The 72,089-nt window shown below is 40.1% G+C and overlaps 1 pseudogene; it reads right to left on the bottom strand.

The window, feature by feature from the left end:
• Positions 1–21,603: 21,603 nt before the first annotated feature.
• LOC138847473 (RNA-binding protein MEX3D pseudogene) lies at positions 21,604–51,828 on the bottom strand (annotated as a pseudogene).
• Positions 51,829–72,089: the final 20,261 nt, after the last annotated feature.

The raw sequence follows: 72,089 nt of genomic DNA, 5'->3' as shown, positions 1-72,089 counted from the left end.
CTTTTAACTGATTTTAGAAATGTATTTCTTGAGGAGGGAAGAGAGACACAGAAAAAGAGAGAAAGTTTCCATGTGTTGGTTCACTCCATTGGCCAGTCACAATGAGTGAATGCACAGCACTCATAATGTCTGAAACAGCATTGCTGTGTAAACAGTGTCTACCAGGTCGCCGATTTTTTTTGTTTTATACCATTGATGGGGTAAATTTTTCATAATTTTACTCAGGAAAATTAGTTTATCCATTAGAAAGTAATGACAAAATGATATCAGAAACATTAAGTAAAACATATAGGGGTGGCATAGCATAACAATATATTTGGCCCAAGCAAAATGCAAACTATTATTCAATAATTAATAGTTTGCTTAGTCAAGATTATCCAATTATCATGAAATATTTGTGCATCCAACCTTATCAATGAGCCATAGCTACACTCTGGTGTAATATATGACCTACACAAATCTAGCAAGTGCAGGTGGTTATTCTTAACATGGTTATGTGTGGAGTCACTAAGCCTTCAGAAACTCAGAAGTAAGTACTATTTAAGCTTTCTATTAAAGTCAGGCCAGCATATCAAAAGGGCATCTAAAAAGCAGTCTATAGGAGTGGAATTGATACTTTGAGGTTGATGATTTTGAACAGCCTGTGTCTCATGTGTTGAGACCCAGTGTTTTTTGTTTTGTTTTGTTTTTCTTCATATGATTTGTTAAACACCTAGTGTAGGGTTAGTCTTATGAATATAAATTAAATGAAAATAAATCTTTGCTAAAAATAAGAATGTGAATTGGAGAGGGAGTAGGAAGAAGTGTGGGAATATGGGCAGTGGTGAGGATAGGTTGTGAAGAATCACTATGTTCCTAAGTTTGTATATATGAAATGCATAAAATTTGTATTCTTTAAGCAAAATTAAAAATAAAAAAATAGAAAAAAAAAGATATGCAAAGAATTTATTAAGAAAAAAACAAATACCACTTTAGTAATATTAGGAATGTGTGCCCTACTGAAATTACCATAAAAATAATGAAAATGCAGTTCTGAAAGACAAGATACTTATATTATGTTTACTAATGAGATTAATATCCATAATATAAAGAACTGCTAATACTGCAAGAAAAAGATAGCCATAGAAGAATGGACAAAAGACATGAATAAACATTTTATAGACTAAGAAACTAGAATAATCATCAACCATAGAAAAGCATTCTGAGGACCTCCATTGTGGTGTGGGTAATGATGCCACTTAGAAATCCAGCATTCCATATGGATGCCAGTTTATGTCTCAGCTGCCCTACTTTTTTTTAAACTTTTATTTAATAAATATAAATCTCCAGAGTACAGATTTTGGATTATAGTGGCTTTTCCCCCCTATAACCTCCCTCCCACCTGCAACCCTCCCATCTCCCGCTCCCTCTCCCCTTCCATTCATATTGATTCATTTTCAATTATCTTTATATATGGAAGATCAGTTTAGTATATATTAAGTAAAGATTTCAACAGTTTGCACCTACACAGAAACACAAAGTGTAAACTACTGTTTGAGTACTAGTTATAGCATTAATTCATATTGTACAAAACATTAAGGACAGAGATCCTACATGGGGAGTAAGTGCACAGTGACTTGATTTAACAATTGACACTATTGTTTATGGCTTCAGTAATCTCCCTAGGCTCTTGTCATGAGTTGCCAAGGCTATGGAAGCCTCTTGAGTTCGCCAACTTCGATCTTATTTAGACAAGAACACAGTCAAAATGGAAGTTCTCTCCTCCCTTCAGAGAAAGGAACCTCCTTCTTTGATGGTCCATTCTTTCTGCTGGGATCTCACTCACAGAGATCTTTCATTTAGGTTTTTTTTTTTTTTTTTTTTTTTTTTTTTGCTAGAGTGTCTTGGCTTTCCATGCCTGAAATACTCTCATGGACTCTTTAGCCAGATCTGAATGCCTTAAGGGCTGATTCTGAGCCAGAGTGCTGTTTAGGACATCTGCCATTCTATGAGTCTACTGTGTATCCCACTTCCCATGTTGGATTGTTCTCTCCCTTTTTTATTCTATCAGTTAGTATTTGCAGACACTAGTCTTGTTTAAGTGATCCCTTTGACTCTTAGTCCTTTCATTATGATCAATTGTGAACAGAAATGGATCACTTGGACTAGTGAGATGGCATTGGTACATGCCACCTTGATGGGATTGAATTGGAATCCCCTGGCATGTTTTTAACTCTACCATTTGGGGCAAGTCCAATTGAACATGTCCCAAATTGTACATCTCTTCCCTCTCTTATTCCCACTCTTATATTTAACAGGGATCACTTTTTAGTTAAGTTTCAATACTTAAGAATAATTGTGTATTAATTAGAGTTCAACCAATAGTAGTAAGTAGAACAAAAAAACCTACTAAAAGGGATAAAGTATTAACTTGTTCATCAACAGGCAGAGCAAGGGCTGATCAAGTCGCCATTTCTCATAGTGTCCATTTCACTTCAACAGATTTCCTTTCTGGTGCTTGGTTAGTTGTCACCAATCAGGGAGAACATATGATATTTCTCCCATTGGGACTGGCAAATAAAATAAATCTTTAAAAAAGATTAAGAGGAGAAAAATAATAAAGTAATCAGAAGGAAAGGTCAGAGAATGGGCAGGAAAGAGGAAGTGTGGAAAATATCTTTATTTTTTTAAAACTACATATATGAAATAAATTATTTGTTCAACTTATATAAATAAAAAATTAAAAATAAATGATATGTAGTATGTACACTCTGCAGAAAGAATAAAAACCAGTAACCAATAGTCTTATTTTCTGCTTACACTTGATGCTTATGATATGCACTGGTGAAAGTAATGAAATCAAAGAAAAATAAAATGCCATTTGTATCACTGTATAAATTATGATTACTTTGTACAGAACTGAGTAGCTTAGTAGTAGTAATTACTAAGTGCTGAGTAAATTCAATGGAATTGATGAAAATTCTTTTCTTTTTTGTTTATTATGTTCAGTTTTTCAGTTTTAACAGATTCAATATATTACATATTACAGGAATTAAATCAAGAAAAATGTCACTTTACAGAAAAATCCTAATGGGAAGGTTCTCTCACTTGAATGAAATTGTTAAATTTTCAATGCTAGTAATAGATTTCGAGTTTGCCAAAACTCCTAAATTTAAAAAAATGTGATTCTCAAACCATGACACAGAATATTGGTGTTTGATTGTTCAGAGATGCTGTGTATGAGAAAGATTAAAAAAAAATTTAGAAGCTTTTTAAGTAGCTGTTAATCTTACAAGGAAAAAGCCAATCAAGATGTATGGTAGACTCTTGATGCTAGGAACAAGATATACTAAGAAACTGAAATTATATAAAAATGATAGCCTTGAATTCAAAGGTAAAAGAAAAAGAGATATAAATATAATGATAAATATAATGCTGTATGTTTTCTAGAAAATGGGTGAGTTCAAGGAAAATATAATATATAATGAGTAACTTTCCATTAATATTACATGTAAAAAATCACATAAAATTTGCAGGAACTGGGGCCTCATACTAGAGTATAAATTATAAGTGATTATTATTAGAAGAACTGTTATTGGCTTGCACCATGGCTCACTGGGCTAATCCTCTGCCTGTGGCACCGGCACTCCAGGTTCTATACCTGGTTGGGGTGCCAGTTCTGTCCCGGTTGCTCCTCTTCCATTCTGGCTCCCTGCTGTGGCCCAGGAGTGCAGTGGAGGATGGTCCAAGTCTTGGGCCCCTGCACCCACATGGGAGACCAGGAGGAAGCACCTGGCTCCTGGCTTCAGATCGCTGCAATGTGTGCCAGCCATGGCGGCCATTTGCGGGGTAAACCAATGGAAGAAAGACCTTTAGAAAAAAAAATTAGAAAAAGAACTGTTATTTTGTAGTAGAGAATATAAAGTGATAAGGAAATATAATCTGCTAAAGTACATTTCACATGGGAAATAAGGATAAATGAATGAAAATAAAACAAACATCTTGGAAATTATCATGCATATCTCAAAGGAAAGATATTTCTATTACAGATACTATTAGGAAGTTCAAATATTTCTAGTCCTCTGAAATACCGGAAAATTCCCTTCTAAATTGAGTATGGTTGGTCAAGAAGGCTTTGAGAATATGGAAACATGAAATAGATGCAAAAGAATTTAGATAATTTCTATCTTGTTGATGTCACAAAAAAAGCCAGCAAAGATGGCGTAAATATAGTAGTAGATCTGGCTTGTAATAGGATGTTGATGATATAAAGAGGTCATAATAATCAATGAAAAGAAAAGAATAACTAAGACAATGCACATTTTAGAAATGCACATGTTTTTATATAACCTATATTCTTGTTACTAGAAGTACCAGTGATCAATAATGCAGCAGCAATAATACATCATGACAACATATACAAGAGAATTGGGTGAGCCAACCTCTATTAAATGTGCCCTTTACTTGAAAAACTGAAAAAAAAAAAGGAATGAGAATTGATGAAAACATTATACAATTTATATTTTTAAAAAACCTTAAATGAGAGATATTGACGGCCAGCACTGTGGCTCACTAGGCTAACCCTCCGCCTTGCGGCGCTGGCACACCGGGTTCTAGTCCCGGTCAGGGCGCCAGATTCTTTCCCGGTTGCCCCTCTTCCAGGCCAGCCCTCTGCTGTGGCCCAGGAGTGCAGTAGAGGATGGCCCAAGTGCTTGGGCCCTACACCCCATGGGAGACCAGGAGAAGCACCTGGCTCCTGCCATCAGATCAGCGCAGTGTGCCGGCCGCAGCGCGCTGGCCGCAGCGGTCATTGGAGGGTGAACCAACGGCAAAAGGAAGACCTTTCTATCTCTCTCTCTCACTGTCTACTCTGCCTGTCAAAAAAATAAAAAGAAAGATATTGACACTTAGAGCTACACTGTAAATATATCAACAAACAATGGCTTATTACATTCCCATAAACCATCAAAAAATTAAAAATATATCACCTGGAAAGTCAGAATAATAATATGGGCTTGAAGTGCTGTTGATGAAACATAAAAATAAAAGAGGCCAAGAAAATTAACAAAGTTTTGAGTATGTTGATGACCTTTCAATGTTAAAAGCCAAGGAACACATTGATAGGTTTAGTCCTTTTTTCTTTTTTTTTTTTTTTTTTTGACAGGCAGATTGGACAGTGAGAGAGAGAGCGAGACAGACAGAAAGGTCTTCCTTTGCCATTGGTTCACCCTCCAATGGCCACCGCCCCCAGCACACTGCGGCCGGCGCACGGCGCTGATCCAATGGCAGGAGCCAGGTACTTACCCTGGTCTCCCATGGGGTGCAGGGCCCAAGGACTTGGGCCATCCTCCACTGCACTCCCTGGCCACAGCAGAGAGCTGGCCTGGAAGAGGGGCAACTGGGACAGAATCCAGCGCCCCGACCGGGACTAGAACCTGGTGTGTCGGCGCCACAAGGTGATTAGCCTAGTGAGCCGCAGCGCTGGCCAGGTTTAGTCCTAAGATAGGCTTTCATTGGGTTACTTATCATATACAAAGCTGAAAAGAATAAATTCAAAGACAAAATATGCAAAAGAGGTACTTGATGATAACAATAAAATGCGACAAGCACATATAAGGGATTTTTGTAAATAATAGTCCATTACGTATAAATTAAACATAGAAAATAAGAAAAAATAATGTATACAAATAAAACCAAATTAAGCCAATAACCAGGAAAGCATAAAAGCAAAGACGTTTATAACTAGAGCTACACATTCAAAATTTGTGTAACTGACTTATCATCAGAACAATATAGTTCAGAGTCCCATAATAATGCAATTCATTGTCATTACAGGATTGTAAATGAAACATCATATTGTAGCTCGCACTCTGCTTGTCTTCACCTCTCTATCAATCTCTTAAAGTAAATAAACAATCAATTAAATTTTAGAATTAAAAACCAGGTCAATATATTTGCCCTTACATAATCGTCAAGTTATCATAACATGTACCAATATCTAGATTCATAGAAGAAAATATGAATCATCAAAAAACTGAATAATTGGCCAGTGCCATGGCTCAATAGGCTAATCCTCCACCTGTGGCACCAGCACACCAGGTTCTAGTCCTGGTCAGGGCGCCGGATTCTGTCCCAGTTGCCCCTCTTCCACTCCAGCTCTCTGCTGTGGCCTAGGAATGCAGTGGAGGATGGCCCAAGTCCTTTGTCCCTGCACCCGCATGAGAGACCAGGAGAAAGCACCTGGCTCCTGGCTTCGGATCAGTGCGGTGCACTGGCCACAGCACACCAGCTGCAGCGGCCATTGTGGGGTGAGACAACGGAAAAGGAAGACCTTTCTCTCTGTCTCTCTCTCTCACTGTCCACTCTGCCTGTAAAAAAAAATGAATAATCATTGATTCAGAGTAATATAAAATTTAGAAATACATGCAATGGTTTTACATACATTATTTTTATAAATATATGTGCATGTATGTATTACCTTGAGGAGAGAGAATTATAACCCTCGTTAAGATGACTCTGAGAAACTGTGTACCTGAAAGTTTCCAGGACACCTATAGAATGTTGGCAGTGATGATCTCACAATGATAATTTAAATCATCATGGCCACAGGTTCACATGGCTGAGATTGGCCTATAGTTAAGCTTATGATTTTAAAATCAGCTCAAAGTATGTCATTGTAAAAAAAAAATCAAATCCATAAGAAAAGCAAGTGACATTAATTCAAAGATCAAACAAAAATTAACCTAAATTTCCAAAGTAAAAGTTAATTTCAAATTCCATGACATTAAAGTACATAAAGTCTAAGAACTATCCCGAGAATGTGTTTTGATACTATGAACATAAAATTTGCTTGGACATATCTGGAATTTACACAGATGATATCTTTTTTATTTTTTTATTTAATAAATGTGAATTTACAAGCTGCAACTTTTGCATTGTTGTGGCTTCCCTCCCCCCAACCTCCCTCCCACCCACAGCCATCCCATTTCCCACTCCCTCTCCCATCCCACCCTTCATCAAATTTCATTTTCAATTATCTTTATATACAGACTTACTTAGTATATACTAAGACTTGCTTAGTATATACTAAGCAAAGATTTCAACAGACTGCAACCACACAACCACACAAGATATAGAGTACTGTTTGACTAGTAGTGTTATCGTTAACTCTCATAGTAAAACACCTTAAGGACAGAGATCCTAGGTGGGGAGCATGTGCACAGTGACTCCTGTTGTTGATTTAACAATTGACACTCTTATTTATGATGTCAGTAATCACCCAAGTTTCTTGCCATGAGCTGTCGAGGCTATGGAAGCCCCTTGAGTTCACCAACTCTGAACTTATTTAGTCAAGGCTGTATCAACAGTGGAGGTTCCTCCCTCCCTTCAGAGAAAGGTGCCTCCTTCTTTGATGGCCCGTTCTTTCTGCTGTGATCTTGTTCACCAAGATCTTTCATTCAGGTTGTTTTTGCCACATTGTCTTGGCTTTCCATGCTTGTGAGACTCTCATGGGCCTTTTAGCCAGATCCGAATGCCCCAAGGGTTGATTCTGAGGCCAGTGTGCTGTTTAGGGTGTTTGCTATTCTATGAGTCTGCTGTGTGTCCTGCTTTCCCCGCAGGATCATTCTCTCCTTTTTAATTCTATCCTTCATTATTTGCAGACACTAGTCTTATTTGTGAAATCTCTTTGACACTTACCCTATCTTTTTGATCAATTATGTACTTAAACTTATCACTTTAACAAGTGAGATGGCATTGGTACATGCCTCCTTGATAAGATTGAATTGGAATCCCCTGGCACATTTCTAGCTCTACCATTGGAGGTAAGTCCAAGTGAGCATGTGCCAACCTGTATATCTCCTCCCTCTCTTATTCCCACTCTTATATTTAACAGAGATCACTTTTCTGTTAATTTGAAATGCCTAAGAATAATTTACAATAGTCAGGCAAGAGAAGGTAGCCTGAAGTTTCCTGTACTAGAATTGGCATGAATTAGATTATTGACTATGTACTCAGGTGGTAGTAGTAAACTCAAATATAACATGAAAAACAGAGAAATGTGTATATTTCCATATGCATTGTGTTTTGACTGGTCTACTAATGGGAAATTTAATAGAAGCAGAAAAAGGGTCACAAGCATATATAATGGACATAGATAAAAGTCATAAAATTACATTTAAAAATACAAAAAAAAAATTGCAGGTGCTTAAATCCAGAAAATCTAATCAAGTTTAAATAAATAATCTTGAAGCTAAGGTAAGATTGCCTCAGTTTAAAGTCAATGACTTTCACTTTAAAGTTAATGACAAATTTTGAATATCTGAAAATTAAGCAATCTTTGAAGCAAATATGTGTCCTCAAAAGTATAAAGAGGGGCCGGCGCCGTGGCTCAATAGGCTAATCCTCCACCTTGCGGCGCTGGCACACCGGGTTCTAGTCCCGGTCGGGGTGCCGGATTCTGTCCCAGTTGCCCCTCTTCCAGGCCAGCTCTCTGCTGTGGCCAGGGAGTGCAGTGGAGGATGGCCCAGGTGCTTGGGCCCTGCACCCCATGGGAGACCAGGAAAAGCACCTGGATCCTGGCTCCTGCCATCGGATCAGCGCGGTGCGCCAGCTGCAGCGGCGGCCATTGGAGGGTGAACCAACGGCAAAGGAAGACCTTTCTCTCTCTGTCTCTCTCTCACTGTCCACTCTGCCTGTCAAAAAAAAAAAGTGTAAAGAGGGGCTGGCACTGTGGCATAGCCAGTAAAGCTGCTGCCTGCAGCGCCAGCATCCCATATAGGTGCTGGTTTGAGTCCTGGCTGCTCCACTTCCAATCCAGCTCTCCACTATGGCCTGAGAAAGCAGTAGAAGATGGTGCAAGTCCTTGGACCCCTGCACCCACATGGGAGACATGGAAGAATTTCCTGGCTCCTGGCTTTGGATCAGTGCAACTCCGGATGTTGTGGCCATCTGGGAAGTAAACCAGCAGATGGAAGAACTTGAACATCTCCAAATCTCCTTTGTTGTTAAACAATTTTCCAAAGAAACAATCATGGAAGGCATTAAACAACTGAAAGAAATGTGGGCAATTTCCTAACTTCAAGATGAGTATGCTGACTAGGAAAACAAGTGTTTTTAGGACTATATACCCATTTTGATATTGGATAGAAGTGAATACTTTTGTAGCAAGAGCATAAGTGACAAAGTATACATGAATTTTTTGGTAAAGGAAAATAGAGTTGGCAGATCTCAAATCATATTTTAAGTACATTAACAGAATATATTTAAAATATAACACAAATAAAAACTTGTAAAATAATTTCCAAAATCAAAGGTCAATATAGACATCGAAGAGTCCACAGTCATAACATAATATATGACTTGCAAAGGAGAAAGATGACACTGATGCTAGAGAAATGTTGATCTTGAACATTGTAATATGAGTGGCAGAATTTAGAGAAAGTTGATGACACTAGAAAGATAAAGTACACCAACTTGGCCACAGGTAACTTGTCCTAAAGTTGGCATAAGCCATTGTGTTAATAAATATAAAAATGATGGTGATTGTAATAAATTCAAAAATAAAAAAAAGTCATAATAATGTGTTGATTTATAATATACAACATATTATGATTCCTGGATATAGAAATGAACAGTATTGTAGTTACAAAAATTTAATCTAAGCCTATTTAGAGAACATAGAAAAATAGCTACAAATTTACATTTTAAAAAATACAGAAAATTTTTAAGACCCTGAATCAGGAAAGCATCATACAAATCTAAAATAATACTCCTGAATCTAGAAGCGTCTGAATTTACTGTTTAGAAAATTCCAAAAGTTAGTGGTTAAGCCTTCAAAGAGGGGCTGGCACCATGGTGCTCTAGGTTGATCCTCTGCTTGTGGCACCGGCATCCCATATGGTCACCAGTTCTAGCCCTGGTTGCTCCTCTTCCAGTCCAGCTCTCTGCTGTGGCCTGAGATAGCAATGGAAGATGGCCCAAGTGCTTGGGCCCCTGCATCCGCATGGGAGACCAGGAAGAAGCACCTGGCTCCTGGCTTTGGATCAGCACAGCTCTGGCCATTACAGCCATTTGGAGAGTGAACCAACAAAAGGAAGACCTTTGTCTCTGTCTCTCTGTCCCACTGTCTGTAACTCTACCTGTCAAATAAGTAAATAAAATCTTTAGAAAAAATTCGCCAGCACCACGGCTCAACAGGCTAATCCTCCGCCTTGCGGCGCCGGCACACCGGGTTCTAGTCCCAGACAGGGTGCCAGATTCTGTCCCAGTTGCCCCTCTTCCAGGCCAGCTCTCTGCTGTGGCCCAGGAGTGCAGTGGAGGATGGCCCAAGTCCTTGGGCCCTGCACCCCATGGGAGACCAGGAGAAGTACCTGGCTCCTGCCATCGGATCAGCGTGGTGCGCTGGCCTCAGTGCACCAGCCACAGTGGCCATTGGAGGGTGAACCAACAGCAAAAAGGAAGACCTTTCTCTCTGTCTTGCTCTCTCTCTCACTGTCCACTCTGCCTGTCAAAAAAAATTTTTTTAAATCTTTAGCAAAAATTCAAAGAAAAAAATAAGAAATTAGAAATATAACATGAAAGGCTGACGCCGCAGCTCACTAGGCTAATCTCTGCCTGCAGCACCAGCACATTGGGTTCTAGTCCTGGTTGGGGTGCCAGATTCTGTCCCGGTTGCCCCTCTTCCAGGCCAGCTCTCTGCTGTGGCCAGGGAGTGCAGTGGAGGATGGCCCAAGTGCTTGGGCTCTGCACCCGCATGGGAGACCAGGAGAAGCATCTGGCTCCTGCCTTCGGATCAGCGCAGTGCACTGGCCACGGCAGCCATTGGAGGGTGAACAACGGCAAAGGGAGACCTTTCTCTCTGTCTCTCTCTCTCACTGTCCACTCTGCCTATCAAAAAAAAAAAAAAAGAAATATAACATGAGACTGCTCCAGAACTGTTCTGAGAAACAACGTACATGGAAGTTGATAGTGTATCTTATGGAAATTGAGCAATTTCATGATATCACAATGAAAATGATAGAATAATGTGTTTGCAGGGCTAGGATAAATATGTAATACATACATAATATGTAACAAACAATAAATAATATATAGCATGTAAATGTGGTATATATATAATCTGGCAGCCTACATTATGACAGTAGGACCTAGTGACTTCTGAAAAGTATGAGTGGGAAGATAATATGCATGGCTCCCATAAGAAATATATCATTGATAACCTCATATTCAATCATAGATGAAAATCAGCCCAAGTCTCCTCTGCCTGAATTGGTATGAAACAGATTATTTATCGTATACATGGACATTAACTCAAACACAAACTATAAATGATTCAGGTATATTTAATATTATATTTTATTGCTATACAAAACAATGCCTACAGATATGTCAACAAATTCAAAGCAGATAAGGGGAATTTTTTTAAAAAATCCATAAAATCTTATTTACAAAGTACAGAAAACTGTAGGAACATAAATTAAGATACATTTTGGCAACTTGATGAAGTAATTTAAATATATCAGTTTCTCAATTTAATGTATTGAAAAATTCAATACCAATTTCAATTTGATGTCTCTACAAATCAAAAAATGAAATAAAAAGAACATGTATCATTAAAAATATGAATGAATTAAAAATATGAAACCAGTATCCAACTTTCAGAAAATATGCAATTAAAACTTCATTAGTTGATTTACAGATTTTATTGACATGATTAACAAGAATGAAATTGTCAACAAACCTAACATGTTTTGCAAAAGCTTAATTTGTATTTTACAGGGACATTTATTTACAGTGGATTGCAACAAAATAGGCTAATTAGAAATAAAAACTGCATGCACATAGCAATATAAAATGATCGTGATGTTTCTGTGACTACCACTGGGTAAAAACGGTAACAGCAATAACACTGTGAAACAATTATATGGGAAATGGTTAAAATTATTGATTAAATTGACACATACAAAGAATATAAGCAAAATCACCCTTTCATATAGAAACTGTCATCACTCCTGGTAATTATTAGACTTAAAGACACTTTTATAGAGAATTGCATGTTGGGGGATTTTAAAAAAGTTAGCTACATCAAAATTCCTCAAAACTAAACAAAGATCACCTGAAAAATAGCATGAAAACAGATTCTAAGTGCATATGAAAGTTTATGGACAGAAAATTTAAACCAATAAAAAAGGAAAGAGGAGGAAGGGGGGGAGCATGGGGAGATGGTGGGAAGGGTGAGAAGTATTGCTATGTTTCTAAATCTGTAATACGAAATCCATGAAATTTGTTTACTATTTTAAAAAAGAAGTCCATAGAAAAAGATAAAATGATGAAATAGACCAGGCTTACGTTGTGGCATAGTGGACTAACCTGTCATTTATATTGCCAATAGCCCATTTCAGAGTGCAAGCTCTAGTTCTGTCTGACGTGTTTCCAATCAAGCTCCTTGCTAATGGGGGACAAAAGAAGGTGACCCAAATACTTGGACCACTAACAACCACACAGAAGGCCCAGATGGATTTCCAGGCTCCTGGAATTGGTCTGGCTCAGTCATTGCATCCAGTTGTGTGCTGAACCACTTAATGAAATCTCTCTCTCTCTCTCTCTCTCTCTCTCTCCCTTTCTCTCTCTCTCTCTCTCTCTGTGTGTGTGTGTACCCCTTTATGTCACTGCATTTCAAATAATTTTGGAAAAAAAAGATGGGCCTTGTGCTAGAGATGGCATAAAATGAGTTAATGTTGATATACATAGGTAAAAATTCAAAGACAAATTGAAAATTAAAAAATCATTCACATATAAACTTATATATAATATTACAATTTTTTGAATAGAAATTTGTAACTGCATAGAATTTATCCTACTTTCAAGCCAAGGATGTGTTTTGCAAAATAGTTCTAAAAAGAGTTCTAAAATAATTCTTAAAGTTCTAAAATGAAATTTGTCAATTTAATTTACAAATAAATACATATAAATGGTAAGAACATAAATCCAAAATAATTCATCCTACTTAATTTTAAAGCAAAGATGTAATAGTATCAATATAAACTACTGAAAATTTTAAAACAAATTTACAGTTTTGTTCCTCTTCAAATATACATCTTCCACAGGATGAAAGAGTTCATTAACCAAGGTCTTGAGAAAATGTGTATGTGAATGTTATTGTAGGGCTAAGGGATAGATAGGGCATCCCAGTGGCAGGCTTCCTCTTTCTTCCATGGGTGGTGAACACCCCTTCTTTCTCCTGATTTCAAATCCCTAGCCTGTTTGCATGCATATCTTAATGTGTCCAATTAGATTTTGTACTGTGTTCAGGAAGCACTCATGGATACCTTAACTACTACCACAACCCTCTTCAGTATCTGTGGTCTCAGACCAATCCTCTCAAGCCACAAAGTCCATGCTCATAACATCATCCTAAAGTAATGAATCAAAAGGAAACTTGGCTGGCACCACGGCTCACTAGGCTAATCCTCTGCCTTGCAGTGCCGGCACACCAGGTTCTAGTCCCAGTTGGGGTGCTGGATTCTGTCCCGGTTGCCCCTCTTCCAGGCCAGCTCTCTGCTGTGGCCAGGGAGTGCAATGGAGAATGGCCCATGTCCTTGGGCCCTGCACCCCATGGGAGACCAGGAGAAGCACCTGGCTCCTGCCTTCGGATCAGCGCGGTGCGCTGGCCGCAGCGCGCCGGCCGCGGCGGCCATTGGAGGGTGAACCAACAGCAAAAAGGAAGACCTTTCTCTCTGTCTCTCTCTCTCTCACTGTCCACTCTGCCTGTCAAAAAAATAAAAGGAAATTTAAAACCCCACTTAATATCCAGGGCTCCACTTTCTCAACAAATACCCAGCTTTGGGGCCTCTCTCTGTACTGTTTGTCTCCAGTGAGTCAGAGCTTTGTTCCTCTTTGTCTCTCACTCAGAAATATTTGACATTGAACCTTTAACTCTTTCTTTATACTTTCTTTTATACTGAAAGAAATCAAAAACCATGTAATTCTTTCCTGACACAACATTTTGTCGCTGAAACCAAGGAAACTTTCTTCCTGTCCCCCATCTGGAGTCAGTCTCAGATCCATGCTCTTAGCCATAAATGGCACTGAGAGAACAAAGGACCACTGATAGGTTTCCTCCAATCTCTTGGGGTCAGGACCTCCCCTCCACAAGGCTATCTGTGATAGAATGCTTATCAGTGAGGTGGGGGAAGTAGAATTGGGTAGAAGTAGAGAGCAATGATGATTCCTTATACTTACATGGGCATTGTACAACTAAGTCTCCAAAACAGGTGGGGATCATCTCAAAGTAGGGGTTAGAGCCATACATTCTTCCTCTTTTCAATAGATCTGGGAGCATTTAGCCAGACCAAGAAAAAGGATGAGTGATTAGGGATGCCCAGTGTCACGCATTCACATGTTCTCTCTTCACAGATGGGAACCACTCAATCCAAGTCTCCCTGCAGCTCTCCATTGGAGTCCCTTCTTCAAGCACCCCCACTACAGTCAAGGCTGTATGCTTTGACTCATGGATCTACAATTCACTTACTAATCCATGAACAGCCACAGTGGATTCTCAGACCAATACCAACAATAGTGCCATATTTCCAGAATCCACAATGGAGCATCCCCAGACACTTGAACAAACAGAGGACCTCAGACACCTCTTCAAATAATTTCCAAGTAAGTAGATGCCATCTACTAATCCTAATAGAAAAATTTCTTCCATCCTTGGGCTAATTTTCTTTACAGGATGGCTGCTGTTACTGGTTCTGGTATTAACTTGCTTCTAACAGTTTCCTTTAAGATGTCACTTCTAATCTCCCTATCCCTGTTCCTTTCAGCTAAAATCAATACAGGCCTCCAACATGTTATTCCTTTGCTACAAAGGGTGAGCACCATAGGAAATCATTCTAAGTTAACTATTGATTATGCCCACACAACAAAGTAGATTACCTTGCTGATTCCCAATTCAGGGCTCTGGCCATAATGACTAGTGAAGACAGCCAGTGGAGTATATGACAAAGCACCGATTCGTGCCAACTAAAAGTGATAAACCCTCCTCAGGACGGCATCTGGTTATACAATCCACCAGCAGAGATTCACATCCCTCTGGGCAATTAACTACTTTCATGCTTACACTGACTTCTGATTCTCTCATTTCCACAGCATGGGCCCCTGGTTGGGAATCCTTAATCTGACTTACTGTAATCAATCACTTGAGTTCCAGTGGATCCCAGGTATTACAACCCAGGACCCCAAATGATTCCAAAGGACAATGAAACAACCTAAGAGGACACAACCAACTTCTCCTTTATCAGGGGAAATGAGGCATACAATATCACCAAAAAATCTCATGTCCTCCACCTAAATGAGTTTTCTGATCCATCCAATGTCACCACCTGGGGTTAACTTTCCCAATGGATGAGTCTGGTCATTAATACCACCAACAGTCCCATTTATGTTTCCCCAAGTTTGCCTTTTTACTTTGATGATCTGAAACTGGCTTGTGAAGCTCCTCACACTCAGGGAAACTCCCCTGATTTGCCTTGAAGATTTTTTTTCTCAAATAAACACCTACTCATCCTATCTCACTTCTGAATCTAGTCATAGCTGCGAAGTATTACACCAAATATTTCCATATCTCAATATACAGGCATCACCTTACTGAGTACCATGCCCTATTTTCTCTGTGGAACCTGCTTATATCTCACCCTGCCATCCTTGTGGAAGGGACAATGTGAGGTGGCCTCTGCTACTCCAGAGGTCCTTTTCTTTTATAAATCAAACTGCCCAACTTTTGGGCCATTTTCCAACTTGGAGTGTTTCCTCATTTTCTCACTAACCAGAGGTTTAAAAGGTCTGTGAAAATCCCCTCTTATGTGCACCTGTCATCTGGTGGATTTGGAGTTTTGGTGATGGACAACCCAGCCTTGGAATGAGTGGGGCTCAAATGGGAGATGCTTCAAGGATATTTCGGCTGATATTTTTCCCTAGAATTCCAGGCATCCTAGGAGGTTATGGTCAAGGAAATCAAGGCACCACAAAAAAGTCTCAACTCACATGTAAAGGTAGTTTTGTAAAATTGATGTGCCCTCAACACCATAAGCTAAGGCAGGTGGGGTACCTTTGCCTTGTTAAATCAAACTTGTTGCTTTTGGATAAATGACTCTCAAAAGCTTAAAGCCGAAAAATGCTTAAAGCTCATTCAGATGTATAATTATTTGAAAAAAAAAATCTCAATCAATACACTTGGTTGAGGACTCTGAGCCTGTAAAAGGTTAATTTGGAATCTCATGGGACCTTTTATCCCTTTTAAGATTCTCACTCTCCTGGTTCAGGTATCCTTAAAGAACTCATTGTCTTTATCTCCCACAAAATCAATGACATCAAGCTAAACATGGTTTTGCAAATACAACATTCCATGAATCTCTCCAAGTTCTCTTGAGGCCCAATTAATGGATGCTATGAATCTGGGCCCACAGTCTATTGTCATTACTGAACTTAAGCAGGAAATAGGGCAATCATTGCCCCAAAATTTCCAGCATGAATTGGCTGATGGTCTCAGAGAGGGTAATGTAGGGCTAGGGAACCCATAAAGTAAGGATTGATGTTGGGGGGCCCAAGTGGCCAACTTCCTGCTTATTCCAAATATCGAAAACTTCTCCTCTTTCTTATATTGAAGATCTGGCTTGTTTGAATGCATGCCCTAGATTAACAGAATGGTGTAATATAATCTGTCCAAGCATTCCAATCAGTAATAGGGATAGAGTTAGTACATAATACAAAAACAGAATGGGTAATATTGAATTCAGTGATGGAAGAATTACATTGTTTTACTGCAGTTCGGACACTTTGTCACCACAATTCTTCATTTCACATAGTAATATTAACTTTACAACAGGTAACATTTACTTCAAATGAAACATTCAAATGCAGGGTGGGGGGTGTCCAGTGTACACTGATCTATATTTTCCACTCCCAGTGTTCTTCATCCACAACACCCTCTTCTCTGAGCCTCTTTTGTTTCTTCTTGTAGAAAAGTTACAGCACCCTGAAGTAGTGTTTTATCCTTTTGCTGTGCCATTGTCTCCTTAGTAAGAGACCATAGAGAAAATGTAGTTACCGGCAGAGATTCTGGCCTGCTTTTTCTAAATGTGCATTTAAATCTTTCCAAGCAAATCCCAGTGTTGTTCATCCACGACTCCTTCTTCTGCGAACCAAGGACTGACTTTTCCTATAGCATCAATGAACTGTTCTATGGCTCGCTTTTTAAACCCTATTCCTTGCGTCTGTAATAGAGTCTTTACAGCCTTTATCATGGCTTGCTTACCTTATGCTTGTCCCATAATTGCCCCTTTCACAACTTATCTGGAGGCAAGCAGTATTGGGTACTTACCGTCTTCCTCTCATTATTCAGTTATCACCGCAGCCTTTATGGTGGGGTTCCTCACTTTATCCCTTGTATTCAGGTCCCTGTTCAGGCGCCACTTGTGTGGGCCTGCTGCACCAGTCAAACAGAACCTGAAGGAGGGAGCAGGAAAGAGGGACAAGAGGCACAGAAAATGGAGCCAAGACAACAAGGGTGATCAAGGCTCATTTATTCTAAAGTCTCAGCGGTATTTATAAATATCCAGCTGCAGAACAAAGAAGCACAAAAGATAACAACATATGTAAGCAACTTACCGGGGCCTCCGGTAGCACAGATAATTTTAACAGAGCGTTCTTGATTATCATCCTCCTTCAGGATGGGAGTATGTGAGTTTCTTATCCTAGGAATTCCACAAGCCAAGATTGCCCTTGATTTGTCCAAAGGCTGCCTACACCTATGAACTTGGGACATCTTCTGCTTCTTTCACAGGCACATTATTAGGGACTTGAATTGCAAAAGGCACATCCAGGACACAAACCAGCACTCACATAGGATGCTGGCATTGCAGGCTGTATCCCAACCTGCTGTACTAAAACACCAGACCAGCAACTTAATTTAATGCAACAGAGAGGAGCTAGCTGAAAGCTTAGTGCAAGGATCCCAAACCTGAATTGCAATACTCCTATGACCAATACTGTAATAATTGTTAATTGTTTTTAAATAATTTTAAAATCATTCATGGACTAAGGAGGACTATACTCATCAAAATAACATTATAGGAAACATTCTGTAAATTTACTTGAGTTTCTCAAATTAACAAAAGGATCATGGACCATATCATATTCACAGGGAGCTAGATCATCAGCATGCTGCAGCTGTAACTCAAATTAACACTCTGATATGGGATGCTAACCTCAGAAGTAACAGGGTAACTTGCTACACTGCAATGTCAACACCTAAAATATCATTTAATGAAATTTTATAAACATCTGAATTTGACAATCAATACCCTGTTCTCTTTGCATGGATTCAAGGTTTGTAATAATACTGCATACTTAAACTTCATAGCACAGAGTGCTTTGATGTAATATAGTGAAGTATGTTGATATCAGAATTTCTAATCAGTCCTGTTAATCAGCACTCTGAGTTCTACTACATTGTTATTTGTTTCCAGGCAGTATAATTCTTCAGATTTCATTTTACTATTTGGCTATGGTCTACAGGTGGCTATGCCTTTAATGTCAGGTTGAAACTCAATACCCAATGTGACAATATTTAAAAGGCTGTGTCTTTATGGGGTGATTAGGTCCAACCTCTGATGTTATGAAAGCTGTGCTGGAAAATTCTGGCTCTTCCCACCATAGGAGGACACATAAAGACTTCTTGTAGGCTGAAAATGAGCTAACACATGACAGAATGGGCTGGTGCCTTAATCCTGGATTTGACAAGCTCTAGAATTGAGTTACAGCTTTCTGTTTGAATTGCCCACTCTAAGGCATCTTCATCCTGAAGCTATTATCTATAAAACATAGTTCATAAATGTCTATAAGGAGATAAAGTACGCTAATATTTGTGAATCCATAAAGAACATCACAATTTCTCTTGATGTATTCTAAGGAAATTTACATTTTCAAGTATCAAATATCATTTCCTTAAATTCAGCTTCACTTACAAATTGATTGTTTTCCATTTTTTTGTTTGCTTTTTGGGGTTTTTCTATATTGGTTTTTGAATCATACTGTCAATATACACATACGTGAAATCCTGGGTAGTTTCAACTGAAGTTTTGGATACATAAATTAGTTCACTTGGAGCAAAATTAGCATTTTAGCAATATTGAGCTTTCTCATACATAAATTGGTATCTGCAACTCATTGTACCTTCTTTGCTGTATTTTGCCAGTGTTTTCAGCATATATAGAGGAAATTTTTTGCTACTGGTAATTGCACTGGATTGGCTTTAAAATCAATTCAATGATAGTAAATAAAATATAATTGCATTTATTGCATTTGAATATTAATCTTGTAACTAGCTATGTTTTTTTAAATAAATTTATTTGTTTTACTTGTAAGGGTAGAGTCATAAAGAAAAGACACAGAAAGAAAGAGATCTTCCATCTGCTGTTTTAGTTCTCGTATGGCCCACTATCAGGGCCTGGCCAGGCTGAGGCAAGGGGCCTGGAACTCCTGTTGATCTCCTACACAGGTGACAAGAGCCCAAATACTTAGGCCAACTTCCACACTTCCACTGTTTTCTCAGGCACACAGCAGGGAACTGTGTGCAATGAATCATCTGGGATTCCAACCAGTGCTCCAGTGACAGTGTTTTAGGCGGTGGTTTAAAGCCCTGCTCACTGATGCCAAACCTTGGCCATTTTAAAGTGTTCATTTTTTCTGTGTCATCTTTTTGTATATTCTTAGGGTTTTCTATAAAAACAATTTGTGAGTATACATTATTTCCGCAAATATTTCTTATTCCCTTTTGTCTTCTCTTTCTGCCTTTTAAATTATATGTATTTTTTTAGCATTTAATTTTGTATCTAGTTTCTGCTACGCTGTTTTTGTTCATTTTTTTCTCAGAAATTACTTTTTGTCATTCAGGTTATGTAACTTCAGTCTAACCTAATACTTTCAGGTTCAAGTCTACTGATCAGTCTGTGAAGGGCATTTTTCATCTAGCTTTTCTGTTTAATTCTATGTGTCTGCTGAAACGACCCAGCAGATTATGCATATTATTCATGTTTTGTGAAGCAGATTTTCAGTATATCAATTACAATTATTTTAAATGTTATGTCTCATGCTGTTTCCTAGGCTGTTCCTGTCCTTGGTTGCTGTCTTGACTGTTTTTGTTTATGTTTTTGCATGTCTTATAATTTTAGTGTGGAAAGCAAATCAGTAGAGATTGAGATAAAGCATTCTGCTACTAGAATTGGTATTCTCCAAAGTAAAGTTAGTTTTTTAATTTAATTTTCCTATGGCTACCTTCAAAACCTAAAACTTTTGAATTCTTATATCATTACTTTGTGGTAAGAAGTGTGAACTGTTTTCCAGAGAAGCTATCTTCTGATGTCCATTCAACCTTGGATATGTCTTCTCTTTTGAACTCTGCCTTAGCATGCTTCTCTACATTCACTTTCCTCTACTGGGAATATACTGGTGGTGTTTTTTAGTTTATTATGGTTTACCTGGTGGTTTGGTTTAGGGGATAAAGTTTTTTACTGTTGTTCTGAGTAACTTTGTCTTAAGCTGACAGTGAGTCCAGGGTCATGTGCCTGAAGCCTGCTCAGTGATCCCTACTCTGTACCTGTATAAGGCTCAGAAGCCGAATTCTGCCTGTTCCTCTCCACCTCTCCACTTGCAATGTTGTTTTGTTTTCTATGATGTTTTCCAAGAAATAATTGGATTTTGCCATTTTGCTCAAAAATTTAGGTTCTGTTTTTCTTCCCCAAGTGTTTTTTTTTTCTCACCGAATACAAAGACCTTATTAAGAAGGCTTTGAAGGCCAGCGCCCAGCTCACTAATCCTCCGCCAGCAGCGCCGGCACACCGGGTTCTAGTCCCAGTCGGGGCACCGGATTCTGTCCCGGTTGCCCCTCTTCCAGGCCAGCTCTCTACTGTGGCCAGGGAGTGCAGTGGAGGATGGCCCAAGTCCTTGGGCCCTGCACCCCATGGGAGACCAGGATAAGTACCTGGCTCCTGCCTTCGGATCAGCGCAGTGGGCTGGCTGCACCGCACAGCGGCCATTGGAGGGTGAACCAACGGCAAAAGGAAGACCTTTCTCTCTGTCTCTCTCTCTCTCACTGTCCACTCTGCCTGTCAAAAAAAAAAAAAAAGGCTTTGAAGTCAAAAAATAAAACTCTGAATACAATTTTAACCCTTAAATCCGCTCAGCAAATCTATAATCAGTAATTTAGCTGTGTAAGATTAAACGACCACTGTTTAAAATAAATATATTTTATTTCCCTATAAATTTCCTACATATACACAAGAGGTATAAAGAAAAAAAACAAAAACATTTCAATTTTTTTAAAAAAATGACAACAGAAACCACAGCGGGAAAGGGAGCGTTAATTAAAAAAAAAGTCAGAAACCCCGGGTGGGTGGGGCGCCCTCGCCCCCGCCTGGCAGCTGCGCGCCCCACAGCGCCCCCGGCGGTGGGGGGCGGAATAAAAAGTGCACGCGGGGGGTTTCCTGCAGTTTACTGTCATGGGCTCTCAGCTCTGCTGCTCCGAGCTCCCGCTAGGTCTCCGCGCCGCGTCCACGCCTGGGTCTGTTAAAGCTCCACCATGGTGCTCGGCCCTGGCCCCTGCTCGCCCGGTCCCGCTAGGAAGATATGGATGGCCTGTGTGGCCGGCGTGCGGCACGCGGGGCACCCGGGCGCGCTGGTGCCGCAGATGCGCACGTCACTGTCCATGCAGAAGAGGTTGTGGCCGCAGGGCACCAGCGCCGCCATGGCCTCGCCCTCGGCGCACACCACGCACTCGCGCGCCGGGGCGGCGGGAGCCGCGGCCCCTGAGAACGCGGATGCGGGCGCGGGCGTGGGTGCAGCCGGCGCCGGCGCGGAGTCCAGGGAAGGCGCCCACGGGTCGGGTGCGGGGGGCCGCGCCAGGGGCAGCTCCAGGCCCAGGCCGGGCTCGGGCAGCGTGGGCGAGTGGCGCGGGATGCCCGGGCCGCTGCTGCGGCGCGCGCCCCCGGCCAGCGTCGGCGGCGGCGGAGCGGGCGCCCCGTTGACCGCCGAGCAGCTGCCGAAGGCGGGCAGGGGCGCGGCGGGCACGGTCAAGTCCAGCGCCAAGAAGTCGAAGCCCAAGTCGGCGTCATCCGTCCCCGCGGGGGCCCCGGGGCCGTCGCCGCCGAACGTGAAGCCCCCGTTGCTCGAGCCGCCGCCGCCGCCGTAGGGGCTGGCGGGGCCTGGGTCCAGCCCGGGCGCACCCCCGCGGCTGCTCTTGTGGAACGGCTCAGGGGCGCCATCCCCGCGGAGGCCGGCAGGTCCAGGCACACGTCCGTGCAGTTGGCGTGGAAGCCGCGTCCGGGAGCGCCCGCGTGTGCAGCGTGATGTGCGCCTCGATCTCCTTGCGCGCGCGGTCCACGCTCTCGGGCATGCCCGTGACGGGGAACACGGGCTCCTTGTCGGGGCTCGGCGTCACTATGTACGTGTGCATCTGCTGCTGGATGCGCTCGGTGGTGGCGCCCTTGGCCCCACCACCAGCCCCACGACGCGGTGGGGCACGCGCACTTGGATGGTGGTCTGTCCCGGCAGGTGGGGCGGGCCCGGGGCGGCGCCGGGCAGCCCGCCCGCCTTGCTTCGCGTGGCGCGGATGAGCGAGAAGTGCTCGGCGGCCGACTGGATCTCGCGCTTGGCCATGTCCATGTCCTCCTTGCGGCCGGTCACGATGAACACGGGCTCCTCGCCGCGCACCGGCGTCTTGATGTGCATGTTGGTCTTGGCGCGCAGGGCCTTGATCTTGCACCCCTGGCGCCCCAAGATCTCCGCGACGTGCTTCAAGCTGGGCACCAGCACGCACTCGGTCATGTTCACGGTCTTCTTGCGGCTGCCGATCACGCACATCTGCTCCGCCAGCAGGGTCTGCGGGCCCAGCGCCGCGGGGTGGGGCGCGAAGCCGGCGAACACGTCGGGGGCCGGAGGGACGCCCGCCTCGGGCCCGTCGTGGGACGCGGGCGCCGCCGCCGCCGCCCGCCGTGCCGTCCTCCGCCAGTGCGAGCTAGGCCGCCGGCATCCAGCGGTGGAGGAGGCGGGCGGCGGCGGCGCGGGGCTGCTCTGGGCCGGGCCGGGCCGAGCGGGGACGGTGACTCTGGCTGCTGCTCGCGCGGCTGCGGCGGCTCCTCTTAATACTCTATTTTGTATAAGAAATAGGGAACAGAGGTTGAGGCAATACTTCATATTACCCACAGTTGCCATAGTCCTTTACCCTTAGGTGGTGATTCTTTTCAGGATTCTCATCTCATCGCTAATGCTATTTGTGAATACCAGAAGAAGCTAATTAAGATAATCCTTGTGTATTTTACTTATTTTTAAAGGCAGAGTTACAGAGAAGGAGAGATAAAGATCTATCTTCTACCCGCTGGCTCTTTCCACAAATGGCCACAATGGCCATGGGGGGGCCAGGCTAAAGTCATGAGCCAGAAGCTTCATCGTGGACCCTACATGGGCACAGCGTCCAAGACTTTGGCTAAGTTCCACTGTTTTTCCAGGAGCTGCACCGGAAGTCGACCAACTGGACCTCAAACCAATACCCATATTCAATGCTGGTGTCACAAGTGGTGGCTTTACCCACTATACCACAATACTGACCCCCAGAATACAATTTTATGTGGAGGAATTACTTCTGTTTGTTTCTGTGCGGCATTTATTTGTGACTTTAGAGTCTCTTAGTTGGTAACACTGTACTTTATAATTTATTAGTTTTTGTAGCTGAAGCATTTACACCATGTAAGAAAATGCTCACCTCTCATCTCTACCTAGAGGGGACTATCTTTCATTGGACTTAAAATTGGTTTGTTTCTCTGCTACTTCAGCCCCTAATGGAGTCAAGAGAATTTGCAGATAGCTTGACTTAACTATTTCACAATTATTGCATACATCAAACTTCTCAGTGTATTTCACAAATATATAAAATTTTATTTGCCAGTTGCAATTTAATGAATATTTAGTATTTTAAAAGTTGAGAATATGACTTCTACAAAAGCCTTGACCTTTAGTAGGGTTTACCTCTCACATTCTCCACTGTACTTTAATGAGGCTTGCGATGTATTTGTCAGGTCTTGTTCATTTGAGGTAACTTGAGAGGGTGGCAGAAATGTAGTGGAATGATATATTCTTTAGAATATCGAGAAATCAAGGCCTAAGTCTGCTCATGAGATACAGGAGAATAACTAGCTCAATGCCTGCTGAGAAAAAGGAATAAGGACTGGTTCCTGAAAAAAGGTAGTTACAAATACTATTGCTAATTGAGCAGTCCAAGAAAGGACAGTTGCATTTTTATGACTTTCTTCAGTATATTGTTATGAATATGTTTATGTGTATATTTGTGCGTGCAAGCTGCTTTCCAGAAAGGCGCTTCCATGATGTCCATTCAACCCTAGATGTAAGTCTTTTCTTTTGAACTCTGCCTTAGCACACCCTCTCCTTTCAAGTTCTTCTTCTGGTTAGATATTGGTCTTGTTTATTGTTTTATTTTTGTTGACCTGGTGGTTTCGTTGTTCTGATTGTTTTCTATGATGTCTTCCAGGAAGCAATTGGAGTTTACCTTCTTCCTCAAAGCTTTAGGTTATATTTCACTTCCCCAAATGTTTTAGGATTCTTTTTTGTATAAAAATAGGGAACAAAGAGGGAAGCAGGACTGTATGTTTTCTACCTTAGCCATAGTCCTTTCTTTGAGGATGGGGATTTTTTCAGGATTTTCACCTCATCGCTAATCCTATTTATGAGTACCTGAGGAAGCATAGAAGAAAATTTTTTGCTTATTTTACTTACTTTAAAGGAAGAGCTACAGAGAGGGAGAGACAGAGATCTATTTTCCACGCACTGGCTCACGATGGCCAGGGCTGGGCCAATCCAATATCATGAGCCAGGGGCTTCATCCTAGTCTCCCACATGGGCACAGGGCCCAAAGGCTTGGGCCATCTTCCACTGATTTTCCAGGAATCGTAGCAAAGAGCTGGATCAGAAGTGGAGTAGCTGAGCCTCGAACCAGTACCCATATTGGATGCTGGTTTCACAAAGTGGTGACTGTACGCACTATGCCACATTACTGGTCACAAGAAGAATATCTTCTTTTTTTTCACTATTCATAATTTATTAGATTCTTTTTTTTCTTTCCATAAATATTTAACTTTTATTTAATGAATATAAATTTCCAAAGTACGATTTATGTATTACAATGGCGTCCCCCCCATACCGTCCCTCCCACCCACAACCCTCCCCTTTCCCACTCCCTCTCCCCTTCCATTCACATCAAGATTCATTTTCGATTATCTTAATATACAGAAGATCAGCTTAATATACATTAAGTAAGGATTTCAACAGTTTGCTCCCACACAGAAACATAAAGTGAAAAATAATAGATGATTTTTTTAAATGATGATGAAATCAGAGCAGACCTATTGTCATGTTTAATCCCAGTGAGAGTCAAGTTGGGAGTTGATAATTTCTTTTTTTTTTTTACAGAGGATCAGTTTAGTATGCATTAAGTAAAGATTTCAACCGTTTGCACTCCCATAGAAACACAAAGTGAAATATATTGTTTGAGTACTCGTTATAGCATTAAATCTCAATGCACAGCACATTAAGGACAGAGATCCTACATGAGGAGTAAGTGCACAGTGACTCCTGTTGTTGACTTTACAAATTGACACTCCTGTCTATGGCATCAGTAATCTCCCTATGCTCCAGTCATGAGTTTCCAAGGCTATGGAAGCCCTCTGAGTTCTCCGACTCTTATCTTGTTTAGACAAGGTCATAGTCAAAGTGGAGGTTCTCTCCTCCCTTCAGAGAAAGGTACCTCCTTCTTTGAAGACCTGTTCTTTCCACTGGGATCTCACTCACAGAGATCTTTTGCCAGAGTGTCTTGGCTTTCCATGCCTGAAATACTCTCATGGGCTTTTCAGCCAGATCCAAATGCCTTTAGGGCTGATTCTGAGGCCAGAGTGCTATTTAGGACATCTGCCATTCTATGAGTCTGCTGAGTATCTCACTTCCCATGTTGGATCACTCTCCCCTTTATTTATTCTATTGGTTAGTGTTAGCAGGTACTAGACTTGTTTATGTGCTCCCTTTGACTCTTGGTCCTTTCATTATGATCAATTGTGAACTGAAATTGATCACTTGGACTGGTGAGATGGCATTGGTACATGCCACCTTGATGGGATTGAATTGGAATCCCCTGGTATGTTTCTAACTCTACCATTTGGGGCAAGTCAGCTTGAGCATGTCCCAAATTATACATCTCTTCCCTCTCTTATTCCCACTCTTATGTTTAACAGGGATTACATTTCAGTTAAATTTCAACACTTAAGAATAACTGTGTATTAATTACAGAATTAAACCAGTCATATTAAGTAGAACAGACAAAAAAACTACTAAGAGGGATAATGTATTAAGTTGTTCATTAACAGTCAGGGCTATGCTGATCAAGTCACCGTTTCCCATAGTGTCCATTTCACTTCAACAGGTTTCCTTTTTGGTGTTCAGTCAGTTGTCACCGATCAGGGAGAACATATGGTATTTGTCCCAGTCCCAAAGAAGAATATCTTATATGGGGAATAACTTATTTTTTACTGAAGGGAATTTATTAATTTATAGGCTCTTGCTAGGTAACACTGTACTTTGCAATTTATTAAGCTTTGTATTTAAAGTCCTATTTGGCTCTGGCAGCATATACACAATGTAAGGAAATTTTCACTATCCACCTCTGACTAGAATGGACTTTCAATAAACTGGGTTGGTTTGTTTCCTTGCTACTTCAGCTGCTAATACACAAGAGATGTTGTAATTAGCTTGATTTAATGATCTCACAATTATTGCATACATTGAAAATTCACAGTATACTTCACAAATATATGCAATTTTTACTTGCCAGTTGCAATTTAATTAATTAATGCTTAGTGTTTTAAAAGTTGAGAATCTGGCCGGTGCCGCAGCTCACTAGGCTAATCCTCCGCCTTGTGGCGCCGGCACACCGGGTTCTAGTCTCGGTCGGGGTGCTGGATTCTGTCCCAGTTGCCCCTCTTCCAGGCCAGATCTCTGCTGTGGCCAGCAGTGCAGTGGAATATGGCCCAAGTCCTTGGGCCCTGCACCCAATGGGAGACCAGGATAAGTACCTGGCTCCTGCCATCAGATCAGCGTGGTGCGCCGGCCGCAGCACACCAGCCGCAGTGGCCATTGAAGGGTGAACCAACGGCAAAGGAAGACCTTTCTCTCTGTTTCTCTCTCTCACTGTCCACTCTGCCTGTCAAAAAAAAAAAAAGTTGAGAATCTGACTGATACAAAAGCCTTCTCACATTTCCCATTGCATTTTAATCAGGCTTGCAATGTATTGGTCAGGTCTTGTTCATCTGATGTAACTGGCAGGGTGGCAGAAATTGAGTGGGATGTGTTCTTTTTTTTTCTTTTTTTTTTTCTTTTCTTTTTTTTTTTTTTTTTTTGACAGGCAGAGTGGACAGTGAGAGAGAGAGACAGAGAGAAAGGTCTTCCTTTGCCGTTGGTTCATCCTCCAATGGCCGCCACGGCTGGCACGCTGCGGCTGGTGCACCACGCTGATGCAAAGGAAGGAGCCAGGTGCTTCTCCTGGTCTCCCATGGGGTGCAGGGCCCAAGCACCTGGGCCATCCTCCACTGCACTCCCTGGCCACAGCAGAGAGCTGGCCTGGAAGAGGGGCAACCGGGACAGAATCCAGCGCCCCGACCGGGACTAGAACCCGGTGTGCCGGCGCCGCTAGGCGGAGGATTAGCCTAGTGAGCCGCAGCACCGGCCAAGGATTCAGTGTTGATACAGGGTCTGTAGTAATTTTTACCTCCAGCTATCCACTTAGCGAGGCTTTCTGTTGAGTATTTTGGAAGACACTGCTGTTGATGTTGTTGTGTAGATATTTTGTGGATGTGATTAACATCTATTATGAACTAAGTAAAGGAGATTATACTCGCCCATGCAAATTCTTCTGGAGAATACAGACTGATACATCAGCAAATACAATTTTGTTTATCTTTTAATTTTGAAACTGTGTATATAGTTCTGGATAATGGCAACCTAAGTTTTAAAAATATATGATATTGATCTTCTTTTAGATGATTATTTTTATTTATAAAAGGTGGACAATTGCCTTGTATTAAGAGCACAGTGATACTTCCCACCTTACCCCTCCCTCCTGCCCATGTTCTCACCTTCCTTCCTCCTTCATTTCCTATTCTTTATTTTAATTTTACAATGACATATTTCTAGTTTATTTTATACTAGTTATGTTAATGTTCCACTAAGTAAAGAATTCAACAGATATTAATGACATAAAAACACTGTTCCACAACAGTAGAGACAAAAGCTGTAAACAAGAATAACTCTGAAAATATCAATTTTACTCATATACATTATGTTTTTGTACTCTCTTAATATATACATGTTGGAATATTACTCAGCCATAAAAATAATGACATCTTGTCTTTTGCAACACAATGAATGCAACCAGAAACCTTCATACTTATTGAAATAAGCCAGTACCCAAAAGACAAAACTGAATGGTTTCTCTGATCTGTCATCACTAATAAAATACATAAAAAAAGAATTTTAAGGGCAGACTGTAAAAAGGAGAGATTAAAACAGAGAGAGAGAAGTATTCTATCCCTTGTTTGCCCACCTAATTTCTATAAGTACTGGTATTGAGACAGCCCAAAGCCAATAACCAGAACTACACTTGGGCCTCCATATGGATGGCAGGAAACTAAGTACTTAGTGGCTCCAAGGTATATGAGCAAGAAGATGGATCATTTGCTAAATAGATGGAACTAAAGCCAGGCACTTCAGTATGGGCTGAGGGAATCCCAATCAGTGAGTAAATCCAGTGCACCACAGTACCTGCCATCTGGCATCTTTAACTTTGTGATAGGTGGCATAATCTCTAATTGCTAAAATTATAGAAATATTTTAAATTCATTTGTAATATAATTGTAATTGTCTGGTTTTCAGCCAATTTGCCTGTATCGACACTTTTCATTATTTCTCCCTCCCAGTTATTAACCTAACAATAGTTTTTCACAACTGCATGTCCTATTAAATCCTTACTTTGTTGATTATATCTGTTACCAATGAATGTATTCAATACCTTCATCTAAGCCAACCCAGCACTGTGAAACTGAGGGTTGCTTGGCTAGCATTTTGATTGTGAAGTCCTCTACTAAAAATCCTGTAGGTTTCCTGGTGACTGCCATTTGCAAAGCTTCATGGAGGTACTAGTCTACTGTGTTCATTCACTCTATCCAGGTGAATGTTTCTGAATGTTTATGGAACTCTAAGTTTGTCTTTGATTTTAAAGCTTCTATAATATAACTCTAGACGTTTGAATTTTTTCTTTGACATATTGTAAAATCTGGTGCAGTCTTTGTTTTGTTTATGTTTCTGAGATGTTTTCATATTTGCCAATATTAATGTACCTACTTATCAGAAAATTCCCTATCTCTGCTTTTAATATCACCATTTTTCTGTTCAAAAAATACTTCTTGGTTCTTGCAGTATTTACAGTGCATTTAATTTCATAACATGCGCATACGTTTTAATTATTGTTTTGTTTTTGAGTCTATTCCTATAACCTGTGTATATCACTAACATCCTAGTGAAATAATAGTGATACTTTGAACCTGTGAAAGTCTTGGTTTGCATTTTCATCTTGACATCATCGCCCACTCACATTTCTGTAAATTTTTTTATCTGTCTAAGATAAGTTTAGTTTTTAAACACTCTGCTTTAGCCTTCCTTGATTTTTATGACTCCAAAGTTATCAATGAAATTTTCCATTGTGTATCTCTGGATACACTTTATCATAAAATTATTATAGTAGGTATAATGGTGCATTTTATACATTCATTGCTTTTTACTTTTACATTCATTTCAATATAGTTGCAATTAACATTTTCACCAAATTCCATCATATATACTTTTTAATATAATTTATAGAATTTAAATTAACCTTTAGTTTTAGAAATTTTCTGAAATGTAGATTTTAGGGATTGCCTCAAATTGAGAAGTTTCTGTACTGCAAAAGAAACAGTCAGGAGAGTGAAGAGACAACCGACAGAATGGGAAAAAATATTTGCAAACTATGCAACAGATAAAGGGTTAATAACCAGAATCTACAAAGAGATCAAGAAACTCCACAAAAACAAAACCAACAACCCAATTAAGAGATGGGCCAAGGACCTCAATAGACATTTTTCAAAAGAGGAAATCCAAATGGCCAACAGGCACATGAAAAAATGTTCAAGGTCATTAGCAATCAGGGAAATGCAAATCAAAACCACAATGAGGTTTCACCTCACCCCGGTTAGAATGGCTCACATTCAGAAATCTACCAACAACAGATGCTGGCGAGGATGTGGGGAAAAAGGGACACTAACCCACTGTTGGTGGGAATGCAATCTGGTCAAGCCACTATGAAAGTCAGTCTGGAGATTCCTCAGAAACCTGAAGATAACCCTACCGTTCGACCCAGCCATCCCACTCCTTGGAATTTACCCAAAGGAATTTAAATTGGCAAACACAAAAGCGGTCTGCACCCTAATGTTTATTGCAGCTCAATTCACAATAGCTAAGACCTGGAACCAACCTAAATGCCCATCAACGGTAGACTGGATAAAGAAATTATGGGATATGTACTCTTTAGAATACTATACCGCAGTAAGAAACAATGAAATCCAGTCATTTGCAACAAAATGGAGGAATCTGGAACACATCATGCTGAGTGAAATAAGCCAGTCCCAAAGGGACAAATACCATATGTTCTCCCTGATCGGTGACAACTGACTGAACACCAAAAAGGAAACCTCCTGAAGTGAAATGGACACTATGGGAAACGGTGACTTGATCAGCATAGCCCTGTTAATGAACAACTTAATACATTAATAAAAAAATAAAAAATAAAAAAAATTAAATGTAGATTTTAGAAAATTATAGATTGGAAAATATAGATTTTATAGATTCTAGGATGATTCCTTTAAACTTATTTTCTAGAGTGACTCGATCATTCCTTCATTCAAGGTATGGCAAACATTTTCTTTTTAAAATACCTAATTCATAAGAATTCATTTTTTAATTTTGAAAAATTTCCCCTTGTAAAAAATGCTACGTGTAGATAGCATTCATTCGGTGTGGCCTTTAAATGGAAACTTTATTGGGGCCATAGGGCCATCGGACTTGGGTAGGAGAATGACCTGTGGGGCCATAGCCATATTTGAGCTTCCTGGGGCAGAGGTTGAGTATGGCTGCATTTCTTCTTGGCACAATTGATAGCATCGGGGTGTGGAAGAGTGTAACACATGGACCAGCTGGCATAGGGAGAGCTCAATGATGCCACCTTGCACGATGGAATATTTCTGGATGTTGGAATCTGACAGTGTGGAAGTCCTCAAGCTGTTTGCCTGCAAATATGAGATGCATTGATCAGGTGGGATGTCCTCTTTCTTGGATTTTGGCTTTGACATTTACAGAAGTGTCACTGGGCTCAATCTCAAAGGGGGATGGTCTGGCATGACAGGCAGGGCCTTCAGAAATATTTGCATCTCTGCATCAGTGGATCTACTTGACTGTCCCATTGATGAGAAAGGGCCCATTCAGTACTTGAAAACTGTTTCCTCCCCAGTGTCATAAAATTGACATCCATACCATCAATATACCTATTATTCTTCTGTTTAATCCTCTGTGAATAGGTACCTTTTTTTCCTCCAGTGTTTTTCAGATTTTAAGTTTGTTTCTGAGTTTATGCAGTTTAGTTGATCTGCCTTGGCATAGTGTTTTTTGTTTGTTTGTTTGCTTTTTCTCATCCTGTTCTTGGAGTACAAAGAGCAGTCTGGAACTATGAATTTATATTTTTTTGTCAAATTTGAAAAATTTGGCCAAAATTCCCCCAAACAACCACCTGACCATTTCAGAGATTCTATTTAAACATATAAGTGGACTAATGCTTTCCACATCCTTTTTAGTCTTCCCTTCAAACTTTGCTTTGATGGTTTATATATCTATATTTTCATATTCACTCAACTTTTCTTCTGAAATGTCTAATATGCACAATTTCCACTGGAGAAATTACTCATTTCAGACATTACAGCTTTTCCATCTAGATGTTGGTCTTGGGTCCTTCTGTGTAATTGCTCTGCGTATATTTCTATATAAAATTGTAGTGCATGTCTAAGAACTGTTGCAAACTCTTCATTAGTACTACTGCCTGCATTGTTTATACATAAAAGGTATTTGTACCTGTTGCTGATATTCTCTACTCTTGGCAAATTTTCTGAGCAATATTAATGTCTGTCAGTCATGAGAATCTTGTGATTCACCTGATTTGGTGCTAAAACATTAGATAACTCCCACTCCAAATATGTGAGTCAGCTCACTGGAAAGACGATTCAGCTGGGCAGGTTGCTTCTTGCAGTGGCTTCTGCTCCACATTTAGGTCCTTTGTCCAACCACAAGGTTTAAAATAAATGTGTAGTTCATGACCTATTAATGCCATGGATCTGCAACATGTGTCTGTGTAGCAGTCTGCATCTATATTCAACTTGCACAAGTTAATATATGTCTTTAACTCTGATCCTTCAACCCACACATCTTTCTGGTAGCTCCCCTTGCTTAATTATAGAGTATCACTACAATGGTAACAGTTCTGTCTCATTCCACTTAGTTATTCCACCTTGGAACACATTGTCATCCATGTCAAAATTATGAAGCTACTCCTTTGCTGGTAAATTTTTCCAGACATGAAGCATGGTGCTGTTGTCTGAGATTGACAGACTCTGAAAGTCAGAGAGAGATGGAGAAAGTACAGAGATACAGAGAGAGAGAGAACAAGAGAGAGAATATTCCATTTGTTAGTTCACTGCCCAGATGATTGCAATGGCCAAGATTGGGCCAGGGTGATGCCAAGAACCAGGAAATTCATCCCAGTCTCTCGAGTGGATGGCAGTTTACAAACAATTCTTTCATCTTCCACTGCTTTTTCCCAGTTCATTAACAGGGAGCTTGATCAGAAGGGAAACAGCTGGAATAAGGACCAGTGCCCAAATGGGATCCTAGTATTGCAGGTGGTGGCTTTATCTGCTATGCCACAACATGGGCCATTCTACTCACTTTCCTTTTTACCTAAGTTAGCACCATTCACATCTCCTTAAGTGAAGTTTTAAAATTTATAACATAGTTTATGTTCCTCCATCACATTCTTCATATAGTTTCTGAATTACCTGACATTCTACATTATTTTTCTTTAATTTATAGACTTCAAAAGTCCTGTTCATTTAGATAAACACATGCAGCAATGTATCCACATTATATTATCCTACAGTATATCAACCCTCTAATAATCAACTGTGAGTAACATATATACATCTTTATCCTATACCTCATAGACAAATTTTTTTTCTTATACCTTTCCCATCTCTTTAGTTTCAGCTCTTCAACTAGAAGCACACATTTAACAGTCCCATCAGAATGTGACGTGATAGCCATTCCCTTTATTGCTGAGCAGACTTATGTTGTCTGGGTATCCCAGAGCTTATTTTTATATGCACTTATGGAAACATATTGATGACTTCCAATTCTTGGTAGACATAGAGTGGTAATGAGGGGTTGCATTGCCAGTTTTCAAAAATCTGAGTAAATCCCTAGGTACATATTTTCATGATCCTCATTAAGGACTCCAAAATCTATCTAGGAAACTGCTAACCTGTGGGATAGGCATTTGGAAAATTAGTGAAGACATTACTTCGCACACTCTCATACTCATCAGAGTTCTGTTGCTAAAATCCTGTCTCCACTTCTGATTCCTCTCTCATTTTAGTGCACTGGTAGGCAGCAGGTGATGCATCATGTAGTTGCGTCCTTGCCATCAATATGAGAGATCTCAATTGAGTTTCCTGCCCCTGACTTTGGTCTAGCCCAGCCTTAGATATTGTAGGCACTGGATTTGAACTAGTAGTTGGGGAATCTCACTATATCTCTATGTGTCAGTGTCTCCTTGCACTTCAAATAAATATTCTAAATGAAATAAAACTTGAAGTATTAGAAATTGCCTAACTGAAGTCTTTAGTTGCTTCACCACATTGCATTTCAACCAGCAGTGAATACGATTCTTGTTTCTCACCAACTGTTTTTCAATGATTACATTTTTCATATATGTTTTGTGTTTGTAGTGACACCAGTGTGGTTTTCTTAACAATTTTATGATGAGATATGATGGTAAGCATCTTTCCATATGTTTATAGTCATTTATAGATGTAGTATAGTATGCCTTCTTGGATATTTGTTCATTTTCAATTGGGGTATTTTTATAGTTTCATTTTAATGATTATATCAATAATGACATACCTGTTTTTCTGTTTGTAATGTATCTTCTAATTAACAATGTCTTTCAAAAACATAATATATGTAATTTTAACAGTTCTTACTTTTTTGTTTAAATATTGTGCTATTAGTGTTACATTGAAATCTAATTATCAAATCTAAACTCCTCATTTTCTTTCCATGTAGACGTTTTATTCTTTTGTATTTTTTATTTAAGGCTATGATTCATTTTGAGTTACATTGTGTAAAGTCTGTAGCTGTGATCATTTTGTGTGTGCTGTTATCCAAATGTTTAAGGTAGATATTTTTATATTCTTCAGATTTGTTCTGGAAATCACTGAAGTCCCTTAAACTGAGCTGCATCCTATCAAGTGTTAGTTTTATTCCTCTTTAGGTGGCTCCAGATCACCATTATGTTATGCATTATTTTTACCTTTATAAGGAAATTATTTTCTTAAAGTTGTCTATGCCACAGATTGAAGGATTCTAATCTGGATGGAAAGAACATGCTCTTTGTCCATGGCTAAACTCTGATTTGTTCCCTGTGATTCCTTGGATGGTTCTGTCCCAGTCATCAGATTGTGTCCTTCTGTGCATGTTCTGATCAGCTGAAATACTCCAGGGTAACCTTGCTGATCTGAAGCTCTCTCAATCTATCTATATCTATATCATCTATATCTATATATCTATATTATATCATCTACATCTACATCTACATCTATATCTCTATATATCATATCTATAGCTATACCTATCTTTAATTTTGGGGTGACTCTTCTAAGTCTACTTTTTTATTTTCTTATTTAGTTTAAAATTTTCTTGTACATTTTGGATAATACATATATTCCTTTATCACATAAGTATTTTGTGAATAGTGTCTCCAAGTTTTGGACCTCCTTCCTTTTCCCTTGATGATGTCTGTCAAAGAAATATTTTTCACTTTAAATGAAGTCCAGTTAACAATCATTTATTTCAGGTAGTGCCTTCAGTGGTGTATCAAAAGCTAAGCAGCATATATTCTCTTACATTATTTTCTGGTACATTAATAATTCTGCCTATTTAAGTTAATTTTTATTAAATGTGTGATTTGTATTACATCATGTTAGATGTCCAATTTTTGTAGCACTGTTTGTTGAAAGGTTATCTTTGCTCCATCATATTGTCTTTACTCATTTGTCAGTGATCTGCTATCCATACACAGACTATATCTGACTCTGTGCATTTACCTGTCTACCTGTTATTTCACCAATACTACACTTACTTGGTTAACTTTCTAGTAAGTATTGTAGTTGTACAGTGCTGATCCTCATAGCATGTTCTTCTCTTTCGCTGTCGAGCTGGTTATTCTGGGACTTTCAATTTTCCACATTAAATTTAGAGGCAGCTTTTTGTTAAACTCACAAAATAAGTTGAAATTATTTTGATTGAGATTGTGTCCAATCTCAATGTCTACTGGGGAAGGACTGATTATCTTAATGATTCTAGGTCTTCTTACCTATTATCATGAAATGCATCTCCAACTACTTAATTCTTTTTGGTACCTTTCTACAGAAGTGTATAATGTTCCACATATAAATGTTTTACATATTGCATTATACTCCACTGCAATTAATGTAATCTGTGGAATTGTATCAGTATGTATCTTTAGGGGGATGTATGAAGGGTAATGTGCTTTTATTTAAAGCTGAGCCACTTGTGCTGGCACGTCGGAAAGCAATTGACCACAAGCATGTGTAATCTTGGTATGATTGATCATTGGTTCAAAGAGTAATTTTGTTGGTCCTTTTGTATTTGCCAATATGAGTAATTATGTCCTCTCTGTACTCATACCATTTTTCTCCTCAAGCTATATACCTTTTGTTTTAATTTATTATCTTATGGCATTAGCCAAGACTTTTAGTAGGGTGTTAAAAAGCAATAGTGAGAAGGGACATGCTTGCCCTGCTCCTGTTCTCAGTGGTAAAATTTAGAGCTTCCTACCATTATCTGATTTCAGATGAAATCTTGATGTCGATTCCTTTTAGCAAATGAGGAAAAAAAAAACCCATTCTAGTTGCTGCAATTTTCATTTATATATGAATCTATTTCATAATCAGTGGTGTGTTCCATTTTTTCAAATCTTTTTTTTTTCTGTTGACCTATTGGCTTTATTTACTGATCTATTGAATTGCCCAAATTGTGTTTCTCTTTTGGTCTGTTGATGAATTGATGGATCAAATTACAAACTTTATTTTTTGACATCTTGAGTTTCCTACCTTTTGGGTTCAATTGAGAAGATTATGTCGAGTATATCTGCATATATGTTCTTGAGAGATATTGGCTTATAATTCCTTTTGCTGTACTCTTGCTGTGAGGTTTCATGGCAGTGGAATGCTAGCCTCAGACCATGTATTCTGACTATTTTCTGGAAAAACACTAAAAAGTTGGTACAGATTTTCCCTAACTACTTTATAGAATTTTCCAACAACCCATCAAGAGCCTGATGCTTTCTATTTGGGAGGATTATATAATTCTGGTACAATTTAGTTTTTTTAAAAAAAACTAGTTATTTTATTTAAAAGACAAAAGTCACATCCTGTTGCTCCCCAAATGATGACAGTAGCTGAAACTGGGCCAAGATAAAGCCATCCATCATAAATACTCAATCAAAGCATCCTTTGTTGGCAGCAGGGACCCAATGATTTGAGCCTTTGATTGCTGCCTACTAAAGTACACATTTGCAAGAAGCCAGAACTTGGAGTGGAACCAAGAATTCAAACCCAGGCCCCCCAATATAGGATGCAGCCATCGTAAGTAGCATCCTAATCTGTTCAGAAAACAACAATACTTGACTCAATTCCCTCAGTAGATACAGGCCTATTGAGAATGTTTATTTCTTATGGTGTGAATTGAGGCACACTGTGTCTAGGAATTTGTTCATTTTTGCTTCCAGGTTACAAATCCAATATGTTTAAAGGTCAATTTAAAAGCCATTATTCAGCATTTTATATGCTTTCACTGGGGAGACTGTTCAGTGCTACTGCATTAACAAATGAAGCAGTCAGTTTTCTTTGACTTCTATGTGTACATTTATTCTAATAGATAATCCAGATCTTGGGTTGTCACCAGGAACTTGTTTAGACTTGTTTCAGTTTCTCTATAAAAGATATCTATAAATGTCAAGTTGTCACTAAGCATTGGTAATTTTGAAGATCTCTCTCTCTTTCTCTCCCTCCGTCCCTCCCTCTCTCTCTCTCTCTTTCTGTCGTCCTTTCTTTACTTCCATAACTCTGCATTTCAAATAAATAGAATCTTTAAAAAGCACTGCAGGGATGGAGAAGGGCAATGTAATTTCTACCCAAAGCCTTCACATGAGGGTGACTCTGGAGGAAGTCTGGAGACTAGACTTTGTGGCAGCTAACACCAGGATAGTCCAGGACGTCATGTTGGGTGTATTTGGTGAGCAGAGTGCTTTGATGAAAATATAGGACATATTTCAAGAGTTAGGCTGGGAATGTTTTGGAATGGAGGCAAAGAGGCTGAATTTGGCTTGTGGGCCCTAGACTGGCCAGAGCTTTTCAGGTTTTCCAGATCATGCTCCTGAATAGCAAACTTTGTGAGCCTTCGTGCCTACATGTTAATATGTACATCTTCTATTTACTTACTCCATCTGCATATATTGAAATATAAGTTATTCCTTTCATAAAATTAAAAAATTGAAGATCTGCTGTGTTTTTTCTTCATTTCAATGGGAGCCTTGTGTACCCTCTGGGAGACCACTCATCTTGGCCACCTTGGACTGAGGAGAAGAGGATCATGGAATCTACTTTCAAGAAAATACTGATGAGAGATGGAAATAGGGGAAGTAATTCAGGGGGCTGATGGCTGAGAAAGAGGAACAGCAGGACTGAATGGTTCCACCCAAGGAGAGATCAGAACTGAGGCCAAGGAAGACTACAGGGTCATACTTAAATCCACAAAGAGACACAGACTGATTTGATGTGGACAGAGCATGTGTTCTCATCTATGCACAATGCAAATGAAGTGGCCTTGTGAAAGCTCTTGGCTGCAGATGGCCTGATGTTGGGCAGAGGCAGGACTTTTCCTGTGCAGCTGCCCCTACTCCAGGGTAGTCTGAGGGGTCACAGAGGTCTCACGTGACTTTCCAAGGAGCAGCTGCAGGTGTTCAACCTGGATAAGAATACAAGGACTGGGCTTTCAGCTTGCAGATACCGATGACTGGTCTAGGAAGCCATCTTGTGTGTCTCCAAAGGCAGATCTATAGTGCGCAGGGTCACAGGAGAGAGTTTGAAGGAAGGGTTTCCAAGAGGATACAGAATCCATCATTGGAGGTATATGCACAGAGCCCATCTCTCTCTGGCATCCAAAATGATTTCCCCAAAGCATCCTGAGCACACAGTGGGTACTTGGATACCCTTGCCTACACAGAATGGGTCTGCCAGCATAGAGATTGCCTCGGGGGGACCTAGGCACGTCCTTGGTTTCTGAGCTTCTCAGCCCTCAGGCCTTGTCTCTACCCTTACCCCCTCTTCTTCACTAAAGACCTTAATAAGGAGGAACAGACAGAGCCAGAGAAACAAGCTGGAGGCCCTACAGGAAAAGGAAGTGGAAGTTTCAGAGATGTTAGCAGATCATTAACCCTAATAGTGGGCCAGTGGGCAAGGAAAGGGGAGTTCAGAGGTAGGGGTTGAGGCATTTTTGTCTCTGGCATCCCCGGCACCCAAACTGGTAGTCCCTAAGTGCCAGACACAAAAGAAAGTGGGCCTAGCAGATAAGTTGTTCCACCCAGAGCTCTGTTTCCAAGTCAGCCCAGGGCTACAGGTCATTAGGAGCCAGTGTATGTGGCACAGACAAGGTCCAAAGCCAGGAGCCAGGAGCTTCCTCCAGGTGTCCCACGTGGGTGCAGGGGCCTGAGGACTTGGGCCATCTTATGCTGCTTTCCCAGGCCAGCAGAGAGCTGAATCAGAATTGGAGCAGCTGAGACTCAAAGCGGCACCCATATGGGATGCTGGCACTGCAGGCGGCAGCTTAAAGCACTACACCACAGCGTCATCCCCTGCTTGTTTTTAATTTGAAATAATAAAACATGAAAAGCCCAATTTCCATCACTCTGATGGAGTGAATGTTATTCTTCATGGTTCAGCTGGGGGATTGGTAGAGTCAGAGAAAGCAGAAGTCCAGGAGAAGACTGGCAGAAGGATGGTCACAACACTGCAGCCTAAATGCAACTTTAGTTTTCACAGTGTGCTTGCGGTGGATGCCCACACAGTGCATGGTTTAATGAGAGGATTGGCCACTTCTGATCTTGGATCACACCATCAAGGAAAAGGCAAATTGTAACCTGGGGTGTGGGTTGGATTTCTGCAGAAGAGAACAGGGAACACCTATATCAGGTGGTGGCTGGGAGATCTCTATCCTACAAAGTATGATTTATGAGGACTGGAAAAATTGAGGGTACATTGGACTTGGAGTCAGGAACAAAATGAAACCCCAAAGCTGTGTATGGAATGAACTATGGGAGAAAAGAATTAAGTTTTAATTTGAAATTTAATAACTGATGATAAGAATGTGGGGTAGAAAATTGTCAGGGCTGAGGGTAGGGGTCATAATGAAATACCAGATCCCCCTGTAGTTGAAGGAAAAGTAACATAAGTTTGTTGGAAAGAGATCCTGAAACATGCTATAGATTCATACAGTGCAGCATGGGAAACACTGCTGGGTTGCCCTTATTGAGAGCCTCAGCTCAGACCTTCACTGCTACCTCAGTCCAACTAAAGAACAGGAAAGAGGGTCACAAAGGAGGGTGTCTGGGCTAAATGCCAAATGGCCATGGTACAACTGTTAGAGGGGAAAGAGAATTCAGCTCTTACTTTTTAAAATCTAAACCATATTCTTAAAGTAAGGATCCTGGTAAACAAAGCAAGCAGGCCATGCTTCCTATTCTTGTTAAAACACACTGGTATTTATGTAAAGTGCATGAACAATTTGGAAAATGGAAGTGAATCTCCATTGTAAATGCTATAATTGTGAGCTACTCTCGTTAGGGCAACATATCTTCCTGTTTCTCCTCATGAATTCGTTAGGTGCTCTTATATAAGTTTCTTGTTGCCTTTTAAAATATACTTCTGATTGGGAACAAACACTGATACATGTCTCTACTCCAGTGCAAATTATTTAGCCATTAGATAATTACTTTCCTCAGGACCGCAATTGGAGGAGCCAGCCAGTGTTCTATAGCACCTTGATAAATGGAGAAGATTTTTTAAAGTGCTTATTTCTAATTGTGAGATGTTTTAAATAGCAATAAAAGGTTTTAGATTAAAGAAATATTATACAATTGGCCCTTGATATACATGGAGTGGGTTCCAGAAACCTCCTAGATATGCAAATCTACTAATGCCCCAGTTCTTCATATAAAAAGGCATATCATTTGAATTTGGCCTATATACATCTTCTCTATTCTTTAATTCACCTCTAGATGATTTGTAACATTGACTACAATGTAAATCCTATGGAAATAGTTGTTCTATTTTGTTGTTTAGGTGTTAGTGACAAGAAGAACTATACATATCAGTATAAGCATTCTTTGTTTTGTATTTTATATCCTAAGTTGGTTGAATATACAGATATGGATCTGCAGAAATAAGGTGTTGACCATACAAACCATGTGTAAACTTATGGGACACCCAGATATAAAAAATGCTAACATGTTTTCTTCAATTTTAGATTATTTCTCTATTTGAAAAGTGGAGTTAAAGAGAGAGATCACCATCTACCGGTTCAATCCCAAGTGACCAGAGATTTGCCAATCCGAAGCCACAAGCCAGGAGGTTCTTCCAAGTCTCCCATGTGAATGTATGTGCCCAGGTACTTATGCCACATTCCTCTGCTTTTCCATGCCAATTAGCATAGAGCTTGATCAGAAGTGGAGCAGCTAGGACTTGAACTGGAGCCCATATGTTACACTGGTGCCACAAGTGGCAGCTTTACCCACTATACCACAGTGCAGCCCCAACATATTTTTTTTTTCATTCTGTAAAAAAAAATGTCTCAGGGGCCAGTATTGTGGTGTAGCAGAAAAATGTTTCCACCTGCTATGCCAGCAACCCATAAAGGTGCTGTTTGTGTCCCAGCTGCTCCACTTTCAATTCAGCTCCCTGCTAATGGCCTGGGAAAAGCAGAGGAAGAAAGCCCAAATGTTTGGGTACCTGTCACCCATGTGAGAAACCTGCATGAAATTCCCAGTTCCTGCCTTCAGCCTGGCTCAGCCATGGCTGTGGCAGCCATCTGGAAAGTGAACCAGCAGATAGAAGATTCTCAATCTCTCTCTCTCTCTTTCTCGCTCTCTCGCTCTCTCTGTGTGTTTGTATGTGTGTGTGAGTGTAACTCTCTCTGTAACTTATTTAAAAGATTATTTATTTGAGTGGCAGAGACACAGAGAAAGGGAGAGACATGGTGGGGGGAGAGGGAGAGAGAGAGAGGGAGAGTTCTTCCCTCCACTAGTTTGCTACCCAAATGGCTTCAACAGCTGGAGCTGGGCCTATCTGAATCCAGGATCCAGGAGCTTCTTCAGGTCTCCCACCTGGGTGCAGGAACCCAAGCACTTGGGCCATCTTCCACTGCCTTCCCAGGCCGTTATCAGAGAGCAGGATCAGAAGAAGGGCAACTGGGATTTGAACTAGCACTCGTGCTAGTGCTGCACCCAGAGACTTAATATACCACACCACTGCATAGGCCCCTCTCTGTATCTCTTTCTCATAATTAAATCAATCTTCAAAAAAAGAAAAATGAAACTTTCTCATGTAAATAAAAAAACAACTAATGTATTACCCTGGGCTGGCAGTGTGGCACAACATGTTAAGCTTCTGCCTTTTTTTTTTTTTTTTTTTGACAGGCAGAGTGGACAGTGAGAGAGAGACACAGAGAGAAAGGTCTTCCTTTTGCCGTTGGTTCACCCTCCAATGGCTGCTGTGGCCGGCGCAATGCGGCCAGCGCATCGCGCTGATCCGAAGGCAGGAGCCAGGTGCTTCTCCTGGTCTCCCATGGGGTGCAGGGCCCAAGCACTTGGGCCATCCTCCACTGCACTCCCTGGCCACAGCAGAGAGCTGGACTGGAAGAGGGGTAACCAGGACAGAATCCGGCGCCCCGACTGGGACTGGAACCCGGCGTGCCGGCGCCGCAGGCAGAGGATTAGCCTATTGAGCCACGGCGCCGGCCAAGCTTCTGCTTTCAATACAGCATCTTTATAAAATCTCAGCTGCTCTGCTTTTGATCCAGTTTCCTGCTGCTGTAACTTGGAAAGTAGTAGAATATGGTTTGTGTATTTTGGTAATTGCCATCTATGTGAAAGACTGTGTTCAGGCTGGCCCAGCCCTAGCTATTGCTGTCATTTGTGGAGTGAATCACTGTGTGGAAGTGCTCTCTCTCTCTCTCTCTTTCTCTCTCTTTGTGTGTGTGTGTGCCTCGTTTTCAAGTAATAATTATCTGAAAAGAAACAAAAGACTACCCAACTGCTTCCCCCGAGTTACACTTCATCCTGAGATAGGTATATGTTCTCATAATTACTGTGCATGTTTTGTTTTACTAAATAGGTATAACTAACTTGTGTTAGTTATTTATTGATGTGTTACAGTCTTCCCCAAAACATAGCAGATGTTTGCCACCCTGCACTTTTCCTGAGAATCAGAGGTGGATGAGGGGCTGAGATGGCTGGCTCTGGCACTGGGTCTACAGAGATCATTTCTATTTCTAACATTTTGGCTGGCAGAAACACTCCATTCCTCATCGCATGGTCATCAGCACAACTGCTTGAATAGCTTCAAGACAGGGCACTTAGTCATCCCGGGCAAGTCATCTGAGAGAGAGTGCAACTGAGCACCCAAAACAGAAACTACCATTTTATTATAATCAAATCTCGGAAGTGACAGCCACCACTGTTGGCTGTGCTGGGCAATATTTTTGCATGTGGGAAGGGACTAGGAATCCTAAACACCAGCAAGGAGGGTTCTTTGGGAGTCACTGTGTAGCTGTTGCTTTTGTTATTAGAATTAGATTTTCTACACATATGCTGCTATGAATACAAGAGCATCTGTTCTCACTGCTTTTGTGTCATATCCCACTTTATCAATAGCCCTAGATTAGGTATTCAGTCTGTATTGATTGATTTGAGGGTGGTTTCTAATATTTACAGTTATAAATAGTATTGCAATGAACAGATTTGTGTTGTCAAAGAAATCTTCTAGAATTGAAAATTTACATGATTTAGTATACCAGTTTTCAGCATTACTACAACTGTCAAATAATACTTCAGAATATCGAGATCACCAGAATTATATAGGAATTTCGGTTCCTTCAAACTATTACCATACTTGATGTTTTTCTTATGCTTTATCAATCTTTGTGTGATAGAGTGTCCTGTTTCAGGTGGTATTTTCAAGATCACATATCTTGGGATGCATTTATGGGATGCAGAGCTTATTCTCTAAAGATACGGGTTTTTGTTAGTCTCATGAATGTTTTTCTACATTTTTACTGGTATGTATGGGTTCCTTGAAATATTATTCTTTCCAGGTTTTTCTTCTAATTTCTCTGATTTTTCTGTTTATCTTTTTTGGTGTTTTTAACTTACATCTTTTTAAATTTAGCATAACAAATCCCATCTTTCTTTCATGACTTGTATTGTGTGCCTTAAGGAATTCTGTCTGAATCTGAGAAAATAGATGTGTTTCTTCTATGAATACCATATGCTTTTCTTATTTTCTCCTAAAAAGTGAAATAGGATTATAATTTTATAAGAACCCTTGATTTTCTCAGAAATAGTTGTTGAGTTATAATGTTTCCCCAGATTTTTCCAATATTTTATTATGAAAATTTAGTATATAGAAACCAAATATTATACAGTGACATTCTGCATATCAGCCATCTAGATTTAGTAATGTCTAACATTTTGCTGTGCATCAGATGGTGTGCAGGTGCTTTCCTTTGCTGAAACATTTGCAAATAAGTTTCAGGTATCATAACATGTCACTCCTCAGTATATCATTATGTATATGGAAAATATGGACAGTCTCTTAAATAAGCACAATATTATTATTACACCTGAAACACTAGCAGTAATTTCCAAATAGATTTTCCCAGTTGTCACAAAAATGCTGTTTTAGCTGTTTTTTTAAAGACCCAAAATTGATATCTTTGTAGAATGTATTATATTCAGTTTTGTCTTAGTATTTCCTAATAGTATTGGTTAACAACAGGTTAAACTCCTAGCTCCTGAAAATTTGAAGTTATATCTAGAGGCTTAGTTTCAAGTACAATATATTTTGGCACAGTCCCCACTGACATTCTGATAGCCTCTTTGTCATGTACCGAGTCCCTTTATGTACCCAGGCTGTTTCTGAACATCTTATTCTGTCTCAAGAAAGAGTTCTGTAACCCTGCACTACCCTACGTGGCCTGAATTTTTGTAGTGATAATAAAACAGGGTCTGTAAGACCTTGATCTTCTCCTTATACTTGTTGTCCTGCTTAGTTTTCCACTTTTATTGAGCTTGTCAACATCTTTGGGAGATCCTTGTAGGATTTTGATTAGAATTATATTAAATTTATTAAGTACAGACTAATTAATTGCTATAATATGTCTTTTCCTCATGAATATTCTAAATTTCTTCATTTGTTTCCATCTTCTTTTCTGTCTTGCTGAAATGGTTTGTAATATGATTTTTTTTTTTTTTTGGACAGGCAGAGTGGACAGTGAGAGAGAGACAGAAAGAAAGGTCTTCCTTTTGCCATTGGTTCACCCTCCAATGGCCGCCACAGCTGGTGCACTGTGGCCGGCCCACCGCACTGATCCGAAGGCAGGAGCCAGGTGCTTCTCCTGGTCTCCCATGGGGTGCAGGGCCCAAGCACTTGGGCCATCCTCCACTGCACTCCCTGGCCACAGCAGAGAGCTGGCCTGGAAGAGGGGCAACCGGGACAGAATCCGGCGCCCCGACCGAGACTAGAACCTGGTGTGCCGGCGCCGCAAGGCGGAGGATTAGCCTGTTGAGCTGCGGCGCCAGCCACATTTTTCAAAAAAAAAAGACTTTCTCATAGATTTCTTACGAGGTACCTCATAGTTCTTACTGTTACTATAAGTGGATTATTTTAAATTGCATTTTCTAGTTGATTGATTGTTGTATGGGCATATAAATGTTTTGTATATTAACCTTATTTGCATATTAATCTGGAAATAATATACTTTTTAAACTTTTATTTAATAAATATAAATTTCCAAATTACAGCTTATGGGTTACCATGGCTTCCCCCCCGCCATAACTTGCTCCCACCCACAACCCTCCCATCTCCTGCTCCCTCTCCAATTCCATTCACATCAAGATTCAAGATTCATTTACTTTCTTTTTTTTTTTTTTTTTTGGACAGGCAGAGTGGATAGTGAGAGAGAGAGACAGAGAGAAAGGTCTTCGTTTGCTGTTGGTTCACCCTCCAATGGCCGCCACAGCCGGCGCACCGCGCTGATCTGAAGGCAGGAGCCAGGTGCTTCTCCTGGTCTCCCAAGGGGTGCAGGGCCCAAGCACTTGGGCCATCCTCCACTGCACTCCCTGGCCACAGCAGAGAGCTGGCCTGGAAGAGGGCAACCGGGAAAGAATCTGGCGCCCCGACCGGGACTAGAACCCGGTGTGCTGGCGCCGCTAGGTGGAGGATTAACCGGCCCAAGATTCATTTTCAATTATCCGTATATACGGAAGATCAATTTAGTATATATTAAGTAATGATTTCAACAGCTTGCACCCACACAGAAACATAAAGTGTAAAATACTGTTTGAAGGCCGGCGCCGTGGCTCAATAGGCTAATCCTCCGCGTGTGGTGCCAGCACACCGGGTTCTAGTCCCTGTCAGGGCGCCGGATTCGGTCCCAGTTGTTCCTCTTCCAGTTCAGCTCTAAGCTGTGGCCCAGGAAGGCAGTGGAAGATGGCCCAAGTTGCTTGGGCCCTGCACCCGCATGGGAGACCAGGAGGAAGCACCTGGCTCCAGGCTTCAGATCGGTGCAGCACGCTGGCCATAGCGGACATGTGGAGGGTGAACCAACAGAAAAAGGAAGACCACTGTGGTGGAGCAGGTAAAGCCACCACTTGCAGTGCCGGCATCATATATGGGCACTGTTTATAGGCCCAGCTGCTCCACTTCTGATCCAGCTCTCTACTGTGGCCTGGAAAAGCAGAAAATGGCTCAAGTTCTTGGGCCTTTGCACCTGCATGGGAGACCCAGCTGAATCTCCTGGCTCCTGGCTTCAGATAGATGCAGCTCCGTCCAAAGCAGCCACCTGGGGAGTGAACCAGTGGATGGAAGACCTCTCTCTCTCTCTCTCTCTCTCTCTCTCTCGGCCTCGGCCTCGGCCTCTCTGTAACTCTGTCTTTTAAAAAAGTAAATAAATTTTAAAAAAAAGAATAGGAAGCATGGCTTACCTGTTTAATTGCCAAGATCCCTACATTAAAAATATGATTTAAGTACTAAAAAGTAACAACTCTGATCTCTTTCCCCTTGAACTGCTGTACCATGGCCATTTGGCATTTGCTCACAAACCCTCCTCTGGTATCCTTTTTCCTGTTACTCAGTTGGCTTGAGATTGGAAGGAAGGTCTGAGCTGAGGCTCTCAAGCATTTAGCCAAGTGCTGTTTCTTGCTCTACAAATCTATAGCACCTGATACAGATGTTCTCTCCACTCTTCTCCAGAAATCCAATCCTACACCCCAGGCTACAATTTTCCTCTTCCTTGCTGGTGTGGCCCAAGATCAGAAGTGCCCAATCCTCCCATTAAACCATCTACGGTGTGGCCATCTACTGAGTGGCCATCTACTGCAAGCACACTGTGAAATCTGAAGACTCCTCCAGACTGCAGGGTTGTGACCATCCTCCTGCCAGTCTTCCTATGGACTTGTGCTTTCTCTGAAGCTCTACCCATCCCCCAGCTAGACCTTGAAGAATAACATCCTGCAACACACTCACATCACGCCTTCAGAGGAAAACTACAAGGAAAATGAGCTCCTCCTGTTTAATTATTTAGGATTAAAAACATAAGAAAAGATTATGCATTTATTTATTTCATAATGAGGGTGGTTGTGAGAGAAAATATATAGGCTTATAAATGAGTTTTCTTTTTAACTTTGCGTTAACTGTTGGAAAACAGTAATTTAACAAAACCCCATATTCATGGTAAGACAGGTGAGGTTTAATTTAATATGAGAAATGATTGTAGAGGTGAATATTTGTTAAGCCATGTATTTACTGTTCCATAACAAACACTGAACTAAAAGTTTCACATGGGATTATTATTTAATCTGCTTAGTAACCACAGGATCCATTTTATTGATAGTGTTTGTTTAATGATGAGAGGCATGAGGGAAAGAATTCAACATCAACTGATCGGTTACCAAGAACAAGATGGAGAATTAACCAAGATGTCTCTCATCAGATAAATGTTTGAGGAAAATGTGGTTATATACATGCAACAGAAGATTGATTTGTCAGCCATAAGAATGGAATCCCTTTATTTGCAGCAAAATATATCAATTTGTAGGACATCACATTAAATGAGCCATGTTAGACATAGAAAGACAAAAAGCACATGTTCTCAAGTGAAAAACCACAGAACGGTGAGACCATGAGACTCACTAGAGGCTATAGATTAAGGAGTGGAGGGAAAGATTGTGGGAGTTTGAATAATGGAATACAGATCAGAATTAGAAAGGTTGAGTCCCTAATGTCACATAGCACAGCAGGGTAACTATAACCTAGTAGATATTTTGTGAACAAATACAAGAAAGGAGCTCCAAGGCTCCAATCACAAAAATGCCAAAGAAGGGGAAGTGTAAATAACCCTGGTTTGATCAGTGCACATTGTATACATGTATTAAAGTGTCACACTATACCTCATACATACACACAATTTTTTGATAATTTAAAATTGAGGATCACTCCCAAGCTAGTGCATTCACATCAGGTTCTCTTATTAGGGCTCAATGCAGGAGTCACTCCCGTGTGCAGAGACTTGCCCCAAAACCCAACCTCTTTCAAGCTCCCTTAAGATGATATGGATGGCCTCCGTCACTGTACCACCTACCACCAATATGTCCGAAGAAAGGGAAATGCCAAATAGCTAACATTCATAAATCAGGCAAGCCCCCATCATGGGCTGAATGGAGAGCTGTTGGTTGGAGAGATATCTTGAATCAGGCAATATTACACAATGACTGAGATCAGAGTATGCTCGTGACTCTAAAAGAGAACAGGAGGACCTAGGAAAAGAATGAGGATGATATTATCTCCAATGTTAAGTAGGTAAGAAAAGCACAGGGATCAACAACTTTGAAAGGGACAGAACCATACATGGATCACCAGTAGTTATACATGTGTACACACAGAGATGCCATTCGTTCATCTCTTCATCTATCAGCTCATTCATTGGTTCATCCATCTATTTGTGTGTCCATCCATCCATCCACCCACCCATCCATCCATCCATCCTCCAAGCAGTTATTTGTCAAGTATTTAGTGCAATGCAGATGCTTCCCTCAGTACCAGCAGTAGTGGTGAACATCACAGGCTTCCTGCTCCCTTGAAGCTCCCCATCTCTGGGGGAACCAGGTATGTAAATCTAGAGTGATCAGTGCTAATGGGAACCAGCTGTACCCACTCCTTCCTCCTTGCTCACGGGCTGTTTATTCTCAGACATCCTTACCACTGTGAGCCTTGGGGATTGCACACACACACACACACACACACACACACCTCACTCCCTTGAGTGAACTAATTGCATAAGAAAATACAATTATCAAATATGATGCAATTGATTATATGAGTCCAACCAGAACTAAACACAAGGGCACTTTGATTTTGTATCTTTTGTTCTGTCCTTTCTGAGTGCACCCTGAGAATGTTGAAATTATAATTTCAGACTTGATACTTTGTAACATGTTGGGGAATTTTTAGTCTTACTGATCTCAGAGTCAATTATCTCCTTTAAACTGAAATAGCGTAGATAGACAAACCAGTAGTACTTTGACTCAATGTATATACATTTGTAAAGGATTTATTTATGTGAAGAGTCCAGTTACAGGGAGAGGAAGAGAGAGAGAGAGAGAGAGAGAGAGAGAGAGAAAGGACTTCCATCCACTGGTTCACTCTCCCAAATGGCTTCAATGGCCAGGGCTGGGCCAGACTGAAATCCAAAGCCAGGAGTTTCTTCTGGATCTCCCACATAAGTGAAGGGGACCAAGCGCTTGGGCCATGCTTTGTGCTTTCCCAGGCACATTAGCAGGGAGCTGGATCAGAAGCAGAACAACCCTCCTTTGAACCAATGTCCATAGGGAATGCCAGTGTTGCAAGTGATTGCTTTACTCACTAAACCACAATACCAGCCTCAAATACACATTTTTAAGATTACATAGGGAGATATAAGAATTTCTGTGTGGGCAGGGGCTGGGTGCTACTTTCTAACATGTCCAAAGGCATCTGGTGTGTTTTGGGGGAATACTGTAAGTCACTGAGTTGACTCTTTGTTTTACTAACAGTCAACGCTCATTCTTATCTGCTTATACCCAGAGTCACAAACAGGGGCTCTTCCAGAAGTTTCACTGCCTAGGAGCGAATGACTGACCACGATGTTAGCAAGAGGCTGACAGGAAATGACACCCTAGAACATCCCTGATAGAATGCACATGGAAGCTGTCAATCCAGGCATCTCCCCCAACTCCCTCTTCCCAACCTCTCCCAGCAAAAACATGTAAAGAAAACGGAATGTTGAGGCTACATAGAAAACCAGGAAACAGTAGTGAAAAGGAAAAAATCATAAAAATTGAAATGTTAACATAGTAGTCAACCAAAAACACCCATGCTATCCTAAGTGAGGTATCTCACGTGGGTGGTAGAAGCCCATGTACTTGGGCCATCTTTACACTGCTTTCCCACTAGCAATACCATGGAACTGGATTGGAAGTGGACCAATCTGAACTCACAACCATGCTCATTGCAGAGCCAGTCCCACAGGTAATGGCTTAACCTACTGTGCCACAATGCTGGACCCGTAATAGCACTTTCAGATTTTGGAAATTTTGGTTCAGGACAACGAAAGTTCTTTCTTGCTTCCCATGTTTCTGCTATGAGCTGTCATAAAGTAGTCTCTGGGCATTTTCCTATCAGTCTTCTTTTTTTTTTTATTTGACAGATATAGTTAGACAGTGAGAGAGAGAGACAGAGAGAAAGGTGTTCCCTCCATTGGTTCATTCCCCCAGATGGCAGCTACGGCTGGCGCACTGCGCCGATCCAAAGCCAGGAGCCAGGTGCTTTTCCTGGTCTCCCACGTGGGTGCAGGAACCCAAGCACTTGGGCCATCCTACACTGCACTCCCGGGCCACAGCAGAGAGCTGGATTGGAAGAGGAGCAACTGGGACTAGAACCCGGTGACCATATGGGATGCCAGCACCACAGGTGGAGGATTAACCAAGTGAGCCATGGCGCCAGCACTATCAGGCTTCTTTTTAATTCTGCCATCCCCAGGGAAAAACTTTCTCTTGTTAATTATGTTTAGGCAGTGGGGCTCTGAGTGGAGAGGTGTTAGGGAAACATCCAAGAAGTTATATGGGTGATGGTTTGTGCCCCAGTTGCTCCCCTTCCAAATCCAACTCTCTACCTATGGCCTGGGAAACTAGTAGAAGATGGCCCAAGTGCTTGGACCTCTGCACTTGCATAGAAGACCTGGAAAAAAGCTCCTGGATCCTGGCTTCATATCTGTTCAGCTACACCCATTGTGGCCATTTGGGGATTGAACCAATGGCTATAAGACCTCTCTGTGTGTCTCTCTGTTTGTAATTCTACCTCTCAAATGAATAAACAAAATCTTTTCAAAAATAAAAGAATCATTGTTATCACAAATTTACCATTGTGATGTCATAATAGGCTGTGAGGTTATGAAAATAATTGTATCCCAAATATCATCTTATTCATAATCAATTGTGATGTCCTAAACTGCAATTGTCATGTCATAAACATTCAATTCTGATGTCATAAACCTACATTGTTGTGTCCTAGAAAACATGATGCCATAACATAATGAAGTGGGACTGATAATTCTAAGGTTGTGACATCATAATCAGTGATGTCATAAACCAATGTTCTGGTATCATAATCCATTGTGATATCATTAACCATTGTGATGTGATTTACCAATCATGTGATATCATAAACCTACCATTGTGATATCTTAAGGCAACTATTGTGCTGTCACAATCAAGTGTGACTTCATAAAAACCAGTGTAACATCACAAACCATCACATCATCACAATTAATTGTGTTATAAACCACCACCATTATGATGCCATAATCAAGTGTGATGTCATAAATCATCATTATGATAATGAGATTGATTGTGATATCATTAAAACCATTTAGTGTCATACCGAATGGCATGTCATGAATCAAACATTGCAATATCATAAACCATGGCACTATCATAATTAATGAGAAGATATAAAATATGACATCATAAGCCTACCATTTCAATATCAAAATTAATTGCGATATAAAACATCGTTATAATATCATTTAATTTTGCTGTCACAAATATAGCTATGCCATAAAACTATATTGGTGGTGTCATAAAGAGACCATATTTTGTTATAATAATTTGTGATGTCAAAAACCTACTTTTGTTGGTCCAATTTGTGCCACAGTGGGTTAAACTACTGCCTGTGTCATCAATATCCCATGTGGATGGCAGTCCAAGTATCAGCTGCTCCTCTTCTGTTCCTGCTCACTGCTAACGAAGCTGGAAAAGCAGTAAAGATGGCCCAAGTAATCAAGACCCTGTGATCATATGGGAGACCCAGTTGAATCTCATGGCTCCTGGTCCAAACCTACAACTGTGATGACATAATCAATTCTGTCATAAACCTGTTATTGTTCCAAAATGATGAATTGTGATATCAACTGTGATGTCATATCATAAACCACCATTGTCATGCCATAAACCTACCATTGTGATGTTATAAATCAATTATTATTTTGTCATAAATCATGACTGTGATGTGACAAGCCAAAATTATGATGCCATAATAAATCATGATGTCCTAAAAACCATTGTGAAGTCATAATTTGCCATAATTAAAGCCAATGTGATATCATAAACAGTTGTTATGCTATATAGTATTGTGATGTCATTAAGACATTGTGATGTCAACATCAATTATAATGTCCTTAAAAGCCATTTTAATATAATAAATCTGTATTGTGACATCATAATCAATTGTGAAGTCATAAAATCCACTTTGATGTCTTAAACCTACCATTATCACTTCATAATGAATTGTGATAACATAAACTAGAATTAAATCATAATCAGTTGTGCTGTCATGATAACCATTGATATCAAAAGCAATATTATCATGCCATAAACCAAATATTGTGGTGTTTTAAAACACTGTATTGTCTAAATCAATTATGGTGTCATAAAACATCACTGTGATGTTGTAAATATATTATTGTACAATAAATTGTGATGTCATAAAAACATTGTAAGTCATCCAGAGCCAGGTTGTGCATTCATATTTAGAAGTGTTGCTGTGCTACTATCGTCCCAAACTTAGAGTTTAGAACATGCACAGCTTTCCTGTTTTCACTTTGTGAGGATACCTTTTGGCACACCTACAACACTAGCACTGGGGTCAGGAGGCAGCAAAAAGCCAGTGAAGAAGTGCACATGTTTTAGGTGCTGGAAAAGCATGATTTCTTTAGAAATTCCCCACGTAACAGGGACACTAAAGAAGAATGACATCTGGGGGAGGAGGCAAGATGGTGGAATAGGAAGGGAGCACACTGATAGTCCTGGAAGAGATAGTTTAATAAAAGTGGAGATACTGCAGGTTCAAGGAAGAGTAGGGGAGGAAACAGCAGAAGAAACTCTTCCGGAACGTGTGATTCACAGCGGACCTGCATGGAGAGCGTGGAGCCCACAGTTTGGGACACCAGCGGCAGACTCAACACACCAGCGCTGGAACGCGAGGTGAGCCGAACCTCAATAGCCCGAGACACCGGCAGGCAAGCAGAGAGAGGAGACTAGAGGGAACGACCCCCCCGGGGGGGGGAGTTCACCAGGCTAACTGGAAGAGAGAGAGAGAGAAAAAAAAAGGTGACTGGTACGGATACGGGTTTCTCTCTCTCCGCTCACCTCTCAAGGGTGAGCAAGACAAAGAGCAGGCGCCATCTTGGACATACGTCATAAGCAGAGCGACCTCAGGTCTGCACCGGCCCTGAGCCTAGCAGAAAAACCTGACTCTGGGCGGGGTGAATTAACAGGAGATTAGAACCTAGTAAATTTGTGGTGCTACTGAACTGAGACTGTGAAAAAAGAGATGGTGGGGGAGAGAACTCACGGAATTCACGTGAGCACTCTCCAGAGACGCTACAATTCCGTAACTTTGGCAACCCAGTGGGAGACTGAAGGAGAATTTGAGCCCACTCTGAGGGCCGAACAGATTCCCTGTGTGGTCCTTGGGAAAGAGCTTCCGATCTCTGGCTCCTGTGGGTATATCATTTGCCTGCTAACTACCTCCAACTTCGTTCAGCTGTGCAGAATTACTTCCCTTTTGAATCAAAAAAAGAAAGAGAGAGAGAGAGATTTACCACGCCTAACCTGGGAGTGTCACCTTTGGCACACCAAACAGAGCTCTCAGGCCACACCCATCTCAAGCCCTAAGGCTCCATCAAAAACAGATAGTCCACTTAATCTAGAGTCATAGTATAACAAGAAAAAGCACCACAGTGAAGAAACCAAATATCTCCAATATTCCAAATAACAAACGCAAAAACCGAGGTAATAAAAACAAGGAAGTCACCATGATGCCCTCAAATGAAAAAGACACCCCAATTCAAGATTATGAAGATGATGACATAGAAGAAATGCAAGCAGCAGATCTCAAAAAATTGATAAGAACATTAAGAAGTTCTCAAAAACAAATTCTTGAACTACAGAAATCCTTAATGGACAAGGTAGAAAATCTCTCTCGTGAAAATGAAATATTAAGGAGGAATCAAAATGAAATGAAACAACTAGTACAACAGGAAACTGTGATAGTGACTGAAGTGAAGAATTCAATAGATCAAATGAAAAACACAATAGAGAGCCTTACAAACAGAATGGGTGAAGCAGAAGAGAGAATATCGGACTTAGAAGACAGAGAACAGGAAAGGATACAGTCAGACCAAAGAAAAGAAGAGGAAATTAGAAATCTAAAACATATTGTCAGGAATCTTCAGGATACTATTAAAAAAACCAACATTCGGGTTCTAGGAGTTCCTGAAGGCATGGAGAGGGAGAAAGGATTAGAAGGCCTTTTTAGTGAGATATTAGCAGAAAATTTCCCAGGTTTGGAGAAGGACAGAGAAATCCTAGTACAGGAAGCTCACAGAACCCCTAATAAACACGACCAAAAGAGATCCTCACCACAACACGTTGTAATTAAACTCTCCACAGTGAAACATAAAGAAAAGATCCTAAAATGTGCAAGAGAGAAACGTCAGATTACTCTCAGAGGATCTCCAATCAGACTCACAGCTGACTTCTCATCAGAAACTCTACAAGCTAGGAGGGAATGGCGAGATATAGCCCAGGTACTAAGAGAGAACAAGTACCAGCCCAGAATATTATATCCTGCAAAGCTATCATTTGTGAATGAACGTGAAATAAAGACCTTTCACAGCAAAGAGAAATTGAAAGAATTTGTCGCCACTCGTCCAGCCTTGCAACAGATGCTTAAAGATGTGTTACACACAGAAACACAGAAACACGGTCATCAATATGAAAGAAGATAAAGGAAGGAAACCTCACAGCAAAAGATCACAGGGAATTCAAAGCATATATTAGAACTTATCTTTGGCAAAGGGCAGGGCAAAGTTACCACTTTTCATTAGTCACATTGAACGTGAATGGCCTGAACTCTCCAGTTAAAAGACACCAATTGGCTGATTGGCTTACGGAACAAAACCCAATTATTTGCTGCTTACAAGAAACACATCTTTCCAACAAAGATCCATACAGACTGAAAGTGAAAGGCTGGAAAAAGATATACCATGCCAACAGAAATGAAAAAAGAGCAGGCGTAGCCATCTTAATATCGGACAACATAAACTTTACCACAAAAACTGTTAAGAGAGACAAAGAGGGGCACTATATAATGATTAAGGGATCAATACAACAAGAAGATATAACAATTATCAATGTATATGCACCTAACTACAGGGCACCAGTTTATCTAAAAGATTTATTAACAGACTTAAAGGGAGACTTAGACCCCAATACAATAGTACTGGGGGAATTCAATACTCCACTCTCAGAAATAGACAGATCAATAGGACAGAAGATCAACAAGGATACAGTAGATTTAAATGACACTATAGCCCAAATGGATCTAACAGATATATACAGAACTTTCAATCCTACAGCTAAAGATTTTACATTCTTCTCAGCAGTACATGGAACCTTCTCTAGGATTGACCACATACTAGGCCATAAAGCAAGTCTCAGCAAATTCAAAAGAATTAGAATCATACCATGCAGCTTCTCAGACCATAAAGGAATGAAGTTGGAAATTAGCAACTCAGGAATCCCTAGAGCATACGCAAACACATGGAGATTGAACAACATGCTCCTGAATGAACAATGGGTCATAGAAGAAATTAAAAGAGAAATCAAAAATTTTCTGGAAGTAAATGAGGATAACAGCACAACATATCAAAACTTATGGGATGCAGCAAAAGCAGTGTTAAGAGGAAAGTTTATATCAATAGGTGCCTACATCAAGAAATTGGAAAGGCACCAAATAGATGAGCTTTCAATTCACCTCAAGGATCTAGAAAACCTACAGCAAACCAGACCCAAATCTAGTAGGAGAAGAGAAATAATTAAAATCAGAGAAGAAATCAACAGGATTGAATCAAGAAAAACATTACAAAAAATCAGCCAAACGAGGAGCTGGTTTTTTGAAAAAATAAACAAAATTGACACCCCATTGGCCCAACTAACTAAAAAAAGAAGAGAAAAGACCCAAAGCAATAAAATCAGAGATGAAAAAGGAAATGTAACAACAGACACCACAGAAATAAAAAGAATCATCAGAAATTACTACAAGGACTTGTATGCCAGCAAACAGGGAAACCTATCAGAAATGGATAGATTCCTGGACACATGCAACCTACCTAAATTGAACCAGGAAGACATAGAAAACCTAAACAGACCCATAACTGAAACAGAAATTGAAACAGTAATAAAGGCCCTCCCAACAAAGAAAAGCCCAGGACCAGATAGATTCACTGCTGAATTCTACCAGACATTTAAAGAAGAACTAACTCCAATTCTTCTCAAACTATTCAGAACAATCGAAGAAGAGGGAATCCTCCCAAATTCTTTCTATGAAGCCAGTATCACCTTAATTCCTAAGCCGGGAAAAGACAAACAACACACTTAAGAGATGGGCCAAGGACCTCAATAGACATTTTTCAAAAGAGGAAATCCAAATGGCCAACAGGCACATGAAAAAATGTTCAAGGTCATTAGCAATCAGGGAAATGCAAATCAAAACCACAATGAGGTTTCACCTCACCCCAGTTAGAATGGCTCACATTCAGAAATCTACCAACAACAGATGCTGGTGAGGATGTGGGGAAAAAGGGACACCAACCCACTGTTGGTGGGAATGCAAACTGGTCAAGCCACTATGGAAGTCAGTCTGGAGATTCCTCAGAAACCTGCATATAACCCTACCGTTTGACCCAGCCATCCCACTCCTTGTAATTTACCCAAAGGAATTTAAATTGGCAAACAAAAAAGCGGTCTGCACCTTAATGTTTATTGCAGCTCAATTCACAATAGCTAAGACCTGGAACCAACCTAAATGCCCATCAACGGTAGACTGGATAAAGAAATTATGGGATATGTACTCTTTAGAATACTATACTGCAGTAAGAAACAACGAAATCCAGTCATTTGCAACAACATGGAGGAACCTGGAACACATCATGCTGAGTGAAATAAGCCAGTCCCAAAGGGACACATACCATATGTTCTCCCTGATCGGTGACAACTGACTGAACACCAAAACGGAAACCTGTTGAAGTGAAATGGACACTATGAGAAATGGTGACTTGATCAGCATAGCCCTGACTGTTAATGAACAACTTAATACATTATCCCTCTTAGTAGTTTTTTTGTCTGTTCTACTTAATATGACTGGTTTAATTCTGTAATTAATACACAGTTATTCTTAAGTGTTGAAATTTAACTGAAATGTGATCCCTGTTAAACATAAGAGTGGGAATAAGAGAGGGAAGAGATGTATAATTTGGGACATGCTCAAGCTGACTTGCCCCAAATGGTAGAGTTAGAAACATACCAGGGGATTCCAATTCAATCCCATCAAGGTGGCATGTACCAATGCCATCTCACCAGTCCAAGTGATCAATTTCAGTTCACAATTGATCATAATGAAAGGACCAAGAGTCAAAGGGAGCACATAAACAAGTCTAGTACCTGCTAACACTAACCGATAGAATAAATAAAGGGGAGAGTGATCCAACATGGGAAGTGAGATACTCAGCAGACTCATAGAATGGCAGATGTCCTAAATAGCACTCTGGCCTCAGAATCAGCCCTCAAGCCATTCGGATCTGGCTGAAAAGCCCATGAGAGTATTTCAGGCATGGAAAGCCAAGACACTCTGGCAAAAGATCTCTGTGAGTGAGATCCCAGTGGAAAGAACAGGTCTTCAAAGAAGGAGGTACCTTTCTCTGAAGGGAGGAGAGAACCTCCACTTTGACTATGACCTTGTCTAAACAAGATAAGAGTCGGGGAATTCAGAGGGCTTCCATAGCCTTGGAAACTCATCACTGGAGCATAGGGAGATTACTGATGCCATAGACAGGAGTGTCAATTGGTAAAGTCAACAACAGGAGTCACTGTGCACTTACTCCTCATGTAGGATCTCTGTCCTTAATGTGCTGTGCATTGAGATTTAATGGTATAATGAGTACTCAATCAATATATTTCACTTTGTGTTTCTATGGGGGTGCAAACGGTTGAAATCTTTACTTAATGCATACTAAACTGATCTTCTGTAAAAAAAAAAAGAAATTATCAATTCCCAACTTGACTCTCACTGGGATTAAACATGACAATAGGTCTGATCTGATTTCATCATCATTAAAAAAAATCATCTATTATTTTTCACTTTATGTTTCTGTGTGGGAGCAAACTGTTGAAATCCTTACTTAATGTATACTAAGCTGATCTTCTGTATATTAAGATAATTGAAAATGAATCTCGATGTGAATGGAAGGGGATTAGGGAGTGGGAGGGGGGAGGGTTGTGGGTGGGAGGGACGGTATGGGGGTGAAGCCATTGTAATCCATAAGTCGTACTTTGGAAATTTACATTCATTAAATAAAAGTTAAAAAAAAGAATGACATCTAAGGAATATTTCAAAATGGCAGCATAGGGAATGAGGTACTGTACTAGGCTAGGGAAAAAAAAGTTAAAAAAAATAGGAATTGCACTCTCAAGGAAGAATTGGAGACAAAACCACACCAGAAATTCTATAAGGGGAAAGGGGAAAGCTGTATACCTATGTATAAATTGCAAATGTGCAGCACAAACACAGACACAACACATGACTGCAGCAGCTGAGATCAGGAGCCTGCAGAGGTAGGAGACAGAGGTGAGACTAGACTACAGTAACTCGTGGTGATATGGCCAGAAGGAGAGCATTGCATGAGTTAGACTGGAACCCTAGAAGCAAGTGATTACTAGTAGCAGATCCAGTGGAAGCCAAAGGGCCACATTTATCTCACCCTATTTTGCCCACAATAGCACCTGCTTCCTGCTGAGAAAGTGAGGATGCCATTCTGGGCTTTGGTGGCAGCTGCACAGCCTTTGTGTGTGCAGAGCCACTGGCTGAGATAAGATGCCATCTTCTCAGTGGTACTGCTGTCAGTGGCAGGGAGAGGGCAACATTTGGTGAGTGCCTCTCGTATATGAATGTGACCCAGAAATTCTAGCAGAGGGAAAAATCCACAGTCTCCATAGACTTTGAGCCTGGCTGGGAGGATTGACAGGTGGAGGGGAACACACTATGTGCCCCCAGCCTTCCAACATACCATAGGCTCCTGGGCTCAAGCCACCTAGACAGAGGTGGCTCAGGAAACATCTGCCTCTCTTTTGACTAGGGAGGCTGGCAGGGAAGAGCCAAACCTCTGCACCCAACGATTGTGGGAGCCTTGTGAGCTGAGACTGTGGGGAATTGGCGTCTACATGAGAAGGTACAGGGTATAGCTGTGTCTCTGGGCATCACTGGGAGTGGCTCCAAATGATCAGTACTCCGCATAATCAGTGGTTGCCTGGAGTGGGTCATGGCTGTGGGAACCACACTCAGGGTGAGGTCTGTGCAGATAATTATTGTAGTTCATACAGCAGTGCAGATAAGTGTTGAACACACTGGTAACTAACAACTGGGCATTGCTCAGTTTGGAGGAGAAGAGGTGAAGGGCTGATCACATCAACAGAGGTGAAAAAATCCATCTTTTTTTAAAAAGAATGGATCTACTAAGTCCAACTTGGGTGTTGCCCTAGATAATTGACCCAGCCTATAGTACTGACCAGAACTCCTGAGCTATGCCCAGCACACACCTCTAGGTATTCCCTGAAAGTGCAGACATTCTACTAAGCCACGAGGAATAGCTCAGAGATAAAAGATATCAGAGGAAAACAACCAAGACTCTACAAATGCCTAAAATATATATGCATCAATTAAAGAAACAAGAGAAAGGAAGACACCTTGATCTCCAGAAAGGAACATAACAATATATCAATGTTAGAATGTGAAGATGAAGAGATTAATGAAATACAGGAAATGAGTTCCAAAGATTAAACCTAGGATTAATCAAAAGCAATCTGAAGCAAATCCACGAATGAAAGAAAACCATACATGAAATAATCAATTTTCCCATGAAACTGAGATTTAAATATAAATCAAAATAAAATATTAAATGAACTCAATAGATTAAATATAAAATTATCAAATATAAATATATAAATAAATAAAGATATAAAATGCAGTGGAAAGCCTTAACAACAGATTCTGTGAGGCAGTGGTATTGTATGAACTAGAAGACAAGTCTTTTGAAATCTTTCAGTCAGATAAAAGAAAACACCAAGAAGAAAATAGAAAACTTAAACAGTGTTGGAGATTTATGATACTATCAAGCAATTAACATACAGTTCTTAGGAGTTCCAAAAGCCCTGGATATAGAGAATGGACTAGAAGGCCTATTTAGTGAAATAACTGTAAAAAACAATCCAAATTTAGAGAACCAAAGGGACATCTAATACAGGAAACACAGACAACTCCTAATAGACATGACCAGACATGACTTCACCATGACACACTGTAGTCAAACTTTCAAAAGAAAAATAAAAAAGGATCTAAAATGTGCAGAAGAGAAATGCCAGACTACTATCAGAGGATCTAAAATTAGAATCACAGCTAACTTCTCAACAGAAACCATATAGGTTAGAAGAGAATGGCAAGATATAGCCCAAGTCGTGAGAAGAAAACTTCAACCCAGAATATTGTACCTTGCAAAGCTCTCATTTATGAATTAAAGTATACTAAACACATTCCATAACAAAAAGAAATTAAAATAATATGTCAGCATTCAACCAGCTTTACAAAACATGTTTAAGGATGTTACACCCAGAAGCCCAGAAAGATAGCCATGATTATGGAAGAATGTGAAGGCAGAAAATCACTCAATAAAAGTACAAAAGTAATCCAAAGTAAACAATATGAATATTTATGGGAAAAAATAGTAGGGCCAAATAATTAATCAGCAGCAGTCACATTGAATGTAAATGGCCTCAACTCTCCAGATAAAAGATACATACTGGCTGATTGTATTAAAAAAATTAGCTATTATTTGTGGAAATGTAAGCTGGTAAAGCCACTATGGAAGACAGTATGGAGACACCTCAGAAATTTGAGTATAGACCTACCATACAACCCAGCCATTCCACTCCTGGAAATTTATCCAAGGGAAATGAAATCAGCAAATGAAAAAGTGATCTATACCCCATGTTTATTACAGCTCAATTCACAATAGGTAAGATATGGAATCAATCCAAATGCCCATTAACTGAAGACTGAATAAAGAAATTATGGGGTATACACAATGAAATACTACATAGCAGTAATAAAAAACTAAATTCAGTCATTTGCAACAGTATGGATGAAACTGGAAAACATCATATTTAGTGAAATAAACCAGTGACAAAATAAAAATATCATACATTCTCTCTGACCTATGACAACTACTAGAGCACCTAAAAGGTAATCTAAAGAAGTGAAATTGACTCTTTGAGAAGCAATGACTTTCAACACCCCTTGTCTTGACTGCTGAGGAATAATTTTTTTTCCAATCAATTTGTTGAACTCTACTTATCAGAGAGTTAATCATATGTGTATAAAGTTAATTGAAAATAGATCTTGGTAAATAACAAGAATAGAAATAGGAGAGGGAGGAGGAAGAGGGGCGGGAGATTTTATGATGGGAAGAATCACTGTGTTCCTAAAGTTGTAATCACGAAATATATGTGTGTTCTTTAAATAAAAGGTGTCTGGGGGAGAAAAGGATCTTTAAGGGCTAATGAATGGAATGGCAGATTATCCTGCAACCTGCAGTGAGGGCATCCCATGAAACTCACAGTACAATTGCAACCATTCTCCATGCAGTCAACCATTCTTTTTAGTTGAACACATGCTACAATTTTGAATCAATTTTTGTTACTATATTCCATAGAGTGCTAAGATTAAAAATCACTTCAAGAATCTGTTTTCTTTTATAGTTATCAATTTGAATATACAACACTTTCTTTTACTATTTTTAAAAGTGTATGGAATAATAGAAAAACTAATATTAATGAAGCTTTGCACATAATATAACTAGAAGTCATTTTGAATATTAAGTTGCCTACTAATTTTTATATAAAATATTGCTATATGTATATATCTTATGAGCATATAAAGGAAAAATGATAAGAAAAACTCTGTATACACATGTGTATCAGCAATTAGTCTTCATCATGCTACCACTCATTTAATTTTGTACTGTTTCTTTAAAGCTTTGTCTGAAGTATGCATCTGTGCATATGTAAACTCTTACTGTCCATACAACTTGGAACCATAAGATTTTATTATTTAATTTTTAATAATAATTATTTTCATGTTGGAAGATACTTCTTATGTCCAGAGGAACATTTCTATTTATCATATATCTCAATAAAGAGAACATTCAGAGCACTTATGAATTATTATATACTTACATTTTATGTTTACTACATTTGTGTTTATTTTTAGGCAACTTTGTACAAACGTGTCATCCAGAATAGATTTGTCCACACTTTTTTTTTAATCCAGCATTAAATATATAAGCTTCATAAATGTAGTTATTTGTGGGGAGCAACTGAGACTAGACTAAATTACTGGAACTGCTAAGACTAATTCTATGCATCTGCTCTCCCACCATATGGCGCTGAGAAACAGTAAACAACTTCCACACAGCTGCGTCGCCAATTTGACTGATAAGCTGCAGGAGCTGATCCTGCACCTGATCGGAGGAGAGCAGCGTGCTCGGCGTGTGGGCAGCAGAGCATGGATTGGTGGAAGAGGACTATAAAGGAGGAGAGAGACAACATACACCAGGAACACCTGAGGAACATCTGAGCAGCCCCTGAGAGAGCCGGCCGGCGGTGTGCCGCTCCTCCGCGGAAGCAGGGAAAGCGGCAGGGGTGCCGCCCCTCCGCGAAGGCAGGGGGGCTGGCAGCTAACCCAGGACGGCATCATTCCTCCACAAGTGAGGGAACGGCAGCTAACTCGGGAAGGGCCGGGCAAAAAGAACAGTGCAGGGTCCAGTGTCGTTCCTCCACGAATGGGGGAGCGACAGTTATTGTAGTTCATTAATTATCAGTTCTGTATAGTATACAAGAATATGCATAAGCCATATTAAATTTAACCATTTCCTATTAATGAACATTCACATAGTTTACCTTTGTTCTTATTAATGATATTACTGTATAAACATCTCTATTCACTTCTCTAGATGTACATAAGCAATATAGTTTCTGTGATATCATGTCCTAGAATTAAATGCTGATTGTGGGGTATGAACTTCATTTTCCAAGATAACGCAAACTGTTTTGGAAAAGCTTTACTAATTACCCCTCAATCAGTATAAGTCACTGTTGCTCTGTAATTTGTCAATGCTGGTATTGTCAGATAAAAATAATTTGAATTCTGATGAAAAATACTATTTATTTTGATTACAATTTAAACTTCTCTCTATAAGAAAATTTTTAAAAATATTTATCTGAAAGAAAGAGTTGCAAAGAAAGAAAGAGAGACAGCAAGAGAGATCTATCACTGGTTCACACCCCAGATGCAGCAATAACCAAAGCTGGGCCAGGAGGAAACCAGGAGCCAGGAGGTCTCCCACATAGGTAGCAGGTCTCTCATATGGGTAGCAGGGCACAAATACCTGGGCCATCTTCCACTATTTTTTCCAAGCCATCATCAGGGAGCTTGACCAGCAGGGCAGCTGGATAGTACAGAAACAGATGGATAGACCAATGGACCAGAATAGAAACACCAGAAATCAACCCAACCATCTACAGCCAACTTATATTTGATCAAGGATACAAAACCAATTCCTGGAGCAAGGACAGTCTAGTCAATAAATGGTGCTGGGAAAACTGGATTTCTACATGCAGAAGCATGAAGCAAGACCCCTACCTTACACCTTACACAAAAATCCACTTAATATGGATTAAAGATCTAAATGTATGACGCAACACCATCAAATTATTAGAGAACATAGGAGAAACCCTACAAGATATAGGCACAGGAAAAGATTCTTAAAAAAAGACTCCGGAGACACAAAAGTCAAAGCCAAAATTAACAATTGGGATTACATCAAATTGAGAAGTTTCTGTACTGCAAAAGAAACAGCCAGGAAAGTGAAGAGGCAACCAACAAAATGGGAAAAAATATTTGCAAACTATACAACAGATAAAGGTTAATAACCAGAATCTACAAAGAGATCAAGAAACTCCACAACAACAAATCAAACAACCCACTTAAGAGATGGGCCAAGGACCTCAATAGACATTTTTCAAAAGAGGAAATCCAAATGGCCAACAGGCACATGAAAAAAAAGATCACTAGCCATCAGGGAAATGCAAATCAAAAACACAATGAGGTTTCACCTCACCCCAGTTAGAATGGCCCACATACAGATATCTACCAAAAACAGATGCTGGCAAGGATGTGGGGGAAAAGGGACACTAACCCACTGTTGGTGGGAATACAAACTGGTAAAGCCACTATGGAAGTCAGTCTGGAGATTCCTCATAAACTTGAATATAACCCTACCATACAACCCAGCCATCCCACTCCTTGGAATTTACCCAAAGGAATTTAAATTGGCAAACAAAAAAGCGGTCTGCACCCTAATGTTTATTGCAGCTCAAGTCACAATAACTAAGACCTGGAATCAACCTAAATGCCCATCAACAGTAGACTGGATAAAGAAATTATGGGACGTGTACGCTATAGAATACTATACAGCAGTAAAAAAAAAAAGGAAATCCAGTCATTTGCAACAGAATGCAGGAATCTGGAAAACATCATGCTGAGTAAAATAAGCCAGTCCCAAAAAGATAAATATCATATGTTCTCCCTGATCGGTGACAACTAACCAAGCACCAAAAAGGAAACCTGTTGAAGTAAAATGGACACAGTGAGAAACAGTGATTTGATCCGCCCTTGTCCTGACTGTCGAGGAAGAACTTAATACTTTATCACTTTTAGTATTTTTTTTCTACTTAACACTAATGGTTGAACTCTTTAATTAGCACACAATTACTCTTAGGTGTTTAAATTTAACTGAAAAGTGATCCCTGTTAAATATAAGAGTGGGAATAAGAGAGGGAGGAGATGTACAGTTCAGCACATGCTCATTCGGACTTACCCCAAATGGCAGAGTTAGAAATCTGCCAGGGGATTCCAATTCAATCCCATCAAGGTGGCATGTGCCAATGCCATCTCATTAGTCAAAGTGATCAGTTTCAGTTCATAATTGATCATAATGACAGGACTAAGAGTCAAAGGGATCACATAAACAAGACTAGTGTCTGCTAATACTAACTGACAGAATTAAAAAGGAGAGAATTAAAAAGGAAAGAAGTGGGATACGCTACAGACTCATAGAATGGCAGATGTCCTAAACAGCACTCTGGCCTCAGAATCAGCCCTTAAGGCATTCAGATCTGGCTGAAGAGTCCATGAGAGTATTTTAGGCATGGAAAGCCAAGACACTCTGGCGAAAAAAAAAAAAGAGCTAAATGAAAGATCTCTCTCTGCAAGTGAGATCCCAGTGGAAAGAACAGGTCATCAGAGAAGGAGGTACCTTTCTCTGAAGGGAGGAGAGAACTTCCATTTTGACTGTGTTCTTGTCTAAATAAGATCGAAGTTGGCGAACTCAAGAGGCCTCCATAGCCTTGGCAACTCATGACAAGAGCCTCGGGTGATTACTGACGCCATAAACAATAGTGTCAATTGTTAAATCAACAACAGGAGTCACTGTGCACTTACTCCCCATGTAGGATCTCTGTCCTTAATGTTTTGTACAATATGAATTAATGCTATAACTAGTACTCAAACAGTAGTTTACACTTTGTGTTTCTGTGTAGGTGCAAACTGTTGAAATCTTTACTTAATATATACTAAACTGATCTTCCATATATAAAGATAATTGAAAATGAATCAATATGAATGGAAGGGGAGAGGGAGCGGGAGATGGGAGGGTTGCAGGTGGGAGGAAGGTTATAGGGGGGAAAGGCCACTATAATCCAAAATCTGTACTCTGGAGATTTATATTTATTAAATAAAAGTTTTAAAAAAAGTAGGGCAGCTGAGACATAAACTGGCATCCATATGGAATGCTGGATTTCTAAGTGGCATCATTACCCACACCACAATGTAGGTCCTCAGAATGCTTTTCTATGGTTGATGATTATTCTAGTTTCTTAGTCTATAAAATGTTTATTCATGTCTTTTGTCCATTCTTCTATGGCTATCTTTTTCTTGCAGTATTAGCAGTTCTTTATATTATGGATATTAATCTCATTAGTAAACATAATATAAGTATCTTGTCTTTCAGAACTGCATTTTCATTATTTTTATGGTAATTTCAGTAGGGCACACATTCCTAATATTACTAAAGTGGTATTTGTTTTTTTCTTAATAAATTCTTTGCATATCTTTTTTTCTATTTTTTATTCTTATTTTTAATTTTGTTTAAATAATACAAATTTTATGCATTTCATATATACAAACTTAGGAACATAGTGATTCTTCACAACCTATCCTCACCACTGCCCATATTCCCACACTTCTTCCTACTCCCTCTCCAATTCACATTCTTATTTTTAGCAAAGATTTATTTTCATTCAATTTATATTGATAAGACTAACCCTACACTAGGTGTTTAACAAATAATATGAAGAAAAACAAAACAAAACAAAAAACACTGGGTCTCAACACATGAGACACAGGCTGTTCAAAATCATCACATCTCAAAGTATCAATTCCACTCCTATAGACTGCTTTTTAGATGCCCTTTTGATATGCTGGCCTGACTTTAATAGAAAGCATAAATAGTACTTACTTCTGAGTTTCTGAAGGCTTAGTGACTCCACACATAACCATGTTAAGAATAACCACCTGCACTTGCTAGATTTGTGTAGGTCATATATTACACCAGAGTGTAGCTATGGCTCATTGATAAGGTTGGATGCACAAATATTTCATGATAATTGGATAATCTTGACTAAGCAAACTATTAATTATTGAATAAGTTTGCATTTTGCTTGGGACAAATATATTGTTATGCCATGCCACCCCTGTATGTTTTACTTAATGTTTCTGATATCATTTTGTCATTATTTTCTAATGGATAAACTAATTTTCCTGAGTAAAATTATGAAAAAGTTACCCCATCAATGGTATAAAAACAAAAAAATCGGCGACCTGGTAGACACTGTTTACACAGCAATGCTGTTTCGGACATTATGAGTGCTGTGCATTCACTCATTGTGACTGGCCAATGGAGTGAACCAACACAAGGAAACTTTCTCTCTTTTTCTGTGTCTCTCTTCCCTCCTCAAGAAATACATCTCTAAAAATCAGTTAAAAGGTTAAGTACCTCAAGTGTTAGTAAATAGTCATATTTAGTGAGTTTAAGTAAAATCTTGAGTTATAAAATGATATCTATACATGGACCCATAGTACACTATTCTCAAGCACTTTTATAGAACAAGATCTATCATTCTTGTCTATTAAAAAACAATGAGGTGGTGATCATTTTGTTTATATGTCTTTGCTGTGAATTAAAACACTTTTGTAGGATAAATATCTAAAGTATTATTTTCCCAAGAATTTTTGTCTTCCTTGTTGTTTAAAATTGTGGATAATATTTAGATGTATATATTTGTTTCCTAAAACAAAGTACAGAATAATAATATGTACAAGGAGCTTTGACTAATAAACAACCTAGTATATTATATATGGTGTGACAATTGAAAAAAATAAAGTACATTTCCTACCTTTCTACTGCAGTAGAAAAAGAACCTTCAATCAAATAAATATAATTCAAAAAGTGTGATAGTTTTAACACTTAAAATTTTTTTCTGATTATGAAAAAAATATATCTGTCTTTTGTTAGCATTTTTCATGTGAGAGAAGGATGGCAGAGATTGTATTTATGTATTTTCAAGAAATCATAGCAATCAACAGTGTACATCTAATCTTTCACACTGTAATATTTACTAGAATTCTTATAGAATGCATTTATATACATTCTATAAGACACCCTATTCTTAATGTCCCTCACTAATCATCCAGATTCCCCTCCTGGTTATAGACTTACCAGGAGGGCTGCAATAAAGCCTGAGGAAGAGAATATGATCCAAACTGTGGATACTGTAGTGATACATCCCACATCTCATCTCATGGATTGAGCCGTTTTCAGAAACATCTCCCTTGAGAAAGCACTGATTCACAGAGTTGGGACCTTGTCTCCAGATGCAAGTACAATATTGACTCTGGTCAGTATGAGCCAGAATCACATGACCCAAAAATCAGCTCAGTACTGACAGGAACAGTAGTAGATATGGGGCAGGCACTTGTACACTCAGAACTGAGGGCTCTTTCTGCCTTGCCTTCCAGTTAGATGAAGCTGCCACATGACAAGGTTCTGTGGACTGTGGGCAAATCAGCAGTTAGCTGAGCCCAGGCACATTTCTCCCCACCCCTGCCTTCTGCCAATCAGGTAAACTACTGGGTTTGGCCCAGGCCCATTAAGCCCACCTGGGATGCCAATTGACCTTCAAGCTGATTTGATAGGCATATTGGCACCAGTGTCCATTCTGTCCAATGGTTAGTGTTCCACAGAGTTGGTTACACCCCTTTTACCTGTCCTTTATAATGTATGTGCCTGTGATTAAAAGCAGGCATGTTCGCAGAAGTCTGCCCCCCAGCTTCTCGTGTGGGAAAGCAACTCAGCAACATGGTGAAAAATAGCCACCCACATCTTTAAGCTCAGCTTCTCCTCCTGCACTCATTTAACCCTGCATCCCCTGCCCAGACCATGGGTGGGGATGGGGGAAAACAGGGCTTGGGTGCACTTGTGATATAGAGAGTGCTCTCACAGACCTGTCCCAGACTTGTATTGGCTTCCCACCAGTGGGCAAACTCTGTGCGGGGAGGGAACCTCGCTCATGACTACTGTGGCATCCACAGGCACCATGGTAACCTGCATTCTGGCAGCTGTCATGTGCACCGGCCCCAGACCACCATGAGGGATGAGGGCAGTGCCCACTCCAGCAAGCCCAACCTGGGCTCCCATGGCTCTGCAGGCTACTATGCCAACCTGCTGCAACTAAATTCAGACGCAAAAGAGAAAGACTTTTCAATTTAACCCTATAATTACCATCACAGGATGTCCCCACATTGTAACTGAATACCAAGAAGAAATTTTTCTCTTTGAATCCAGAATCGCTGCCTTCAAAAATATTGCTTTGTAACTCACTGAATTTACTTTGCAATCTATATTTTAGCAGGTTTCTGATGCTATAGCAATAGGTTATTGATCAGTGCTCAGTGAAAATAGCAATGCATAATCAATGCTAATTATAGATAAATACAATTTTAACTTTGAGTAAGTTCAGATAGAGATATAATATCAGAATCTTAAGTCATTTAGGTTAAGTGCTAAATGTAAAATAGTTCAATAGCACTTAGAAGTAAATAAGCTCAAAATTTGATGTGTTATCTTATTTTTAAAAACGTTGTCTTAATTTGGAGATTTCTAAAGGGTGATTTCAAAATGTAAATCAAGGAAAGGTAGATGAAAAACAAGCTATTAGTCTATTTGATGTAGAACTAAAATCTGTTAAAACAACGTGGTTTTCACAATACAGATGTTAGTAAATATCCAAAGTAGTGTCAAAAATCTATGCAAAATCCCACAGCAACTCCTTTTGATAGCTTTGTTTTAATTGGTGACTCTGCTTAGTTTTCTAGCCAGCTCCAGCAAGATATTCTCTCTTCCCTAGTTCTGACTGTGTTAAAACTTCCAAATTAGGGGATTTCATTCAGTACACCAGCTCTTAAATTCAAGGTTTTATTTATAATTTTTGGCACAACTAAAAACCGCAGTTTTTGTATCATGTTAAAGTAACCTATTATGTTCTCTTAATATCTAAAATAGCTGAGGTTTTATTTGAGCTATGATTTGTTTAAATATATACTTATTCTAAAACATGTGAGTAAGCACCTGATAACCACGATCAGATGTGGCCTATAAGACATCATGATGTAAAAGAATTCTATTTCAACCAGATATTTTGGATTTTGAGCCCTCTTAGCATCCTTGACAGGCATTCAAAAAATTAAAATTCCAAAAAATTTGGGCTTTGAAATTTCCAGATAGGCCCATGGAATTGACAAAGACACATGTCTGTCATCTTGCGGAGACACCAACTGATCAGGCTATTTGAATTATATTAGAAGTACTGTCAAGATATGAAACAGTGCTAAATTTTATGTTTTGATAATATAAAGTGCTACTGATACAAATGTCTAAAGGTTAAAAAGTCTAATGATCTTGTATTACTAGATGTGATGGTTATCTTAATGAGAAAAGGCCAGAGGAATGGAAGGGTTAATTCTCATACAAGATCCTACAGGTGCTTTAAAAAATACTATATGGAGTAAGCAAGTGCCTCTTATTGGTTAATGAGTTTATAATTTTAAACATGGCTATTTGAATTCTTGTCATCCAGTTTTGTGCACCAGACTCCACTTCAGATCCAAATCTCTGCTAGGCCTGGGAAAGCTGTAGAAGATGGCCCAAGTTCTTGGGCCCTTGCACCTGTGTGGGAGACCTGGCAGAAGCTCCTGGCTTCAGATCAACACAGATCCAGTTTTTGCGGCCAAATGGGGAGTGAACTACCAGATGGAAGACTTCTCTCTGTCTCTGCCTCTCCTCTTTCTGTGTAACTCTGACTTTCAAATAAATAATTAAAAATCTTTAAAAAATAAAATAAAAATAAATTTCTTACAAGCCTCACCCCCTGGAGAGCCATCAGCACTGAGACAGTGGAGACCTCTCACAAGTGCAGCCCAATTGCCTCTGGTTTGATGAAGGGACCCGACTACCCACCATTGGGAGGAGCCTGATCCCCTCATAATGATAGGGAGAGGTTTTGATTGTGTCTTTTCAGAGATCATTCTGCAGCCTGTGTAGATACCAGACTGATATGTCAAACCCTAGACCCCAATCTCCAAAGCCAACCCTCTGACAAGCCAACTTCAGTGTCTTTCCTTGAACAAGCCATTCATAGAAAGATCCTCTTCAGATCTGTTGCAGCTTACATGGGCAGGACCTTACCAGGTGCTACTAAACAGGACCACCTCAGTGGAATTAGGGTTCAACTTCTAGCTCTTAAGTCTTCACAGGTGAACTTTAAAGACATGCCTGATTATTCTTGTAAGCCAGAGATCTTAAACAAAAAGATACAAAAAGTCCTTGCCTTTGTCACATCAAAACTGCTACACCCTGAGGCAGTCATGCTATGCCTACCTCTTTTGATTCTCTCTGGGAACTGTTATTGACAATAAATTCCTAATGTGTTCTTCTATTATAATTCTCTCTACTCAAACTAAAAGGGTTTATAGTCTATCATTGCTCACTATCTGAGAGTCTTCATTTACAGCTGGTCTTGCTTCAGTTTTGCTCATACTAATTAACAGACATATATTTTAGAACTCAACATTTAGGAGCACATGGCCATGCAGAGGATGCAGACTTTGGAGGTGACCAAGACTACCCCAGCTCACAAGGCAAATTTGTTAGATGAGATAGGAAGAGACTTCCAGACCCATGACAGTCAGGGCCTGTGCATAAGCAGGAAGCAGCTACGAAGATGGGATGATTTTGTGACCCTCAACAACCCCTAGGATTAAGGGAGTGGAGTCTCTGAAAGGAAAATGATCTAGGCA

Source organism: Oryctolagus cuniculus, chromosome 21 (genome assembly GCF_051225735.1).
Source record: "Oryctolagus cuniculus isolate XC-2025 breed Fujian yellow rabbit chromosome 21, ASM5122573v1, whole genome shotgun sequence".
In the NCBI taxonomy this organism is placed as follows: Eukaryota; Metazoa; Chordata; class Mammalia; order Lagomorpha; family Leporidae; genus Oryctolagus; species Oryctolagus cuniculus.
This window is presented reverse-complemented; position numbering and strand designations above follow the sequence as displayed.